The sequence below is a fragment of the Andrographis paniculata genome, unplaced genomic scaffold (genome assembly GCF_009805555.1).
Source record: "Andrographis paniculata isolate CXL003 unplaced genomic scaffold, ASM980555v1 Contig5END, whole genome shotgun sequence".
Lineage (NCBI taxonomy): Eukaryota > Viridiplantae > Streptophyta > Magnoliopsida > Lamiales > Acanthaceae > Andrographis > Andrographis paniculata.
Genome location: NW_026137595.1, coordinates 1,870,434 through 1,940,283, shown reverse-complemented (window position 1 = coordinate 1,940,283; position 69,850 = coordinate 1,870,434). Strand labels below are relative to the sequence as shown.

At 32.2% G+C, this 69,850-nt stretch overlaps 11 protein-coding genes and 1 non-coding gene across 18 annotated transcripts; 4 read left to right on the top strand and 8 right to left on the bottom strand.

Moving 5' to 3' along the window:
* The first annotated feature begins 750 nt into the window (after positions 1-750).
* Positions 751-1,134, top strand: LOC127259097 (zinc finger CCCH domain-containing protein 52-like). The gene has a single exon (XM_051286245.1). The coding sequence runs from the start codon at positions 751-753 to the stop codon at positions 1,132-1,134; it is 384 nt and encodes a 127-aa protein (XP_051142202.1).
* A 1,132-nt stretch (positions 1,135-2,266) lies between these two features.
* LOC127259051 (zinc finger CCCH domain-containing protein 14-like) lies at positions 2,267-3,428 on the bottom strand. Its single transcript, XM_051286193.1, has 4 exons — positions 3,384-3,428; positions 3,181-3,286; positions 2,974-3,043; positions 2,267-2,817 (listed from the first exon to the last, which is right to left on the bottom strand). Exons 2-4 carry the CDS (start codon positions 3,278-3,280, stop codon positions 2,337-2,339), a joined length of 651 nt encoding a protein of 216 aa, XP_051142150.1. The 5' UTR covers positions 3,281-3,286; positions 3,384-3,428; the 3' UTR covers positions 2,267-2,336.
* Positions 3,429-12,352: 8,924 nt separating this feature from the next.
* On the top strand, positions 12,353-15,409 carry LOC127258874 (delta(12)-acyl-lipid-desaturase-like). The gene is made up of 2 exons (XM_051285924.1): positions 12,353-12,496; positions 14,054-15,409. The coding sequence occupies exon 2, from the start codon at positions 14,073-14,075 to the stop codon at positions 15,219-15,221; it is 1,149 nt and encodes a 382-aa protein (XP_051141881.1). The 5' UTR covers positions 12,353-12,496; positions 14,054-14,072; the 3' UTR covers positions 15,222-15,409.
* Positions 15,410-32,567: 17,158 nt separating this feature from the next.
* On the top strand, positions 32,568-34,148 carry LOC127258679 (delta(12)-fatty-acid desaturase FAD2-like). The gene has a single exon (XM_051285619.1). The coding sequence runs from the start codon at positions 32,860-32,862 to the stop codon at positions 33,997-33,999; it is 1,140 nt and encodes a 379-aa protein (XP_051141576.1). The 5' UTR covers positions 32,568-32,859; the 3' UTR covers positions 34,000-34,148.
* Positions 34,149-39,824: 5,676 nt separating this feature from the next.
* Positions 39,825-43,689, bottom strand: LOC127259096 (putative E3 ubiquitin-protein ligase LIN-1). Its single transcript, XM_051286244.1, has 5 exons — positions 42,355-43,689; positions 41,614-42,272; positions 41,403-41,547; positions 40,408-40,957; positions 39,825-39,949 (listed from the first exon to the last, which is right to left on the bottom strand). The coding sequence occupies exons 1-5, from the start codon at positions 43,687-43,689 to the stop codon at positions 39,831-39,833; spliced, it is 2,808 nt and encodes a 935-aa protein (XP_051142201.1). The 3' UTR covers positions 39,825-39,830.
* Positions 43,690-46,558: 2,869 nt separating this feature from the next.
* Positions 46,559-49,419, top strand: LOC127258870 (uncharacterized). 3 transcript variants are annotated; one of them, XM_051285919.1, is made up of 4 exons: positions 46,559-47,052; positions 47,137-48,213; positions 48,599-48,647; positions 49,073-49,419. In XM_051285919.1, exons 1-4 carry the CDS (start codon positions 46,966-46,968, stop codon positions 49,186-49,188), a joined length of 1,329 nt encoding a protein of 442 aa, XP_051141876.1. In that variant the 5' UTR covers positions 46,559-46,965; the 3' UTR covers positions 49,189-49,419. The 3 variants fall into 3 exon arrangements, 1 of the variants encoding a protein (XP_051141876.1); XR_007840371.1 differs by having other exon boundaries at positions 46,561-47,052; positions 47,137-48,892; XR_007840370.1 differs by having other exon boundaries at positions 46,561-47,052; positions 47,137-48,892; positions 48,987-49,419.
* Positions 49,420-49,766: 347 nt separating this feature from the next.
* Positions 49,767-53,085, bottom strand: LOC127258869 (DEAD-box ATP-dependent RNA helicase 41). Of its 4 annotated transcripts, none has more exons than XM_051285915.1 (4): positions 51,244-53,085; positions 50,990-51,145; positions 50,560-50,897; positions 49,767-50,056 (listed from the first exon to the last, which is right to left on the bottom strand). In XM_051285915.1, exon 1 carries the CDS (start codon positions 52,785-52,787, stop codon positions 51,246-51,248), a length of 1,542 nt encoding a protein of 513 aa, XP_051141872.1. In that variant the 5' UTR covers positions 52,788-53,085; the 3' UTR covers positions 49,767-50,056; positions 50,560-50,897; positions 50,990-51,145; positions 51,244-51,245. The 4 variants fall into 4 exon arrangements, with proteins under 4 accessions (XP_051141872.1, XP_051141875.1, XP_051141874.1 ...); XM_051285918.1 differs by having other exon boundaries at positions 49,767-50,053; XM_051285917.1 differs by having other exon boundaries at positions 50,560-50,840.
* Positions 53,086-54,142: 1,057 nt separating this feature from the next.
* LOC127258872 (probable plastid-lipid-associated protein 12, chloroplastic) lies at positions 54,143-57,331 on the bottom strand. Of its 2 annotated transcripts, none has more exons than XM_051285921.1 (11): positions 56,936-57,331; positions 56,753-56,806; positions 56,581-56,655; positions 56,383-56,502; positions 56,065-56,256; positions 55,868-55,948; positions 55,694-55,786; positions 55,536-55,589; positions 54,651-54,730; positions 54,450-54,557; positions 54,143-54,358 (listed from the first exon to the last, which is right to left on the bottom strand). In XM_051285921.1, the coding sequence occupies exons 1-11, from the start codon at positions 57,200-57,202 to the stop codon at positions 54,355-54,357; spliced, it is 1,128 nt and encodes a 375-aa protein (XP_051141878.1). In that variant the 5' UTR covers positions 57,203-57,331; the 3' UTR covers positions 54,143-54,354. The 2 variants fall into 2 exon arrangements, with proteins under 2 accessions (XP_051141878.1, XP_051141877.1); XM_051285920.1 differs by having other exon boundaries at positions 54,143-54,330.
* Positions 57,332-57,415: 84 nt separating this feature from the next.
* LOC127258868 (formate--tetrahydrofolate ligase) lies at positions 57,416-60,419 on the bottom strand. The gene is made up of 5 exons (XM_051285914.1): positions 60,069-60,419; positions 59,775-59,924; positions 58,167-59,342; positions 57,938-58,084; positions 57,416-57,857 (listed from the first exon to the last, which is right to left on the bottom strand). The coding sequence occupies exons 1-5, from the start codon at positions 60,222-60,224 to the stop codon at positions 57,582-57,584; spliced, it is 1,905 nt and encodes a 634-aa protein (XP_051141871.1). The 5' UTR covers positions 60,225-60,419; the 3' UTR covers positions 57,416-57,581.
* A 220-nt stretch (positions 60,420-60,639) lies between these two features.
* TRNAA-AGC (transfer RNA alanine (anticodon AGC)) lies at positions 60,640-60,712 on the bottom strand. The gene has a single exon. It is a non-coding gene; the product is annotated as a tRNA-Ala (tRNA).
* A 57-nt stretch (positions 60,713-60,769) lies between these two features.
* On the bottom strand, positions 60,770-63,511 carry LOC127258873 (cyclin-dependent kinase inhibitor 4-like). Its single transcript, XM_051285922.1, has 3 exons — positions 62,754-63,511; positions 61,167-61,322; positions 60,770-61,080 (listed from the first exon to the last, which is right to left on the bottom strand). Exons 1-3 carry the CDS (start codon positions 63,140-63,142, stop codon positions 61,008-61,010), a joined length of 618 nt encoding a protein of 205 aa, XP_051141879.1. The 5' UTR covers positions 63,143-63,511; the 3' UTR covers positions 60,770-61,007.
* An 808-nt stretch (positions 63,512-64,319) lies between these two features.
* Positions 64,320-67,003, bottom strand: LOC127258700 (cyclin-dependent kinase inhibitor 5-like). The gene is made up of 3 exons (XM_051285646.1): positions 66,299-67,003; positions 64,919-65,113; positions 64,320-64,832 (listed from the first exon to the last, which is right to left on the bottom strand). The coding sequence occupies exons 1-3, from the start codon at positions 66,712-66,714 to the stop codon at positions 64,754-64,756; spliced, it is 690 nt and encodes a 229-aa protein (XP_051141603.1). The 5' UTR covers positions 66,715-67,003; the 3' UTR covers positions 64,320-64,753.
* Positions 67,004-69,850: the final 2,847 nt, after the last annotated feature.

Sequence of the window (69,850 nt, the reverse complement as noted above, 5' to 3'; positions counted from 1 at the left end):
AATTTCCGCGATCCCGGGCTCCATGGCCCAGCCCGATGAAGGCCGTGCTCATAAAGAGTCGACTCAATATTGGAGTGTCGAAGTTGTACATGCGAGTTGAGATTTGATCGTGCATCTTTTGTGTCAATTGATACCTTAATTTGTTGGGCATTGTCTTCTTCTTCCTCACGTCGACATGAAATTGTTGTAGCAAAAATGGTCACAATTTTGATAGTGATATGTTTTTCCTTGGCTAGAGTATTTTCGATTTAATTTATTATTATACTGTGTCGCATTTATATATACCTTAATTTTTCCTTCAAACGACCTCTTTCTTTGTGGACCAAGGAGATGACATCAATTCTAATATTTGAAGATTTCACATTCCGGCATGTCTGCTTTCAGACATCTATAGATTGGTGTCCTCATAAATCAATGGATAAAGGTTGCTCCAATGGCGACGGAATTTCATGCAACGGCGGGGTTGGAATAGACTAAATTGCCCCTCTGATTTGGGTTTCTTGACGCCCAATTGGCATTTCGACACGTCCTTAATAATAATCGACATGAAACGATACAAAATGCAATCAAAACGATTATTTATAACTCGGAGCTATCGCGCTGGCATTGCATTGATTGCAGCCCCGCCGGGTGTCCTTCCTGAGAGCAATTCTGCTTTCGGCATTATGTTCGTGGCGGCATCGTAGCTGCCGCTAAAATACTTGGCTACAGCCCTGCCGCTCGCGTTCACATTACGGCGACACTCGAGCAATGCCAATGCCGCGAGAGGCAGCCATGTTGCAAGTCTCTTCCACTTCCACTGCTAAGATCCCCATGTATGCTTCCCTGCTCGATAGAGTCATTGGGAAAGACGGCGTCTACTCCCAACAAATTTACTATAAGACCGGGGTCAAGCTCGCTGTAATAGATCACGAAACGGATCCAAAACTACAATACGTTGAGCTCACGGGTACGTATGATGGGATTAGTGTGGCTGCCGATATGATCCATTATGATATGGCGAATCGCTGCGTCCCCATGGCCAGCAGGATCAAAACAAAGCTTTGCAAGAAATTTTTGAGAGGCCATTGCCTCTTAGGAGACAAGTGCTGGTTTGCGCACGGAGAAAAAGACTTGCGCAAGAACCATGTATAGAGGAGTCGGTGCTCAAGAGTCTACTCAATATTGACAAATTAGAACAATGTAACGAGATTATCGGTCTAAAATTGGGTAAATATTACCCGGTCTGTACGAAATACATCTATACATTTTGTGTGTGGGATTGGGTAAATCAGGTAAGATTTTAGACTGAGCATCGCATTCCGTACAATGCATAATTTAGTTTTGCCTAGAATTCTACGAGTCTTCCTTTTCCGGCATAACTCATCCGAAATGTTCCATTCCGTTCATGGTGTTACAATATGATAGAAATGTTCCAATCCGTTCATTGGGCCCTCTCTGTCTCTCTCCTAGATTTTACTTTTTCTACCTATGAGCATATTTTTTGTATCACTGCATTGTCATTCCTCGAATATCTTTTTTTTGTTGTTCGGTCGCCAATAGAAGATACTAGAACAGTTTCAAGAACAAACCCTTGATAATTTAGAGAAGTAAAAATAGTGTTATGTCATATAGAATTCGTCTAGTGACTTGTTTTCTCATACACGTTCCGTGCCATTCTATTGAGCTTCCGGATTTTGACTCATTTTGCTGGCCACGAGCTCTCTTCCGGAACATTTGATAGTTTCTTATTTACCCTTCTTGTATAGTTTCTCATTTTCTTGTTCTTAATTTTTTTTTTCAATAATATTCCTCCAGTTGTTTCTACATTAAAGAGAATAGTGTTTGAAAGCAAGAAAAAGTGTGACAAAGACGATGATGATGATAGTAGCCTCACTAATAGTGGTAGTTCTAAGAAATCAAAACAAAGTGCCTATCAATTTTAAACTTTGATACTATTTCCTTTTTTATTTATTTGGTCATTATTTTTTTGCTTGATAATTTTACATGCTTTTTATTTTGAATGTGATTGACAATTGCAGTTTGAAACTATAATGTTTTACATTTTATTAAATTTGAAAATCGAGAATAGTTACTCTTCTTGTGTGTTTTGGATAATCTTTTTCTAACTCTCGCACTATTTGATCATCTTTTATAGGACATTTAATATCTTACCTTTGTATTTCTAATAGTATTTTTATTTTTTTTATTATTTAATATTTTACTATTTGAACTCTTTGTAATGACTTGAGGCCGGGGTGCGGAGCCTAAGCTCAGAAATTTTGCCTTTTTACACAAGAAGATAAGGATATTTCAAGAAACACAAAAAATGTCTATACATTGTAGTGTCGCAAGTCTTATTCTCCGAGTGCAAAACGGCACTTGTCCCCAAAGGCGCAAGAACCGTTCAAAAAATTCTCGCAAAGCTTTGTTTTTAACTTTATTGTGAGACTAACTATATTTTTGCAAATCATATGTCTAGTCTCATCCGCGTTATAACCCCTGAGCTGAACATATCGTTGTTTGGGATCGGTTTCATGATTTATTATCGAGACCTTGACCCCGGTCCTGTTGTAAATTTCCTTGGCGTGGGACCCGCCTTCTCCGATGACACGGCTGGCTAAGGTAGCGTCGATAGGGATCTTAACAGTAGTAGGGGCTCCGGACATTGGCAGTCCCGGGACTTGAGTGTTGTATTGTAATTGTAAGTCATGTAGACCGTGAGCAAACTTGCATCTGTCCCCGTACTTGCACCCGCCGAGTGCGCTGAATTTGTTGCATAACTGAGTCTTGAAATACTGATTGGCGGAGCTATCTCCGTAGCTAAAACCGGGAGGGCTGCGATCAATGCAAGCGTGCCGCGGGTTATAAATGATCGTTTCGATTGCATTTTGTATCATTTTATATATATATATATATATACTTTCTTACTATGCAATTATCATGATATATTCTACTATTAAACAATACATTTAGAGAGGAAAAAATTAGAACCGGAAGAAGTTTGTGTATGGCTGCAATGGAATATTGCTTCCTATAGCAGAAGGAGAGGACGGATCCATTTCTGAAATATTAATGTTGCAGAAAGTTAATTAATTAATTAAATTAATAGTGTTCTTCAAGAAAGAACAAATTATACGACCAAATAAACATGCACAGAAATAGTTTGGAAGGTGAAAATGGGAAGAGACCAAACCAGACCTTGCTTTGATTTCTTGGAACTGCGATTATCAGCGGGTCTGCTATCATCATCGTCGTCGTCGTCGTCTCTGCCACTCTTTCTTTGCATTCCAGATGCCATAATCCCCTTTTTAAGTAAAAAACTACAACTTAGAAATATTATTCAGAAAATGAGAAACTAAGCCAAGAAAGGAAACTCAGTAACTAACAAGGAAGAAGCTCACAATGAGAAATGTAAAAATCTAGAGAGAGAGAGTGACGGATTCCGATTCGTACGGAATCATAATCAACTGTATAAGTTATATTTATAGGTGGGTGTGTTACGGAGGATTGGATTTTAAATCTACTGTTCATTCTATTTTTTTCCTTATAAATATCAAATTAAACACTTATTTTTTATTTTTTATATTATCCTAAAAATCAATTTTACATTCAAAACATCATATCAACACTTATTTATATCACATCATGCAACTATTCAAATTCAAAATTTTTACTATTCAAATCTCAACTCAAAATCCAAGCCCCAAAACAAACACACCCTAGTGTTAATCAAGTTATTTTTTTAAAAAAGAACAAAAAAAAAAAAAAAAAATCTAATCATATATGCAAGTAAAATTAGTTTTACCTTTGGATTTTGTTCTTCTTGTACATCTTCATTTCCCACGGACAAATGGTACTCAGCAAAATTCTATGACAATAATCAGGACTAAATTTATATGCATTGCAAATTTACGGAAAAAAAAAAAGTAATGGATATACAAAAGAACAGCATTAAATATATAAACTCATTGTTTAAAATCACCTTCAGCTTTGTGCTGCTCATCATCTTTAAATTTCAAGTTATAGTCCTGCTTTAAATTGCAAAGAATTTTCGGACACTTGGAAATCTCGCTCATGTACCATTTTATCATCCTTCTATGTATCAATTAAGGAGTGAAAATTATTTTTTGTCCCATTCAATATCAAAATTATTAATTTTGGTCTCATTCAAGAAAAATTATCAATTTTAATCTCACTCAAATGAAAATTTATCAATTTTAGTCCGAAATGGTTGACTGGGACTGAACACGGCCATGTTGGATGACTCAGAAGATGACTGGGCGTCCCAGGCAGCCAACACAGCCGTGTTGGTCGTAACACGGCCGTGTTGATTACCCTGCACTTCTGAACACAGCTGTGTTCCTGTCCGTGTTTTGAACACAGCCATGTTCATGCCCATGTTCTCAACACAACCATATTCTAGACCATGTTCATGTCCATGTTCTCAACACAGCCATGTTCTAGACCATGTTACTGCCCATGTTCTCAACACAGCCATGTTCTAGACCATGTTACTGCCCATGTTCTCAACACAGCCATGTTCTAGGCCATGTTCACGACTATGTTTTCAATATAGTCATGTTGTAGGTCATATTTATTATTATTTTCACTTTTTGGTTAAAATTATTTGATATATATATTTATAATTTAACAAAAATATTTTTTACAATTATTTTATAATATAAAAAATAATCAATTTTTAATATTTTTAAAATATATAAAAATAATAATATATTAATGTATATTTTTTAATAATACTCCCTCCGTCCCACTTACCATATCCACATTGTCGTTTATATCCATCTTACATCCCATGTCACTTTTCTTTTTTGAAAAATAATTACACACTATTTTTTAATTTAATTTTAATTTTAATTAAATTAATGAGTTATTTTAATCTTAATTTATAATTATTTATATTATATGATAATTATTTTTACTAATACATTCTTAATTATCTATTAATTATACTTATCCTAAATTCTCGTGTCTACAGTAACCCAAATATCCAACTTGAGACGGAGGGAGCATTATTTTAAAATATTATTATTTTTATATATTTTTAAAATTAAAAATTAATTATTTTTTATATTATAAAACAATTGTAAAAAATATTTTTGTTAAATTATAAATATATATATCAAATAATTTTAACCAAAAAGTGAAAAAAAATAATAATTATGACCTACAGTATGATTATATTGAAAACATGGTCGTGAATATGGCCTAAAATATGGCTATGTTGAAAACATAGGCAGAAACATAGCCTAGAACATGGCTGTGTTGAGAACATGGGCAGGAACATAGCCTAGAACATGGTTGTGTTGAGATCATGGGCAGGAACATGGTGTTCAAAGGTGCAGGGTAATAAACACGGCCGTGTTGAGACCAACACGGCCGTGTTGGCTGTCTGGAACGCCCAGTCACTTTCTGAGTCATCCAATACGGCTGTGTTCAGTCCCAGTCAACCATTTTGGGACTAAAATTGATAAATTTTCATTGGAGTTGGACTAAAATTGAGAATTTTTTTTTAATGAAATCAAAATTGATAATTTTGATATTAAATAGGACCAAAAATAATTTTTACTCATCAATTAAGGTATCAATTCAGCATTTCAAAAATATTACTTTAGCATGTCAATAAATATTTCTTATCGTATCAGAATACAAATTATAACATGTGTATATCATTCTCATATCTATTAGTCAATATATCAATTCAGCATTCCAAAATAATTATAAATTGATATTGACATAAATAATAGTTTAATTATATTATATAAATAATATAATTATTAAATTAAAAAATAATATCTAATTTTTTTAAAAAAAAATATGAAATTAATATTTCTTATGGAACATGAGAAGTATAATTTTTACACAAACAGTTCATACCATTCATATATAATAATTTTAAAGGCATTCAAATAAACTCAAATATAAAATTTTGAATTATTAAGTAGTAGTCAAAATGAATACTATCACATTTACTTTATTTTAGACCCAACTATGCCTATTTTATTTTTATTAAAATATTTAAGAAATAGGAAAAAAATATGTTTATGTGGGACCCATTTAAACTCTTATATACCCTTCTGATGTCAAATGAATTAATTTTTTTTAATAAATTAAAAACTAATAATTCATCTGTCTAATTAGAAAATATACATATTATTATTTTGAAACTTTTAATTATAAAGTAAACATTTCATTAAATACCTTATTTTTTTTCACAAATACTCTTACTTTACATCATATCATTACTTTTACACTAAAAATTAAGGGCAAAAATATTATTATACTATTTTTAACTACTCACCGCGTCAAAAGTAAATGTTTACTTTCTACATAGACGGAGGAGGAAGTAATATTTTATTAATTAATTAAAATGTTTAATTTAATATATATATTATATAGTAGAAATTGGCACCTGCTATAAAGTCAATTATGTATGGCAGATGAACTTGAAGGACTTGGGTTTAACTCTGTGACCTCAATAGCAAATTTACTTTCCATGTCACCACACCATTCCTCATAGGACAAGATAATTTAATATTTTTGCTCTTACCGGATATAAACAAAGGAATGATATTTTAGAATTTATGTAAAAATAAAAATATTTTGATATTTATATATAAAGTATCTAAATTATATCATTAAATAGATATTTTTGAATAGAACGAACATGGTTAGTTTTTCTAATATTTTAAATTTATTTATTTATTAGAAATAATATTATAATAATTATAACTATTATAAAATTTAATAAATATATTTAATAATTATACCAATTATAATTATATAATGTTAATAGTAATTTATCAATTACAGCATTTAATACAACTATTTTATTAAAAAAAATAAGAAAAAATATGTATTTGTATGGGAGCCATTATACTCTTATATATAATACTATAAATTACGAATATCATTCCTATAATTGGTAATATTCAATTTTTGGTTCGGTATTTTGTTCATTTTATATTTTTTTTTCTCTTTTACGTTTTCTTACCAAATTAATACAATGCATATACTCATTATTTATATATTATTTATACTTATATACGATTTTTTATACTTTACATAATTTTTTTTTCAACATTCTAACAAAACAAACACATTCAATTTTACATGTTATTTGATTATGATTAGAAATTTATTTAAAAACATGTTAATGTGATTTTTTATTTAAAACTTATTTTAATTAATATATTATATAATAAAATACTCCCTCCGTCCAGAAAATTTAATCCCACTTCTTTGTAAAAATACAAAAGAAATTGGCTAAATTTTTCGGATGGAGAGAATAATATATTTTTATTGAAAATTATTTTATATAAATAATGAATTATACGCAAACAAATCTAAGTAATAATTCAATAAAATTTTGAATAAATAAAAATAAATTAAATTATTATTATTATTATTACTATTGAAGGAGACAAACATATATACAACAGAACCAAATAACATTTAAGATTTATATATATACTAGAACCCGGCGCACGCGATGCCGCGGCGGTGTGTACAATAAAAATAATTTCGTATAAAAAATATACATACACATGTAAAACAAGTAAACAAGTTCGATATGATTGCAACAAAATCAAAGTAAAACAACCTTAACATTTAACTCAAAATGTGATGCAAATTTTAGGTCACTTACTGTACTTTGAGAGATCAGGAATGCTAGTGGCTGGAAGTGAGATTGAAAGTAAAAAAGCTAAGCCTAAATCATAGACGCCTATTTTCATAAAATGATTTCAGCTTAAGAGGATAGTTTTTAGCTTATTAACAGCTTTTAGCTGTTTGATCAGTCAAAAAACTAAATTAGTTTTTTGAAAGAGTTTTTTGGATCCAAAAAGCTAATTTTTTTAAAAGCTCATTTACCCAGCGTTTTGAAAGAGTTTTTCATTTTAATTTTGATTATTCCTTATTTACCTTTAAAACTTAGTTATTTTTTTATACATATAAATATATTTGTATAGTTGTATTTATTAATTATTTTTAATATATTTAATATTAAATTATATTTTTATTTTTGTAAATTTAAAATAATTACTATTATTAATTATTACACATAAATTATTTTATTTGTAAAATATATAAATTTTTAAAACTAAATCAAATAAAAAAAATAAAGGTTAATAATTTATTTTTATATATTAAAACAATAATTTAACATAATAAAGATATATATACAAAAGATTTATTATTTTATATTTTACATAATTTCAATAAAAAATTATTATTTTTTAGTAAAAATAATTTTCTCAAATCTAGATAATAAAAATAAAAATAAATATTTTATAATATTTTTATAATTTTTAATAATTAATAACAAAAATTCTCATAAATTTCAAACCAAAATAAACAAAATTAAATATTTTAAAAAATAGCATATCAATGTCCTTAATAATCATTTTATATATAAACAGCTAATGTCAAACAATTATTTTACCAAACACTTTAATACAAACCGCTAATTGAATCAGATAGTCAAACCAACTAATTGAATCAGCTAACTACTAACAGCTAATTGAATAAGCTAACAGGTAAAAACTATCTACTAATTGCCAAACGCACCCTAAGTAAAATAAGAAGACAGACATCTTCTATTCCAAAAAATTTAAAATATGCAGATGACAACGAAAGGATCTTTTTAGTAAATTCCACAAAAAGAAGATATGTTATATGATTATTACCAATCTTCTTTAAGGTGCATTTGTTTGGGGATTGGATTTTAAATCCACTGTTCATCCTATTCCCCCAAAAAAATATCAAATTAAACACCTATTTTTTATTTTTTATATTATACTAAAAATCAATTTTATATTTAAAATATCAAATCAACACCTATTTATATCACATCATTCAACTATTAAAATTTAAAATTTTTACTATTCAAATTCCAACTCAAAATTCAAACCCCAAACAAACACAAATGTAAGTAATGAAACATCTACAACATCAATAAAGTCATAATATATTCCATGTAAACCAACTACATATAATAAAAAAATATTATGGTTTAAATTAATTAGTTACTGACCATGTAAGTAAAAAAAAGGCAAAAATACATAAGACCAATTTCACCTAAAAAAAAAAAAAAAAAAAGCCAAAAATGCATAGACCAATTTCACCTAAGGGTGAAGAGAAGGACAAAGATGTAAATAAGAGAAAGGGTAAAATAATAATTTAAAGTGGCAGAAGTACAATTCTTGTATTTATAAGATATAATATATATCTTTGTCTACCGATTCGTCTCTCATTGGTCGGTTGGGCTATTTGAGTTCTAGAATTGGTTTAGGGTTTAGGGTTTAGAAGGTCCTCGATCGGTTTGTCGGGTCGGTTGGTCTCTGGTCGGATAATAAGGTCGGTGGGTTAGCAATTAGCTAGGCAGGTCGGAAGGTCCTCGATCAATTGGTCTAGTCGATAGGTCATCGGTCGGATGGTTAGCAGTCGGACAGACAGGTCTGATGGTCTGCGGTAGGATAAAGTAGGTTGGCTGGTCTGCGGTCAGATAGGCAAGTCAGTTGGTCCGCAGGTAGACAGAGAGGTCAGTTGGTGGGTGCGGCCAAGGAGTCTTTTGGTCTAGCGGTTGCTGATGACGGTTTCAAAATGTTTTTTCAAGCCGGTACAAAAGTAGGTTAAGGGGTAAATTGTCATTTTCGAAATGAAGGGCAAAATAGACTTTTCAAGTGACAAATCCGTACAATCTCGTATTTATAGGATATAATAATATATATGTATACATTTATAAACATCAAATATAACATTAAAGAAAAATAATTTATTGCAAATATCAAAAAAATATTAAAATATAGGTAGTACACATAGCTTTAAATATTATCAAATTACAACAGAGACAAATACAAATCATTAAATGCCCACAGGCCAACCAATTTATTTATTACTTCGGTGATACTCTCACTTCGAGAGAACCAAATTTGCCAACCACCACTCAATAATATTAATGCTTTTGTAGAAAAGAAAATTTTACAATTTAATTTTATTTCGAGAAATTTTGCATTCAATACATCAACCAACTTAGGGTGTGTTACTTTTCTCGTTAAGTTTGAGAAATCAACTGTAGTATAACCGTAGGCTTGTGAATATACACAAATTACATCCTAGGCAATAAAACTGTAGGCTAGTGTGTAGAGTTTGACAATAGGGAGTTTTTCCATACCTCTTGTCTTTTCATGTATACGACAAGCAGTCTATTTATACCATACGTGCATGGTTGTGCACATTTACCTATATTCTGCTAGTTCTATGGTTATGGGTCGCAGTCAATTGTCAACACACGGGCATGGCCGTGCATACTTATCTGCTTATTTCTGTTTCGGTTTTACGTAATTTTCGGACGATTTGTAATGTACTGCACGCCACCGGACAGCCTACGCACATGACATATTTTTGTCATTGACGCTTGTTAACTTTTGGTATTCGACATACTCTTTCACGTCGGTTACATCTTTTTTATTATATATCAAAAGTAATTTACATTGAAGAAATATTTCTTCCACTTGTTCTTCCGCACGTAAATGTAGGCTACTGGCATGATTAATTTTTTTTTTTTTTTTTTTTCCTTTTTTTTGTTAACGAAGAAAAGAAAATTAATAAAAGAAAAACATCTCACTTCATATTTATTACATTTTTTATATTTAATATAAATTTTTTTAATAATATAAGTAATCTCATCAGTCCAATTATTACCTATCAAATCTCTATCTAAAAAATTTAAATTCAAACCAATCTCAAACTCAATCTTCCCAAACCTAACATAAAGAAACACACCCTTAATTTCTATGATTCTAAAAATTAAGGTTTGTTTCGTCCCGATTTGAAATAGAATATTAATTTGATTTTTTTGTTAAATAATATTTTTTATTAATATTTTATAAAGAATTAATATAATTTTATTAAAAAATATGTAAAATATATACTGTTCATTTCTTTTTTTTTTTTCCTTTTTTTTTAAAAAAAAAACTTTAAACAATTGATTCCCCTGTTTAAAATACGGCTTGGCAAAAAAATCGAACCCAATGTCGAACCGTTGAGTCGAACTGAATTTTCGGTTAACCGAGCAAATTCAGTTCGAATACAAATACTACATATTTGATATTAGTTCGGTTCGGTTCGATTTTGACTTTTCATACTCCCTTCGTCTCATAACTATGTATCTGTTTGCTTTTTGCACGAAGTTTTAAAAATATTAGTATTATATTATGATATAGTAGGAATAAAGTATAAATGACTAAAATAACCTTACTAGTATTGTGTGATATAAATGTAATGATATTTATGTAATATATTGTAAGTTGTAAGGGTATTTGTAATATTAGGTAGATAGTACAATTACTAAAAAAAGAAATTAATACTTTGTTATAGAACCGAAAGACGAGTATCTTTTTTCGATTCGGTTCGATTTCGATTTTTTCATTTTTCTTTTTGGTTCGATTAACCAAACCAAATACATTTATATATTTATATTATTATATTTTAAAATTTATATTAACAATTATATTCGGTTCGAATATTTACAAATATTTTTTTATTTAATTAGAATTTTAATTATTTTTTTTAAATTTTGATTCGATTCGAATTATTTACAAATATTACATATATTTCGATTAATCAAAAATTCGATTATGATTTACAATTTCAAGTACTTAGTTCGATTTGATTCGATTATCAAATACTGCATATTTACAAATAAACGAACCGTGTCCACTGACCCTATTCAAAAATATCTTGGACCGTTTAAAAAATACCGATTAAATATATTGGGGGCGACAAAACCTAGAAAGAAATAAATTTTTATTCACGAAAAACTAGGTCACCGTAAAGGGTACTGTGTCACGTGTGGTGTCTGATTCGCCACGTGCCTCATTCACGCACAAGTAGTCCGTCATCTCGTTCCACATGCAGACCCATTTTAGTAATTTCACATGCTCCATATTCGGCCCATCACAGCCGTTGAGTGTATACTAAGGCCGTGTTTGGTTGCAAAAAATACCAAATCAGGCAAATTCAAAACCCCCACGATTTACACTCTAAAGCAACAATGGGCTCTTAAATTCTTAATTCAATCAATCAAAGAAATTAAAAACGTATATGTATAAATCTAAATTAATTGGTCGGGAAAATTTTATGGCAAATATTCAATTAATAATTGGGCATTATTCAATTAACAATCGACATTCGACAAACCCTAATTCTTACAAAAACCCAAATCCCATAATTTTCGTCACCCCAAACACGGCCTTGTAAGGAAATAGAGATATGGCGCGCCACCTGGCCCAATCATAGAGCGACACGTGCGAGGCCCCTTTAGCAAGTTGATGGGCCGTCCGCTATTTATAGCGCTGTAAGCCACAAAACCAGACCATAAAAAAAGTTGAAAGAAAAAAACAACGAAACCGCAGAGAGCTTTCGGAAAGAAGAGGTAGAAAGAAGAAGAGGAAAGCTAGAAGGGCTTTCGTTAAGCTCCTCGCAGCCTTCTAAGGTATTCTTACATCTTTTCTTCTTCTTTGTGCTTTCTGTAATAAGGATTAATGCATTCCTTCTTACAATGCAGCCTCTCTGTTTCCATCTCTATCTCAATTTTATTTTATTTTTATTTAATTTGTAATTTTATTTAGATCGATTCTTTCACTGTATTTCTGTCCAAATCTACGGATCTGTAGAGTGCATTGGTGTTTTCGCCGGTAGTAATGTCCTTTTGTGCTTTCGGCGCAGTTCTTTTGGATCTTCCGCAATCTGAGTGTCTGAAACGCATATAAAATGTATATCTGTTTGTCCTCGTATACTTGTCGGCATGTGCAATGTCGAAACCTTATTTATATTCTACACAAATGTCTGTCTCCTTCCGATTTCAGTTTTTAATTTTATTGCTAATTTCTTCGTTACTTGGCTGCGATTTCTTAATGTTTAAATGACGGCAAGTGGTTCAGATCTTCCTTGAGATTATTATTTCACAGCCAAATCTGGTGATTTTTTAATGTTGTAAGAACAGATCTTGTCTCAGTATTGAGTTTTGGTCTCTCTTCTGCATTTTCACGCATCCTTTTCTGACTTTAATGGTAACAACTAATCAGATTTTTACATTAGAAAAATCTTGGATTGCTATAAAATATCTGAATTTCGTCAGTTCCAAATATCATTTAAAAGCATCGGATTCCGATAGTCAAAATCGAAATCAACTTCCGAAGGTGGAATTATTTAGGTTATTTAACGCGTCATTTATGTCGCCAAGCTGTGCTCGGCTGGCGTAGCTTATTTATTTTCTTTTCGCAACCTGAGACGGAAGGCCTGGGAAGTCCTGGACCGGAGATCCAGATGCAAACTACACCGTTGATTCTGTGTGGACCCCACACAATCAAGTGTAGTTGACATCCCACTCATAGGACCTCCCTAGTCCCTAGTCCCTAGACCCAAGTATTCACGCCCGCCTTTCATAAACGGGAAGGAAATCAAGCGTGTTCTTACACGAATATTCTTGTCGTTTCCCAGATTCCGTTATATATATATATATACATACATATGTACTTTTGCGCAAAAAAATATATTGTTTAGGCTTAAATTTTTTAATATTAGTATTATATTGAGTTTTGTTAATATTATATTGGGTTTTAGTTAAAAAAATAAAAATATTTTTATTAGTATTTTTTTAATATTATTATTATATTGGGTTTTAATTGAAAAGACGAAAATACTTTTATTAATATTGTATAATATATAAAGATAATGACATTTATATAATATAGTATAGTTAACTTTTACTAAATTAGAATGGTATTTTTGTTTTGGTACATGACGAAAATGAAAAATGAAACCCTAAGATGGGATGACAGAGCTAGTATAATTTTTTTTAATATCAAATTCAAATTAAATTTTTTAATGAAACATACCCAAACCCTTCAAAAGAAATATACTCGTATATATTGTGCCTACAATGTATATACTATTCGAATATGCTTCAATTCGTATTAGTTTAACTTTTAAAAGTTAATATCAGCATCGGATCATTCATTCATAGCCTGCATTTTTTGTTTGTGATCAGGTCTTAACAGAGAGACACAATGGGAGCCGGTGGACGTATGTCGGCTCCGGCCGCCGCCGCCATCGACCACCGTGAGAAGAGCGTCAGCCGCGTCCCCTCCGCGAAGCCGCCGTTCTCCCTCGGCGACCTCAAGAAAGCCATTCCTCCCCACTGCTTCCGCCGCTCCCTCGCCCGCTCCTTCTCCTACGTCGTTTTCGACCTCGCCGTCGTCTCGCTTCTCTACTACATCGCCGCCGCGTACTTCCCCCTCCTCCCGCCGCCGCTCCGCTGCGCCGCCTGGCCCCTCTACTGGACCCTCCAAGGCTGCGTTGCCACCGGCGTCTGGGTCATCGCCCACGAGTGCGGCCACCACGCCTTCAGCGATTACCAGTGGGTCGACGACACCGTCGGCCTCGTCCTCCACTCGCTCCTCCTCGTCCCGTACTTCTCGTGGAAGTACAGCCACCGCCGCCACCACTCCAACACGGGTTCCCTCGACCGCGACGAGGTGTTCGTCCCGAAGCCGAAGTCTGAAATCGCGTGGTTCTCGAAATACCTCAACAACCCGCCGGGCCGGGTCGCGACGCTCGTTGTCACGCTCACGCTTGGCTGGCCGTTGTATTTAGCCTTCAACGTCTCCGGCCGGCCTTACGACCGCTTCGCCTGCCACTACGACCCGTATGGCCCGATCTACAACGACCGCGAACGCCTCCAGATCCTCATCTCCGACGTCGGCGTCATCGCCGCTTTGTGCGCACTCTACGCTGCGGCGGCGGCGAATGGCGTGATCTGGGTTGTATGCATTTACGGCGTACCGTTGATGATCGTGAACGGGTTTCTCGTGTTAATTACGTACCTTCAGCACACCCACCCGGCGCTGCCGCACTACGACTCGTCGGAGTGGGATTGGCTGCGGGGTGCGCTGGCGACGGTCGATCGGGATTACGGAATCCTCAACAAGGTGTTCCATAACATTACCGACACTCACGTCGCGCACCATTTATTCTCGACGATGCCTCATTACAATGCGATGGAGGCGACGAGAGCGATCAAGCCGATACTAGGGGAGTACTATCAGTTCGACGGGATGCCGTTTTACAAGGCGATGTGGCGGGAGGCGAAGGAGTGTCTGTACGTGGAGGCCGACGAGCCCGGGAAGGGAGTGTACTGGTATAAGAACAAGTTTTAAGGCTGAATAACAGCAGCAGGTTGTAATAGTATTACTATGATGGATGGTGTCTGCGAGTCTTTGTCATTGTAGGAATGCGGCAGCAGCCATGGATGGATCAAGAACATCCTTAAGTTTGTAGCCGTTTTGGGGAGTGGATGATTTGTAATGAAACCTTATTCTAAGGTCCAATGTTTGTGCTTTTTGTCCCTGTCATCTTATTACATTTAGACAAACATTTTTCATGGCTAAAGGGATGAAATGAAGGTGACCAGAGTGAATTTGTGATAACGAGGTCATGAGTTCAAATTTCAAACATCTGCAGGTGTCACGTATGGTTTGATTAGTGTGACATGACTGGGGATTTTAATGTTATTAAAAAAAAAGATCGGATTTAATTTGTGAGTATTAGCTTCGATCGAGGTTTACCCACGTCAATAAAAAAATAAAAAAAAAATTTGTTTGAATTTGATATTAAAATAATGTGAAATAAGATGTTATATGAGAAAAAAATATATATATTTTTTTAAAACACTCAGTTCAAATAATAAAAATTTGAAGTTTGAAATTAATAAAACAAACCAAAATTTTGTATTTTTTATTTAAGATATAGATAATTATTTTTTCCGTCTAAAAAATCTTGCAATATTTTCTCTTTTTTTCGTTAATTATATTTAATCTCTAAATTACATTTTATCTCGTAACATTAACCAAATAAAAAATAAAAATATATTTTTCTCTACCATCAAATTCACAAAACTTTTAAATTATTTTATTTAATACATACATCTAAATTTTTGAATCGAAACCAAATTCAGCACCATATTTATAACGAAAGGAATAATATTTTAAGTTTAATATTGTTTTTTGTGAGACTATAGAAAACTAAAAAATATATATTAGAATATTTGTAATAAAATTTTAAAATTCAAACTATACAAAATATTCTCGTTCGTCTCTAAGGGTCACATTTACCTTTTGCGTCATTGTACTTAACATTAAAAATATCTTTATTTTTTATAATTATTTGTGCAAATGTCTTTCTATTAGTATTATAAGATACGAGTCGAAGTATTTTTGCAATTTTTTCTTTATTTGTACTACGTTTTATATAATAATTAATATTCAAATATCAACACGCAAAAACTAAATAGAACCTTTAGAAACGGACGAAGGTAATATTATTTTTTTATATAATTAATACTCCCTCCGTCTAATTAGAAAATATACATATTTCTATTTTGGGACGTCCAATTACGGAGTAAATTTCATTAAATACCTCACTTTTTTCCATAAATAATCTTACTTTACATTACATCATTACTTTTACACTAAAAAGAATGACAAAAATATCATTTTACTACTTTTAACTATTTAATATACTTAAAATACTATTATTTCTTAAACACCGCGCCAAAAGTAAATGTTTACTTTGTGTGTGGACGAAGTATAATTTTTCATACTTAATTCAAAAAGTATTTAAAACTAAAAAAACCGTTTAAATACACCTTAATCCCCAACCCTATCACCCATCTTTCTTCTCCTGACCTTTTCCTTTTACTTCTCATAATTTATTTACGATATTCTTTTAACCATTTTTGATAGAACAATCCTACAAACAAACACTGTCATAGGAAGACATTTTTGGCAATTTTTTGTAGAACATTTACGGGACCGTACACGTAAAAGTGTTCGTTTATACAACTTTATCAAATTTTTATTATTCATTAAAAAATTTATATTAAAAGATATCAAATCAAATATTTATTTATTTTTTAATAATATACTAAATATTAATTTACATTCAAAATATAATTATTCAAATTTAAAAAAATTTATTATTTCAATCTCAAACCAAAATTCAATCCTCCAAACAAATACATACCAAACTTCGGAATGTTTGGATTGGAACTCAACCATTATGAAGTGAACAAGCGCGATCTAAAAAATTCAGTATACTAACATACGCATTCGACAGAGATCGAACTTTTAACTGCGAATTTCAATCCTGACCTTCGAAGAGCCGGAATGAAATAAAATAAAAGGTCCTAAATAAAATATTTTTTTTCTAAAAGTGTAATATAGGATTTAAATCTATGATGTCTTGATTTCAAATTTATTTCCATGCCACTTAACAGTATCTTAACATTCTATAAATATCAAACAAATTATATATATCTTAAAAATAAATAAATATAATAGACCTTATTTATGTTGGGCTCTAAACGGGCCGTTTTAACCGGGTCCAGGCCGGCCCAAATCCTTTTTCTATCTGCCATCAATTCATGGTGGATACTTCACTAGGCCTTGCAGGTTTTGGCTTTGTCTATTTTCATATCAAATGATTTTATATAAAATACTCCCTATGTCCCATATCTATATATTCATTTGCTTTTTACACCGAATTCTAGAAATATTAATATTATATTAGGATAAAGTATAAATAAAGATAAAAAGACTAAATTAACCCTATTAGTATGGTATGATATAAAGATAATCAAATTTGTGTAATATATTGTAAATTGGAAGGGTATTTGTTATGTTAGGTAGATAGTATAATTGTTGACAAAAGAAATAAATATTTTATTATGAAACGGACCAAAATAAATAGAAAATGAAAAGATTGTTAAGGGACGGAGAGAGTATTATGATATATACTAATTTTTGTTATTATTTTAAAATTCTAAAACTTCATAAACATTACAAAGCCTTTTATCTTCCTCATTAATAGTGACAATAATAATTAGTATGTTTATAGGAAAGAACCATTTTTATTTTTTTTTTTCTAATTCCTATGATTTGATCGGAGTTTATGGGCAGAAAAATGTTGGGATAAAATTATTAAACGGGAATGGTAAGATTTTGGTAGTGGAATTTTCTTTTCTTTTGATTTTTATTTTTTAATATTGAGTAGACTAAGGCTCAATTTATATTTGTTCGGTATCAGTATATCTATTTACTTTTTGCACATAAACATTAAAATATTGCAGTAATTTGATTTGGTAATCAAAATAATAAGTAATAGAAAAGACCAATGGCTTAGGTGTTTATCTACGGCTAATTTACGGTAGAAGAGAAAGTTCCGTCAGAACAATTATTTATTTCAATTTAGGTTTCTTGTCTCTATTTTTTTAAAATAAAAAAAATAACCGGGGGTGAGGGAAGAAATAATAAGAAGATACTGAAACATTAACTGTAATTAATTTTGATAGACGGAAGAAAGTAATATTTTCATGTATGTAATATAATGAAAAAAATGTACAATTTTATACTCTTTTCATTCTTTAACAATCTATTTTTTCATTTTACATAATACAATACTAATAAAGTTAGTTTAGTATTTTTACCTTTATTTCTACGACATCTCAATATAATACTAATATTTCTAAAACTCTATGCAAACATCAAATAGATAAATAGATACGAGATGGAAGAAGTATTTAGGAATACTTTGAAATATAATTAAATTAGCGATACATCCATGGATGGATCTAAATTGGGGCACTTGCCCAGCCCCCAAAATATATATACCCCTTCGTCCTTAACAATCTATTAATTTTTCTATTTTGCTCCGTCCCTTAATAATTTATCAATTTTTTTTCCAGTAATTGTACTATTTACCTAACATTACAAATACCCTTTCAATTTATAATATATTACACAAATGACATTACATTTATATCATACAACACTAATAGAGTTAATTTAGTCTTTTTACTTTTATTTCTACATCTCAATATGATACTAATATTTCTGAAATGAAAAATAAATGAATAGATACTTAAATAAATATAGGACGGATGGAGTATTTTTTAGTATAAAAAAATAATTAAATTATGTATTTTTTATTAGTTTGTCCTATTTTATTTATTTATTTTTATAATGTAAAAAATAATAAAAATTTTGTTTATTTGTTGATTTATTTTTTAGCTTTTAAATTTATTTTTTATAGTAAAAATATATTAAATTTATATATAATTTGTAGAAAATTTTTCTAAAACATTTAATATTTTCCAATTTTTTTTCTTTTAACATGATCATACATAGAGAAATTGAAAAGCGCTCGATATTTTGCCTCTTCAAAATTTTACTGCTAGTTCTATCGCTTATTACACTGGTATAAATTGCAATTTTAATTAATTCTTTATTATTTTATTAAAGAATATAATGATAAAAATATTTATATTATTTGGATTCAATTCTTTATATATGTATTTTTGTATTTTTTTTAAATATGATATTTATTATTGAAATATATTTTTATATAAAATCATTAATTTGGATTCAACAAAACTTTTATTTAAAAAAAAAAAAACCATATCCTAAGCCAAGTTAATTTGCAAGAACTTTTTATTTCAAATAAAAATTTAATATTTTTCACCCGGTATGATTATAATAAAATATATTTTTTTATATAATAAAACATCAAATTAAAATAATATTTAAATCAAATATATATAAAAAAATTAATTTTAATCAAAACCAAATAAGTATAATATTCAATATATATTGATCTTTTTAATTATAATATTTAATTGTTTACTTTATATTCAAAATATTTAAAAATAAAATATAATATTACATACTTAGTGTATGTTATTAAAATATGCATTTATTAAATAATATTATTTTATATTAGCGTAATGTCTAATAAATTATGAAGTAATTTTTATCCATATTTAACTATAATTAAATATATATGTACTTATTAAAGGAAATTTATATTTATATAAAAATAGATATTAGAAAAGTCATTTTGTAATACTCCCTCCGTATGTCGGGTTACTGTATATGCGAAAATTTAAAATAATATAACTATTGAATAATTAAGTATATGTTAGTGAAAATAATTATTTTATAATATAAATAATTATAAATTAAAATTAAGATAATTTTAGTTTAATTTAAATTAAAAAAATTAATTTAAAGTCTATAATTAATTTTCAAAAAAGAAAATGACACGAAATATAGGACGAACAGAAAAAAAAAATGGCAATATAAACATGTGGAACGGAGAGAGAATATTATATTAATAAAAACAAATGAATTATAGTATAACCATCCATTAATAATTAATAATTAAAAAAAAAGTAGTACATTATTTAATTGCTAAATTAATTTGAAATAAATGGTTATTTAAATTTTTATTTAATAGTATTTTTGATATAGAACATTTTATAAAAAACAATGTATTTTTATTTGAACTCATTAGATGAATAATGTTGATTTTCGTTTGAAAATCACAACCAAATAGGTCCATAATAGCATGATATTTAATTTTTATTAATTTTAGAGAAAGAAAAATAATGTGTGTTTTTTTAGTAAGATTATTTGAAAAATATTTTTTAATATGAAATATAGAAAATAATACAAGTAATATAAAAATAATAAATATTTACAATATATATAATTTTTTATATATAAAAAAAAATGTGATTTTAGACAATTGTGTTCAATTGAATTGCATTTAAATGATCAAATAATATTACCAATAATACAATTTTTTAATAATTAATATTTAATTTATTTATGTAAGAAAATATAAAATATTTAATTGAATTTATTAATTTGATTGAGGTGATTTTCATGCAAATTGATATATATATTAACTATATTGTCACTGAAATATTTTTAAAATAATTATATTTGAGGTGCCTTATAATTTAAAATTAATTAACAAATTAAAATAATTTATTCTTCAATTAATGTATATTTTTTATTTCATTGCCTCATCTATTGACGATTTTTAATTGAGAAAATTTAAAGATTGTTAGCATAATTTTTATGACCAACTTGTATTGCCCGTTATATCTTATATAACTGATTATATAACTATTGAATATAAATTAATTGATACATATTCGAAAAAAAAATAAATAAAAATCAATATCTCTGTTAAATAATACACCCTCCTTTTCATGTAATTTGTCCTTATTTTTTATTTTCGTCCGTCTCATATAATTTGTCCTTTTTTTTTTTGAAAAATTGATTATACATTTTAATTATATTTTAAAATTTATAACTTATAATTTTTTAAATTTTAATTAAAATATTTAGTTATCTATAATTATTTTTACTAAATAATAATTATTTTTACTAATATACTCCTTGATTACTTACTAATTATACTTTACCTAAATTTTCGTATTTACGGTAACATGTCCATCTTATCTAGGATGGAGGGAGTATCTAACAAATATTGAATGTTTCAATTTGAGTGATATTCATATTTTTTTGAAAATAACAATTGAAGAAATTTTTATTAACCATCTAATGAGAAATATGAAATTTCTATAATTTGGAAGGTTGTTTTCTTTTATAATTAATATTAGTTTTGTACGAAAATAATATTTTATGTATATTTTAATTTAGGGTAAACTGTTTTTTTTAGTCATGTAATTAGACCCTTTATTATTTTAGTCCCGTAAGTGGAGCCTGTCGCAAACTAGTCCCATAAGTGAAAGATTTTTGCTGTTTTAGTCCTCCGGCGCCGGAGACGCCCGCATGGCTCGCCGGAGGTGACGTATCCGCCAGGTGTCCCGCCAGGTCAGCGACACTTGGCGGACATGTGAATTTATTTATTTTTTCATTTATTTTTAATTATTATAAAAAAAATAAAACAATGCAAATAAAATTATAAATAAATAAAAAATAAGTTTTAAAAAAAATTAAAAAAATTAAAAATAAAATTAAAAATCCACATGTCCGCCACGTGTCGCTGACCTGGCGGACACGTCACCTCCGGCGAGTCACGCGGGCGTCTCCGGCGCCGGATGACTAAAACAACGAAAATTTTTTACTTATGGGACTAGTTTGCGACAGACTCCACTTACGGGACTAAAAAAAACAATTTACCATTTAATTTAATATAGGAGTTTTGCGTAATTAACAAAATATTAGATGCTTTATATATTTTTATTAAAATATAAATATAAAGGATATTATATAATTTAGCATTAAAAGAAAAAAAAAATACTTCATTCTTCGCATAACAAATGATACTTTTTTTTAGTATATCTTATAACAAATAACATGTTTTTATATTTGGTAAATTATACTAATTCAAAACATATTTAATAAATATAAATTAGTTTATAAGATAGCATCATATAACATGTATAATCTACTCAAAATATTTTTATTTCTATTTTTTCTTAATAAATGAATTTTTTATTTATATTTAAGATTTTACATATTTTATAAAATTAGTTTATATAAATCATATTTATTGAATTTATATAAAATTTTGTTCTCTAAAAACTACTATTCATATTTCATATATTTTATTAAAGTATAATTTTTAAAAAATGTAAATATTTATTTTAAAAACAGTTAATCATTTATATTAATTTTTAATTTAAAATTACTAGCCATATTACTTATATAATAAAATTATAATATCATAATCTACTAATTATTAACTATATCTTAAATAATATGTTCCAAATAAAAATATCATTAAAAATAGATAGTAAAAAGTGTTACATAATGCAATAAATATTTAAAAAACTATAATATGATACAAATCATTAATATATACATATATATATATATATTAAATTATTCAATTTTGTTTATAATTATGTATGTCAAATTATATAATTTTAAAAAATGTTTTGTATCTATTATTAAATTTATTACTATCTATGTTTGGGAATTTTTTTTTGTAATTTAGTTTAAATTTTTTATCATATATTTTTTTTTGGTCTCAAAGCAATACTTTAATTTGGGTTTTGTATGTGATTTAAAAAATAATACTCTTTCCATCCCGAAATTATAATCTTGGTTGTGTTGGGCACGAGATTTAAGAAATATTGATAGTAGATAAAAATATAGATAAAAGATATTTTTGCTCTTGTGAGTGTATTAGTGTAAAATATAGTGACAATTGTGTAATAATAATGAAAGAGTAATAGTAGTTATATAGTGATATGGTTATTTATGTAAATAAGACTATTGTTTTGGGACGGACAAAAATAGTAAACAAGACTATTGTATTGGGACGGAGAGAATAATATTATATTGAAAGTCTGTATAAACTATACAGTAAAAGACTAAAATATTCTTGTGAGTATTTGTTTAAAAAAATAATGATATTTATATAATAATAATAAATAATATGAATAATTTTTATGATGACATAGTTATTTATGAAAAAAAATATTATTTTTAGAACGGACCAAAATAAAAAATAAAATTATTATCTTGGGATAAATGGAGTAACATTTTTATAAAATACTCCATGAATGTCAATTGTTACAATTTTCATCTATTTCATTTAAAAAAATATTATCTTCCTATTATAGAAAAATTAGTCTATATTAATATCAAAATATTTTTAATTTTTATGTAAATTACAAATATATATTTATATATATAATTAATTTATACATAGATAGTAAAATATATAGGACAAAATTTTCAAAATTATTTACATACTTATACTAACCAATAAAACATTGACTTCGTTCAAACAGCGTTTTTAGATTGATTGATTTTGTTTATAGATGGTATAAAAAATTGTGTAAAAAATATAAAATATTATTTTAAGTGGATTTTATGATTTTTTATTTTTTGTAATGAGTATTTGAAAAAAAAAATGACTTTGTAAAAAGTATTTTATATTTTTTATTATTAGTTTTTTTGAAATTACAATTAAAAAATAATGTTATAAAAACAGACCATTATAATTTATTAATCTCTTATAAAATTCAAAAAAAGTACATTATAGTATGAAGAAAACAATATATATTTTCCCTTACAAGATAATGTTTTTATTCACGGCTCAAAAGAAATTCCAAAAATAAAAATGAACGAAACTAAACTAAAAGACTCAATACATTTAAACTAATAATATTATATATTTCTCCAATAATAAAAAATAGGCTCGACATTCCAATTCAAAATATTTTCTTTTTACTGTCTCAATAAAAAATATTCATTTTTATTTTAGTAAAAGTAATAATATAACAATAGTAAAATACTCTTACTTTTATCTAAATTACAAATATATTATTACATGTACAATTATTTTATACAAAAAGTCAAAAGACAAAAATGTCAAAAATCTCTTGCATACTTCCACTAACAAATAAAATACTACTCAATCTGTCTCACATACCATGTTCACGTTGCCGTTTCTGTCCGTTCCACATACCATGTCACTTTCTTTTTTTGGAAAATGACTACACACTTTAATCTCATTTTAAATTTTTAAATTTTATTTTTTTAAAAAATTTTAATTAAACTAATTATTTATCTTAATCTTAATTTATAATTATTTATATTATAGGATAATTATTTTTACTAATGCATTCTTAATTATTTACTAATTATACCCCTCCTAAAATACCTTGTTTACAGTGTAGCAGACACGGTATGTGAGACGGATGGAGTATTATTTATTAATATACTACAAAATTCTAAATGACCTATTTCAAAAGGAGCACATGGAGTAAAAAATAACAATATATATTTCTTTCATCCCAACTAAAAGAATATTTTTATCATATTTGTATGTTTCACTTAAAAGTGTGGATTTCTTATTTAGTAAAAATAATTATAAATTAATATCAAAATATCAATTTTTATATAAATTAGAAATTTTTTTGGTTAACGTGCTTGTTAGATCAAATCAACATAGTGACTGATTTGACTCAATCAACACATGTTTATAAAGAAAAAAATACACATATTAATATAATATAGGGTAAACTATTTTTTTAGTTCCTTAACTGGACCCCCTTATCATTTTAGTCCCGTAAGTGGAGCCTGTCGCAAACTAGTCTCATAAGTGAAAATTTTTTGTTGTTTTAGTCCTCCGGCGTCGGAGATGCCTGCGTGGCTCGCCGGAGGTGACATGTCCGCCAGGTATCGCTGACCTAGCGGACACATGGATTTTTTTTTTTTTTTTTTCATTTTTTAAATTTTTTTTAAAACTTATTTTTAATTTTATTTGTATTTTTAAATTTTATTTATTTGGTCTTATTAAAAAAATAAAAATAATAATAAATCCACATGTCCGCCAGGTGTCGCTGACCTGGCGAGACACTTGGCGGACACGTCACCTCCGGCGAGCCACGCGGGCGTTTCCGACGTTGGAGGACTAAAACAGCGAAATTTTTTCACTTATGGAACTAGTTTGCGACATGCTCCACTTACGGGACTAAAATGATAAAGGGGTCCAGTTACGGGACTAAAAAAACAGTTTACCCTATAATATATAGTACATATTTTGATAGCATATTACATAATTATATATAACACATTATATAATTATATGTAACACGTGTTGATTTGATTTAATCAGTACGTGTTAATAGAGAAAGTAGTACATATTAATATAATAGATAACACATATTATATAATTACATATATAAACAAATTATACAACACAACATATTATATAACTCACACAGCAAATGTTAATACAATATACTTCTTTTGCCCCTTAACAAACTATCTATTTTTTTTATTTTTGTTTGTTCCATAGCAAAATATTCATTTTTTTTTTTTAGTAATTGTACTATCTACCTAACATTACAAATACCTTACAATTTACAATGTATTACATAAATGTTATTATTTTTATATCACACAATAGGTTATTTTAATCATTTATATTTTATTTCTACTACATATTCAATATAATACTAATATATCTTAAACTCTATGCAAAAAACAAACAGATATTTACTTAAGGGACTAAAGGGTATGACATAATATATTATATAATTTCATGTAGCACAATATATGTTAAATTTCAACGCAATATATAACTCACACAACACATTTTTCTATGTAACACAGAATATATTATTTGTTTTGTGATAAAATCCTAATTGCTTCAAAGTAGTTGCTAACTTAGGCACACATTATCTGTTTTGTGATAAAATTTTAATTGTTTTGCATTAATGTGCTAATTTGATTAAATCAGCACAAAATTGATTTGACATAATCAGCACCTTAATTGTCGTCATTACAAATATATCATAACATATACTCCCTCCATTTTATCGAAATTGAACCATTTGATTAGAGACACGGTATTTAAGGTGGGAATTGTTTAATTAGTTAATAACTAATTGATATTATTATATTATTATTTTATATAATTAATAATATTTATAGTTTTAAAGTAAATTTAATATATATGATTAAAAAATTAAAATATATGTTTAAATATTTAAAAATTATATAGCAATTAAAAATATATGTAATATGAATATCATTTTGCATAGAATAAAATATTCTATAATACAAGTAAATAAAAAAATATTTTTGTTTATTTATAATTAACATAAATCAATTTTATAAAAGATGTGTAGTTTTAAATATAGATAAAAATATTTATTTTTTTTAAGAGAGAGGTAAAAATAAAAGGTTTTGAGTGGATCCCACGTCATGTTATGATGTTGTATTTATGTAGTTAATTAAATTGATTTATATTTGTTAAATATGTTTTAATTTAATAGTTTTTACCAAAAATATAAATGTATCAATTGTTACAAAGACAAATAAAAATGAAAATTGTGTCAATTAAGATGGGATAGAGGGAATATATATAAAGTATAAAGGATAAAATTATCAAAATTATTTTATTTACTCACTCATAATAAAATACTAACATCATTTTTTAATTTACTATAAAAACCTAAAATAATATGTTTGTTTTAGATAGAGATAATATTTAAATTATATTTATAATTATCATTAATTACGTTAAAATATTTTCTCCGTCCCACATAAAATATTTAATATTTTTATTTTGGTTGGTCTTATATAATTTATCATTTATTTTAAAAAATTATTATAAATTTTAATTAAATTTAAAATTTCATAATTTATAATTTTTGAATTTTAATTAAATTATATAATTATTTTTATTAATATATATTTTTTAATTATTTACTAATTATAATTTTTTAAATTCTACTCCCTCCGTCCCAGATACCGTGTCTGCTAAGTTGTAAACACGGTATTTTAAGACGAGTGTTTAATTACTAAATAATTAAAAATGTATTAGTGAAAATAATTATCCTATAATATAAATAATTATAAATTAATATTAAGATAATTAATTAATTTAATTATAATTAAAAAAATAAAATTAAAAATTTTAAAATGAGATTAAAGTGTGTAATCATTCTCAAAAAAAGTGGGACGGACAGAAACGGCAACGTGGAGATGGTATCTGGGATGGAGGGAGTAGTATTTATAATATCTGATCACTTGATCGGAAACGGACGAAATACTTTTAGTTGCAGATAGACATGTTTTATTTATTTATACTTGCATAGAGTTTTTATGTTTTATTAAAGCGTGATCATTAGTTAGTATTAGTTATTAAAATAAAAATACCGACTAAATATATTGAAGGACAAAAAATAAAAAATAAAAAAATAAAATTTTAATTCATGAAAACCTAGGACAGCGAAAGGCCATCCGCAATGACAGACGCATCATATTTAAAAGTAAAAAAATAAATAAAATAAATGGAGATTTTCTCGCCATAATTGACTTTGGTGACGTGTCCAAATTAAGGTACACACATGACATAAATATGGACGGCTGAAACAAATCTCGAACTCAAAATTCAATTTGTCAAACAAACGCATCCTTAATTATTTTTTACGGAACTTATTTAATATTTATTACTCCTTCCGTCTCAGATACCATATCCACATTGTCGTTTCTGTCCGATCCGCATACCATATTATTTTTTTTTTTTGGAAAATAATTACACACTTTAATCTCATTTTAAATTTTTAAGTTTTATTTTTTTTTAATTTTAATTAAACTAATTAGTTATCTTAATCTTAATTTATAATTATTTATATTATATGATAATTATTTTTACTAATACATTCTTAATTATCTACTAATTACATCCCTCCTAAAATACCGTATCTACAGTATAGCAGACACGGTATCTGAGGCGGAGGGAGTATTATTATTATTTTTTAAACTCTTGGTTGGTATTTTGAATTTTTAATTGGTATTTTATGTATTTTGAATTTTTAATTGGTATTTTATGTATTTTTGAACATATGCTATTTGTAAGTTAATAACAAAATATAGAATGCTCTCTTCGTTTTAAAATTATAGTCTGGTCTGGGATATGTTTGATACGAAATTTAAAAAATATTGATATTATATTAATAGTAGGTAGAAAGTACGGGTAAAAAATCTTTTTGTCATTGTGAGTATATTAGTATAAAAAATAATGACAAAATTGTATAATAATAATAAAAAAATAAGGTTAATTTTATAGTGGTATAATTATTTATGAAAATGAGATTATTGTTTTGAAACGGACAAAAATGGTAAACATCACTATTGTATTGGAACGAACAGAGTATAATATATACTATTGTGGTGGAAATGAGTATCCCACATTAAAAAAATATTGGGACTCTTTTGGTTGTGTTTTTTTTTTTTTTTACCTCATATGTTTATCATTTAAATTCTTTTTTTTCTTAAAAAAATGTCATATCAAACAATTAATTTTTTTATATTATATTATAAATTTATTTTACATTTAAAATATCACATCAATCTCTATTTATATCACATCAAATAACTATTCAAATAACCTTTTATTATTCAAAAATCTAAATTCAAAAACTAAAATTCACAAACAAACACACCCTTTTAGTTATGGGTGAATAATTACTCGACTTAATACTAATTAGTTTTAATTCGAAATTTTGATGGTTTGTTTGTTTAATATTTTGGCTTGAAGTATTTACATATATTTCTTATATGAGGTATAATGAATTATTTAAGTAATTATGAAATATAATACTACATTAGTTCCGTCTCAGTTAACATATTTTTCTTTTTTTGTATATCTAACATTTTTTTATTTGAAGTAAAATTTACTAAATCAAAATATATTTAACAAATATAAATCAAATTAATTAATTAAATAACATATAACATTATAAATTATGTATGGCACACTAAAAACATTTTTATTTCTATCGCTCCTAAATAAAACAATTATTTTTAACAACATTTAATACTCGACATCTTTTATAAAATTTAATTTATATTAATTATAAATAAGTAAACATATGTTTTTTTGTTTACATTTATTATAGAAAATTTATTTTTTAAAAATATTTAAATACATATTTTAATTTTTAAAAAATTATATATATTAAATTTATTTTAAAACTAAAATATTATTAATTATATAAAAAATATAAAAATAATATCATAATTTATTGTTATTAACTAATTGAACATTATTTTCTTAAATAATAGTATATCACTAATGAAAATGTTCAATTCCCCGGGATGAAAAAAGTATTTTATATTGAATATTAATTTTTTTATAAAATAATTAAATATAATATATTATATATATTAAAAATTGTATCGAAATAAAAATATTAGAAGAACAAATCCCGAAATCCGTATAATTTCATAGAGCACACTAAGAGCATCCACATCGAGAAACTTATGATTAGTTTCTCGTAACATGTCCGCATCATCATTTCTTTTTTTTATTTCAATAAAAAAATATATATTTATATTTATATTAAAATTATTATTTTTAAAAATAAATTTAAATAAAAATATATTACTATATATATTATTATATAGAAAATAAAATTTTATATAATACAAAAATATAATAATAAATAAATAATATATTATATTATAAGAATATACAAAATAAAAATCACATGGGACTATCGTAGTTGCTGTGCAGAGCATCTGTATCGCCAGTTTCTCTTCTTTAGAGAAACTCTCTCGCTCCTTACGTGTACATGCCATGTCATTATTTTATTTGAAAACAAAATGCAAAAAAATTTTGCAGATGCTCTGCACAGCAACTACACAACAATTACAATAGTCCCATGTGATTTTTATTTTGTATATTCTTATATAAAATATTATTTATTTATTATTATATTTTTGTATTATATAAAATTTTATTATTTACGTAATGATATATATTAATATATTTTTATTTAAATTTATTTTTAAAAATAATAATTTTATATAAATATAAATATATATATTTTATTGAAATAAAAAAAAGAAATGATGATGTGGAGATGTTAAAAGAGAAACTCATCATAAGTTTCTCGATGCGGATGCTCTAACATAACCTATTATATTGTATATATCAATATATGCATATACATTTGGTATGTTTATTTCGTACACATTGAATGTATTTTTTATGCTGGATATATACTCCTTCCTGTCGCATTTTAAAGTATCAGTCTTATCATTTTTATTCGTCTCACTTATTCAAAGTATTACATTTTTATTTTTTTAAAAAATCATATATTTATATTAAAATACATTTAATTTTTACTTAAATTATAAATATATAATTATTTTACACATAAAATCAAATGACAAAAATAATAAAACTTCCTACACACTTTTACTAATTAATAAAATAATATTATTTCCTTCAAAGTATATATATATGTGAAGAAACATCTAGGTAATAAATAAATATTATGTATTTAATTATTGATTTTATTTATAAATAAATATAATATATATTATATTGTATAAGTGTATTTATATATTAATGGTCATGTTCGTCCAAGGTATTTAGAATTGTGATTGCTAAAAAAAAATAAAAAGAAAAATTCAAATATTAATTATAAAATTCAAATATTCAATTTAAAATAAGTATATTCTATATTTTTTACGCAATTCTCAATATCACACCAAAAATCAATTCATTTAGAACGCTGAGCGAAATCATTATACTACGGTTTTTTATAATATTTATTAAATATAATATTTATTAAAAACAGTATAACAGAAAAACATTGGGTGAACACACTTTTTTTTTCTAATTTGTATTAAATATATTATATTTTATTTGTATAATTCATAAAATTTTATATTTTACAAAATAATAATTATATAGAATATGTATATTAATATAAATTTTAAAACATATAAATACAATAATTAAATACATCAACATTCAAGCAAAATTTAGGGTGTGTTTGTTTTGTGTTTTGGCTTGAAAGAATTTTTTTGATACAGAACTAATTGTGTAGATAATATAAAAATAATAAATGTATAATATATTAATTTTTGGAGAAAATGTGTGTTAGTTTGTTTTGAATAAATTTAAAATATAATTTTAACACAACACAAATAAAAAAAAATTATATTAAACAATACCACGTGGTGTAGTACAAATTTTAGTTTTTTTTAGTCACTCTATTGTTATAAAATGTTTTAGGCACAATATCTGTAGCATGACGACTAAGACTTCATTTTGGCTTAAATTTTGATTCACGCAAAGCATGTTTATAAATAAATAATTTGCTACAATTTGTAAAATATTTTTGGTATGTCTTATTCAAAACACATCAATGAATTATCTCCAATGACTAAGATTAATAAAAAAAAACACTAATATAAAATAAAGTAAATACAAAATTTTAATGATGTAGAATTCAATACAAATAACTTAAACAATATTTTAAAATAAGTCTTTGAATAATTTGGTCTTAACAAATAATTTTACTATGTCAAATTATTATTTTTTTAATTAGTATTTATAGAGTTCTATTTTTGCAATACACTAGTTTTTTTAATATATTTTTTTTCTTTCTTAGTTGTCACATACGAGTACATTATAATACAATTTTTTTACTTTGAACTTATAGCTTTTCAATGTCATTGGAGATGATTTTTTATTTTTTTATTTTTTTTATTTTTTATTTTGTGTGTGTGTGCGCTTGATTGTCTTATTTTTACATGCCTTCACAACGTAAGGAAAAATTTGTACTACACCAAGTGGTGTTGTTAGATTTGTAAAAATTAAAAAAAATGAACTAAAAAATATAAACCAAAGACTTGATTTTCATTTATTATATTACAAATAAATTTAATTTTCTATTAAAAATCATATTAATAAATATTTATATCACATCAAATAATTATTTTTAATACAATTCAAAACCAAAATGCCACGAAAAAAACACTCTTACTAATTTTTGAAACAGCTTTATTTACGGTGGCAGAGCTAGTAGGGGACTGAAGAGTGTTCGCCGCCCACCTAATTATTTGAATTTCGTATTTTTATTATATAATATTTGTATAATTTTTAAAATTTAAATAATTGACCACTTCTATAAATTTAATAAAAGTATTATTATTATTATTATTTATCTACCTCAAATACTTAAAAAAATTAGTTTAAATACTACATATATTTAAAAAAATTCTAAAAAATCCAAATAAAAAGCAAGTTGTTTGTAAGTTTTTAAAATTTTTTATTATATTATATAATTTTAAATTTACTATATATTATTTATATAAAAAATATTTCGCACAGTCTAAAAAGATTTTTTTTTGGCTCCGCCACTGTTCATTTATGATCAGCTCAATCTTCCATGTGCAAGAGAGAACTTCGAAGTACAGTCAGAAAAGGAATCGAATCCTTTTTTTTTTTTTTTCTCAATCGTTGATGTCGGGATTCTTCCATTCTACTATGGGTAAGAAACTCTCGTAGATGCTCATGCAAAGGACTGTCTGTCCGCTATTTATAGCACTGTAAGCCAAAAACACCAGACCATCAAAAAGCTGTAAAGAAATAACAACAAACCGAAACAGCAATCGAACGGCATTATTTTTTGTCGTCAGCTCCGACAGAGCCATAATGGCAGCCGGTGGAAAAATGTCGTCTCCGGCCACCGCCGCCGATCGCCGAAGCGTCACTCGCGGGCCATCCGCGAAGCCGCCGTTCACTTTCGGCGACCTCAAAAGAGCCATTCCTCCCCACTGCTTCCGCCGCTCCCTCGCCCGCTCCGTCTCCTACGTCGTTTCCGACCTCGCGGTCATCTCGCTTCTCTACTACATCGCCGCCGCGTACTTCCACCTCCTACCGCCGCCGCTCCGCCGCGTCGCCTGGCCCGTCTACTGGGTCCTCCAAGGCTGCATCGCCACCGGCCTATGGGTGATCGCCCACGACTGCGGCCACCACGCCTTCAGCGATTACCAGTGGGTCGACGACGCCGTCGGCCTCGTCCTCCACTCGCTCCTCCTCGTCCCGTACTTCTCCTGGAAGTACAGCCACCGCCGCCACCACGCCAACACCGGGTCCCTCGACCGCGACGAAGTCTTCGTCCCGAAAAAAAAGTCGCAAGTTGCGAGGCTTTCCAAGTACTTGAACAACCCGCCGGGCCGGGCCGTGACGCTCCTCGTCACGCTAACGCTCGGCTGGCCGTTGTATTTAGCCTTCAACGTCTCCGGCCGGCCTTACGACCGCTTCGCCTGCCACTACGACCCTTACGGCCCAATTTACAAAGATCGCCAACGTTTCCAAATCTTCGTCTCCGACGCTGCCGTCACGGCTACATTGTACGTCCTCTACCGCACGGCGGCGGCGAGAGGCGTGGTTTGGGTCGCTTGCATCTACGGTGCGCCGTTGATGATCGTTAACGGGTTCCTCGTGCTGATAACGTATCTTCAGCACACGCACCCGGCGCTGCCCCACTACGACTCGTCGGAGTGGGACTGGCTCCGGGGCGTGCTGGTGACGGTGGACCGGGACTACGGGATCCTGAACAAGGTGTTCCATAACATCACGGACACTCACGTGCTGCACCATATTTTCTGGTCGGTGCCTCATTACCATGCGATGGAGGCAACGAGAGCGATCAAACCGATACTAGGTGAGTATTATCAGTTCGACGGGATGCCGTTTTACAAGGCGATATGGCGGGAGGCAAAGGAGTGTCTGTACGTTGAGGCCGACGAGCCCGGCAAGGGAGTCTACTGGTACAAGAACAAGTTTTAGGGCTGTTCGGATTTCTATTATATCATAATTATTTTTAATATATTTTTTATTTTACTGTAACCTCTTGACAATAAGAGATGGTGGTGTCGGGATGAACTCGTGATTGTGAAGTCTGAATTTAAACTGATGCCTCAAGATCTTGCTTGCTACTGTTGGAATTTTTATTTGCAGATATATAATTAATGACTGCATCTTTTTAATAGTTTAAATTTTTAGGTGATACGCATCCGATATGATATCAAAGCTTAATTAGGTATCATGATATAAAAAACAAATTACTATTTGATTTGATATTTTATTATTTATCTTTCGATAATAATGCTGCTTGAAAAGGACATAAGCTATTTTTATTTATTTATCAATGCACCACTGGCTGTATATAGTTTGTTTTTTTTTTTTTTTTTGTAGGAAGAGGCATTCTTTCAACTCGGCTTATTTTCCTCTTCTTTACTTAAAACTTTTTGTTTTACTATTGAAGAAATTGAAATAAAAATAAAGCAAATCACATGATTCGATTTATTGCTTGAAGTTATTCTCAGACAATGTAAGGACTAAATACATAAATAATGCAATCTCATTTCAAATACCGATGATCAATATTTAGATTAATAACATATAATTGTTGCAATTATCTTATTGCAATAATTATGTACGGATGATAAGTAATATCAAATAATAGACTACTCTTTGGACTAATTCATTGTTTATATAAGTTAAAGGCATCTAATGATCTCGTTCATATTATCGCAGAGGTACATTTTATTATGTCAATTATCCACTGAAAAATAACCACATGAATTTATATACACATATAAAATACTTACATCATCAAGAAAAAATCTCATACTCCTCGTAGTCCCTCCGTCCACATACATAGTAAATATTTATTTTGGCACCCTATTTAAAAAATAATAGTATTTTAATTATAATAGGTAGTTAAAAATAGTGTAATACATGTTTGCCCTTACTTTTTTTTTTATGTAAAAGTAACGATGTGATGTAAAGTGAAGATATTTGTGAAAAAAAATAAAGTATTTAATAAAATGTTTAATTTGTAATTGGACGTTATGTATACTTTCTAGCAGGATAAGATAGATTATTTTGACAACTTCAAACACTTAGATTTTTATAGTAAAAACACGTCAAACATTATTGTTGAATTTTCAATATTTTTAAACCAAATTAGAATCAAAAGCATATTTAATGCATACAAGTCTGATTCCAAAAAATAAAAAATTCTTATAACCACCGAAAAACACTATATGCGAATTTAAATAAACTATAAATCTCATTACAAGCTATTGAACAATATCAATAATTGTCTTTAAATAAATTTAATTGGACCATAAAACGAACTATAACAAATAGATATACAATTCTGATCATTCATAAAATCAGCAATAAAAAATAAAGTCATGAATATAGTCCACATGATTGTAATTATTCACATCACTGACAACTTCAATCTTGTATCAATTACTAATACCGAATCCTCTCTATCAAACTGTCAATTAAATAGGCATGACTCGATCTAGATCAATTTTGAACGCAACGCACTGTCGAGAGATTTTCGATATTTAGTTTTAGATTTGTTATATTTAGAATTAGATTTGGTCATATCTATTAGATTACGCTATTTAGATTTGAGTCTATCGAGTCTGTTTTAAATTACCTATATAGGTCCCTTATTTTGATTATCAATAAAATGCAAGCTTTAAAATTTCGGCAAGATATTTTAACACACACAAACAACATCGGATATGAGAAATCATAAACTAAATCATATTCGACCACTTGATTGTAAATTAGTGCAGTCCTAATAAACAATCATATATTTCAAATTATATATATACTCATGATTCAATAAATAAAATTCTAAATAAACTGCATGCGACTAATTGAAAGATTAATTGGGCAGTTTCAATTAAACAATGGGTAAACTGTTCTTTCAGCCCCGTAATTGGACTCTCTTATCATTTTAGTCTCGTAAGTAGAGCATGTCGTAAACTAATCCCATAAGTGAAAAAATTTCGTTGTTTTAGTCCTCCGGCGCTGAAGACGCCCACGTGGCTTGACAGAGGCCACGTGTCCGCTAGGTGACCTGTCGCGCGGTCAATCAAATATTTCACCTACTCTGTGATCACAATTTAATATAATATAGGGGAATGGATCGTCTCCATAGGGATTGTGTGATTCACTCTTTTGTGTTCTAATGCAGTAAATAAAGGGAGAATTTTCTTTTATTATCTAATGAAAATAAAATAACAAAGCAATTAAATTAAGGAGAACCGACAACCAAGGGGATGTCTGGCTCAAGGAATGATGCAGTTATGACACTTGTGTTTTATCATTAATTCAATAAAATTAATTCTTATTAAAGTATCAATAAATTAGTTATAGTTATCAACAAGCTATGACAACCAATTTTTCCTTACAGTGTAGGTAATTAAGGTACGACCGTTAACTACCCCTAATTAAGCAAATAAACCTAGGTGCGCCCATAAGAATATTGCCTAACCGCATTGTAATCTAGAAAAACCTAATTCAAAACAATTACTATCTAGGATGAACAATTAGATTTGATTTTCTAACAAGAATGTCCAAAACAAAAGAACCAAAACATTATCACCCCTCAAACCAGAAAAGTATCTACTCCGTAATCAAACAACAAAGAATAAAAGAGAAAGATGAAGTCATAGTGGGAGGGGGAAATCTTCTCTGTCAATTTGCTCCTGCGTGATCTATGAATATGTCAGTCTCCTGATCATGTGCGTTTCTGCCCTAGTCGTTCTGTCCTTTTTTGAAACCTGTGATCCCTTCTTTTATTTAATGTTTGCCCTAATTATTTTGTAGATGAGTTTTTGGGCCTTTAATTAATTTCTCATATCAAGAGGGTGTAGTTAGTCATGGTCATGACTAACTGGGTTGTGCAAATCTGAATTTTTCTTCCCTTTTTCTGCCAATTATGCCAAATTTGATATTTGCTCTCAGCACACAGCAAATAAACAATTCGCATATAAATTAGGTAGAATCCAATCAAAATCACTCAAATATCGTATATGATATGAATATAAAATGCACGCGATTTCCAACTATCACTAGGTCAGCGACACTTGGCGGACACGTGGATTTTATTTTATTTTTGTAATTTTTTAAAATTTTTTTAAAAGTTTATTTTTAATTTTATTTTTCTTTTTTTAATTTTTTTATTTGGACCAACTGAAAAAAAATTAAAAAAAAAAAATCTACGTGCCCGCCAGATATCGCTGACCTGGCTGGACACCTGGCGGACACATGGCTTCCGGTGAGCCACGCGGGCCTCTCCGACGCCGGAGAACTAAAACAACGAAAATTTTTCATTTATGAAACTAGTTTGCGATACACTCTATTTACGGGAGGAACTAAAGAAAACAGTTTATTTTGAATAATTAATCAATATAATTATTTGGGATATCAGAAAATGATTCTAAGTATCCAGGCACATGTTATGTCTGATCCTACATCACACATATATAAATAAATAAATAAACAAATAAACATAATGTACATGTTTTCGAATAATTCATATAAATAAATAAATAAACAAATAAACATAATGTACATGTTTTCGAATAATTCATATATATATATGAATATATGATTGCATGCGTTAACGTGGCGAGATATCATGCAAGATTGATTTTCATATCTTATGATATCAAATCGATCAGGATTGTGCAGGTGTACACATCCATGGCAAACATAATAAAATATCTCAATAATTCATATATGGAGAGGCTTACACTATTTATTGGAATTTTCATAGGAATCAAATCTTAAGTTCACATCTGTTGCCTTGAAATAATTAAAATAAGGGTAAACTGATTTTTTTAAAGTCCCGTAACTGGATCCCCATATCATTTTAGTCCGTAAGTGGAGCTTGTCGCAAATTAGTCCCATAAGTGAAGAATTTTCGTTGTTTTAATCCTCCGGCGCCGGAGACGCCCACGTGGCTCGCCGGAGGTGACGTGTCTGCCAGGTCAGCAACACCTGGCGGACACGTGGATTTTTTTTTTTTTTTTCTAATTTTTTTTAAAAAAACTTATTTTTAAGTTATTTTTAATTTTATTTGTATTTTTTATTTTTTTATTTGGTCTAATTAAAAAAATTTTAAAAAAATGAAAAAAGATAAAATAAATTCACGTGTCCGCCGGGTGTCGCTGACCTGGCAGAATACTTGGTGGACACGTCACTTCCGGCGAGCCACGCAGGCGTCTTCGGCGCCGGAGGACTAAAACAGCAAAAATTCTTCACTTATGGGACTAGTTTATGACAGACTCCAGTTACGGGACTAAAATGATAAAGGGGTCCAGTTACGGGATTAAAAAAACAGTTTACCCTTAAAATAAAAATAAAATACTCTATTAGTGTAGTTGAATTCAAATATGCAAATTGATTGAAAATTTATATTTTCCAAACATAGGATGCAGCTTTTCTGAAAAAAATTAATGAATATTGAGTATCATATACTCCCTCCGTTCCTTAACGATCTATCCATTTTTCTATTTTGGTTCGTATCATAAAAAAGTATCTATTTTTTTTTTTTTTTTAGTAATTGTACTATCTACCTAACATTACAAATACCATTCAAATTTACAATATATTACATAAATGTCATTATACTAATTAAGTTAATTTACTCCGTGTAAAAAACAAATAAATATATAGATATGAGACAGAGAGAATATATTATATCTTATTATTAATTAGTCATATCACTTATTTCTACATATAAAATGCCTACATTTATTAAATACTCCGTTCGTCCCATTCCAAATGTTATTTTTATTGGTTAGGAAAGATATGTAAGAAGTTTTGACATTTTTGTCTTGACATTGTGTATAAAGTAATTGTATGTTGATAATTTAAGTAAAAGTTAATGGTATTTTAGTATTAGCGTAAAATTACTTTTATAAAATAAGAAATGAATAATTTGAAGTGAAAACATACGAGAATAGTAAAATTGGTACTTTGAATTGGGACATAGTAAGTATCTTTTAAACCCAATGAAATTTAACACTCCATCCGTCAATATCTATGGGATACATTTAGCTTCTCTGTCATTGTACTTAACATTAAAAACATTCTTATCTTTATCTAATTTTTATGTATAAATGTACTTCTATTAATATTATAAGACACTAATGGAAATATTTTTGCAATTTTTTCTTAATTTATATTACGTTTTGATATACTCACTTCGTCCAAATACAATAATCTTATTTACTATTTTTGTCCGTCCCAAAACAATAATCTTATTTTCATAAATAATCGTATCACTATATAAATACTCGTATTTTTTCATTATTATTACACAATTGCCACTATCTTTTACACAAAAATGTCTTTTACCTATACTTTTTATCCACTGTCAATATAATATCAATATTCCTTAAATTTTGTGCCCAACACAACAAAGACTATAGTTCTGGGACGGAGAGAGTAATAATTAATATTCAAATATCAACTAGCAAAAAGTAAATAGAATCCTACTCTACAGGACGGAGAATATTCAAATATCAACGAGAAAAAATAAATGGAATCTGACTTAATCCTGCTCTACAAAGAATTTACATTAATCAACGGTTGGATTTTTAATCTGCTGTCTTTGTAGGAATGCAGCAGCCATGGATGGATCAAGAATATCCTCAAGTTTGCAGCCCTTTTGGCCAGTGGATGATTTGTAATGAAACCTTAATCTAAGGTCCAATGTTTATGCTTCTTGTCCCTCTCTTACATTCATACAAACTTCCATGGCTACAAACAAATTAAATTAAATTTACATCTTTAAGTTACACCCAAATCTCAGAAACGATCAAATTCAACTCCTTAGCTGTCCAGGTGACCTCTGCCAAGTCTTCAAGAAATGGCCTAATCTCCTCTCCCAATTTCACCATTTCTGTTCTACATTCTGCACCCATAGATACAAATTACACATAATGTAATTAAATAGGGAAAGGGTACGGTGCTGAATTTGAAAAATTAGCTCCAAATCAGCACACGGTAAAATATAGAAATAGCATATTTTTTTATTACAAATTAAACAGCACATGTTTTATGTAATAAAGGCATGTGTTGTTTGTTCATAATTATAGTGTGTACTATACAAGAGGATATCATGTGCTAAAATTAAGTATTGTATGTGCTGCGTGAGACTGTATCATGTGATGTTAAGTCATGTGTTGTATTTGTATTATATTAATGTATATTGTATGTTGTGTATGGTAGTAAACACCGTGTATTGTCTAATTGCTTACGGTGTGCTATTCAGCACAATGCTGAATGTCAGCACTGTAACCGCGGTCAATTAAATAATTTGTTCGAAAACATTCATGCTTAAATCTGTCTGAAATTAAATTATAGACAGACCTGGAATTTTACTGAAGTTGAAGAGACACAGGGAAGCAAGGATCTTGTGTTCAACCAGTTCTCCATACTGCAAGCTTTCCTTCAATGGCGAAATCAGAGTGGAGAAGGCACGAATCTTAGCTTCCTTACCATGTAATACAGCAACCGATGAGCTAAGCCACGCCGCCGTCGTCAGACACACCCTCGCCATGTCCGAATTTCCGAAGCTCAGACACTCCGATACGCCGTCTATAAACAATCTCCTCCCATTGTCGCCGAGCAACGCTCTGGTTATACTCACTAGCCAGTTGTTCCTTTCGGTTTCTTCTTCCTCAGACATGGCGTCGTCGTTGTTGCCAGTATTGTCCGAATCCGGACAGTCGAGGAACCCCGCGACTTTTAGTATCCAATCCTCTGTCATAACCCTCCCCGATGAATGGAACCAGCCTCCGAGGATTAGTAGAGCTCGGGAGCACTTGCGCGATAGCTTTTCATCGGCTAAGCTTCTTCTCATCGCCATTGTTAGCGCCTCGACAGCTTCGTGCTCGTAAATGTCGTACGTGTCTCCCGACTACAAGTCGAAAAAAATTCAAATCCGCAACCTTTATTCATCGTTAAACAAATTGTTAAGATGTATTTAGAATATATATATACTCACTCCATCCGCCGCCTCTTAACATCACATTTACCTTTTGCGTAACATTAAAAATATTTTTATATTTGTATAATTTTCTGTACAAATATTCTTCCATTAGTATTATAAGATACTAATTGAAGTATTTTTGCAATTTTTTCTTAATTTGTACTACGTTTTGATATAATAATTAATATTCAAATATCAATATGCAAAAAGTAGATAGATACCGTAGAGCCGGAGGAAAGTAATATTATATTTATGATAGTTGTCATATTTAAGAGATTCATAGTACTATGAATACGAATACGTTGGTATTCTTATGATTGAAAATAGAGAATTTCAAGTTTTTTATTCTAACCCAAATTAAAACGACTCTCACCATAATCGAAAGATTCAGAAGCAGAGCCGCGACGAGAGGAATTAATTCCGGCGAGCACGTTTGAAGATGTATAACCAAATCATCCATCGCGCTTACGAACTCCTCGTCGCGGAGTCCTTCCAAGAAACGCTTCGCTCGGACCCTCCTGAAGTTTCGAAATCAAAATTTTGTATAATTGAGCATTTAAGCCGAGGGGTGTCAAGAAATGTACCTATTCGAGCAAATGAGTTCGATCATCAATAGAATTGCATTAGTCCGCAACGTCGAGTCCTCTCCGTGAAGTAATTCGAACAAATTCGTCGCGCTTATGCTGCGAGCGATGTCGATCCTACAGCCTTCATTAGCTTCGATACATGAAGACAACAATGGTAGGATGCATCTCTTCTCCTTAATGCTTCCATGGTTAAATCTTCTCGAGAGAAATTCGACGCCGCCGAAGGAGATAATCTGTCGTGCATTCGATATCTTCCGATCTTCGCTGAAAACGGCGAGAAATTGCTCGAGGATCGCGACGATCATCGTATCTTCGCCAATTTTCTCGTTACGATCGTTTGTTATCCGAGCTAGTATAGCCAAGAGATGCTCGAAATGATCGTCCTGCCATTTTTCGATAACGTGCTTCAAAATTAGATTCGTCGGCGGCGCAACCCGGCACTGCAATGGCTTTCGGGTCACCGGACAGGTTAAGAACCCTTTGTCGAACCAGTTGACTATCGCCGCGCGCTCGAACGTCTGCCCTGTCTCGAGAGTCACCGGATTATCAAAAAGAAGTTCGGTTAAAGGACACAGAAAATCCTTCGGGATGCCGGCGAGGGAGGCCTGGCTGTCGAATTCTTTGACGTTTCGATTAAGATTCACGGCTACATTATCCTGCAACGTAAAATTTTCGAGAGCTTAGTACTCGATAATTCGACAATGTACGAACATCTTTCGATTATACTCGAACACTCACAGTCGAAGATTCGTCGGCGATTAATATCAGCTGTTTGTCGATCGGTGCCGGACTATCCAAGCTTCTAACACTCGACGCAGATGTCTCTTCTCCGCGCGGAGCCTCCGATTTATGCGAATGTTTGAAAACCTCGGCGTAAAGCTTTTTGCTGACTATCGGCTTCGGCGAGACACGACTCGCCGGACTAGCTCGATACCCATGCTCGCGCACGCCTTCGATTGGCGTCGATTGGATCGAAAAAGATGGGATTTTTACAAGGGGCGCCGAAGGCGCCGCCTCGACTCCGTTTGTAATCCAATCTTTATAGTACGTCGCGAACTTGTGAGTTCCCGAGTCGAGGCTCTCATTATACACTTTCTGAAGAAGTTCTACGTCTGCGAAGATCGGTGACTTGGTTATCGAACGAGTTTCTTCGTCGTGCCACCGCTGCACGTGCGAAAGATTGGGGAGAAACAGTCGATCCCACAGCTCCGGAAGCAGCGATGTTCGCGCGTGGAACGGTGAATCGCAGAAAACTTGGAGAAGATTTTTCGCCGCGGCCGAGTCTTTTTTTTGCAACGCGTAGATTACGCTTAAGTAGAGTCGAGCGCAGGCCGCAAGCTTCTTGTAGTTTCGAATCCTCGACGGAGATTCGCGATTCGCGTCGTCGTTGGAGCTTAAGCCCGTGATGAGGCTGAGCTGCAACGACGCTTTTTTCAATTCTTTTTTCGACGACGATGTATTATTCTCTGTTGCTGCGGCTGCGCTTTCTACTTCTTCAATCGCTTCTTGGAGAGTCTCGACCACTTTGTTTTCGGGCTTGATTAGTCCGACGAACGTTAGCGACGCGAAGCTGTTGTGTCGTAGGGACGCCCTGAATTCCTCGTCATCGATAAAGCGTTTGATTTGTTCGATCAAAATCGACGTAAGAGCTTTCGCAGCGACGTCGTATAGCGCCGGGGGTTCGATTATTTGCGCGGCTTGTTTTACGACTCCCGGCATTTTACTGAAACTATTGGCTTGTTTCATGGTTTTATCGACTTTTCGACTATATACTTTGTTGAAGTATGCATTTTTATGCGGCTTCGGATACGATCCAATTTCAACAATTTCTTTACTAGATGATCCGGCGGTAAACTTGCCGTGATCATCGCCGATTTTTCGATCGTCGATCGAAAATTCGGCGTTGGAATCGTGGTGAGGTATGTGAGATCTCGACCTCCCCGGCGGCGGCGCGGCGGCGTGCCTGGCGGCGCCGCCTCCTTCCAATGCGACGGAGATACGTGGCCTGATTTTGGATATTGATCTCCTCCTGAAGCCTTCTTCGGACAGAAGATCCTCCAATGACATTGCCATTGCCATTTTAATCCAAATTCAAGAAGATGAAGCACCAAGAAATTTAAGAACAGTTTCTTGTTCAGCAAGTTAGAGAAATGGAGAGAATTTCAGTGTCTGTTTTTTTTAAAGGAAGAAGACAAGGTTGAATGGAGCAAAGGAGGAATTTAAATCCCTAATATTTTATCGATCATATATCCAATCCTATCCTGCGATGTCTGAATTGGACAGGACAAGTGACAAATGTAAGAGGCTGAGAGAGTAATCTTTTTTCTTCATAATAAAATTCCATCTGTGTTGCTGGCTGGCCGTGCAGTGTCGCCATTATTAACTTATTCAAAGCTGCCGCCCGCCGTCGCTTTCTCCGCAACAGATTCTTTTTTTACTTTTTATTAAGTCTCACAAAAGATGATTATGTGACTTTATTAATTTTAAATATATTTAATAAATATAAATCAATTTAATTAAATTTTTAACATCGTATTCGTAGGACTCACTCAAAAAAATTTTATTTTTATTTCTCCTTAATTAAATAATTTTTTATCTATATTTAAAACTCTCATTTTTTATAAAATTAATTTATGATAAAGATAAATAAAAAAATATTTGTATTATATAATCTTAAAAAAATTTAAAATATCAATAATCTTTATTCATATAACAAATAATAAACTAATATCATAACTTATTATTAATAATTTATTCCTAAAAAACCGTGTCGTGATAAAAAGGTCAAAGGAGTATATTCTTACAAAGGTCAAAATTGCAGTAAGGTTTTCTTAATGGGCCAAAAAATTTAAACTGGATTGGTCTTCAATTATTGTTCTTAATGGGCCCATAAGTGAGAAAATGAATAATTATTGTTGTTGTTAATGGGCCATGCTATAATAGGTGAAATAAATTACTCCCTCCGTCCCTGATTCTGGTACAATGTAGACACGATATTTGAGAAGTGTAATTAGTAGATAATTAATAATGTATTAGTGAAAATAATTATCCTATAATATAAATAATCATAAATTAAGACTAAGATAACTAATGAGTTTAATTAAAATTTTAAAAAAATAAAATTTAAAAATTTAAAATGAAATTAAAATGTGTAATTATTTTTCAAAAAAAAGAAAGTGACATGGTATATGGGACGGACAGAAACAGTAACGTGGGCATGGTATCTGGGACGGAAGGAATATTATTATTATTATTATATTTATTTATTGAAAAGTTCATTTAAGTTGGGTGGTTGGGCGATACGAAAGAGGGTTGGCAAAATTATGGGGATTACTTCATAAAGAAAAGCATACAAACAAAAATGAGTTGTTCACTGACACTTAACTAAAATTGGTGATGCTAATTAAATGGGCGTCCAATTTGGAAATACAAATTATATTCAAGAGTTCTAATTAGTAGGTGGGCAAATATGGATTGAAATCGTGATTGTACTCATATCATACTTTATTAGAAAATATTAATATATTTTTATTTTAAAAAATAAAAATTAAATGTTGAAAAAAGTGGGGGAAAAGTAAATCCACCCTAATTTTCTTTATTTTTTTTTAAACTTTTTTTTTTTTTTTTTTTTTTTTTTAAGTTTATGTATGTGTAGATTATATAATTTAGAAATTTGAATTCATAAGCTCGTAGTTCATTCTTCGCTATTCTTGATCAATGTACAAAGTGTAATTTAGATTATTTTGAAAATATTTAGAAATTTTAGAAAATTTTTAAAATAAAAAAATAAGTAAATTTAAGATATTTAAATGGATGTGTTTACTTGTAAAGTTTTGATTTTGATTCGATGTATAAATAAATTTTAATATAAATTTGAAATAAAATAACTAATACTGTTATATAATAATAATATATAATATAATATTAGTAAGTATATATATATATCAAATATTATAAAGCAATGTGTGTATATATATATAATATAATAATATATGCAAATGTTGTAAAGCAAAGGTGATAGAATTGAATGCGAAATTGTGTATTTATTAAATATTACATCGTCGTATTTATAGGCAGAAAACTTTCGATATGAAAGAAAAGCAGACATATGCTACATAGTTACACGAAGTAACTACGTATGTATTTCGTAACAAATACTTCATTAATTTATTATTAAACTTTTTATTTGTTATTTTAGTATATTTAAATCAATTTTTTTTTTTATTTTTTAAAAAATAACTCTCAATTAAATACCCCTCTTTCCCAAAAGTACAGTTTTATTGGGTTGGGCAAGAGATTTAATGAATATTGATATTATATAGGTAGCTGGTAAAGAAAAGGTAGGAATAATTTTATTGAGATATGATTATTTATGAAAATGAGATTATTATTTTGGGACTTGACAAAAAAAAGGTAAACAAGATTATATTGGGACAGAGGGAGTATTAAAATACTTCAATTTTTTTTATTTTACATTACTTTTCAATGATAAATTAGATATTATATTATTTTATTACACTATATATTTATAAAATACTAATTTATTTTATTAAAAAAATTTTAAAAAAAAAATTACTGATGGACAAATAAGTATTTTTTTTTTTAAATAATGTCGAAACAAATTTGAAGACACATGGCATACAAAGTGCAAGGTTCCTAACTAGTTTTTGAGGTAGAAAACAGTTAGGAATATGGACCGAATACGACGTCGTATCAATTGGGTAAGGAGAATCCCACTATTGGCTATCATACGACGTCGTGTCGTCGGGTGGCAGCCGACGTAATTATTTACGAATCTGAGGGTATTTTTTTAACCCGGAAACCCATATCCCCATCCCCACGCCACTTGCTTAACACGCGTTCTCAATCTCAGCGGTCCACATGTTTATCAACAGAGCTGGACCGTTGATCTTTGTTCCTCCCATCTATATATGTATGTGGGAAACGCATTCAACAGGCGGATTCAGTGAAGGATAAAGATCAGAAACGATAGGAAGGTTCGAGATTTGTGAAAGGGAATCTGTTTGAGTAACGAGATCGGGAAAGTTTAATAAATATTTCTTGTGTTTTCCGTTTGTTGTTGCCCTGGAATTTGCAATTTACGGCGCTGGAATCTCACGAAAACCTTTGTTTTCTGTTTCGTGCCTTGTTCGAGGTTTTTTGCGTTTAATTTTTATATTTTGGGGGTTCGGAATTTGAATTCCCAACGCTCGTGCAGGTTTGAACCTAGCGGAAGTTAAACCCTCGAATTTCTTTACTTTTTCGAGGTTTTCATAGCTTGCGCGGTTTTTTGTCTTTTAATTTTTAGTCTTACTATTGCTATTTGATCAATTGAACGAGCGATCAGTGATGTTGAGTCAACAACAGAAGCAGCTGATGGTGAACTTGAATCACAATATGGTTATGAATCAGATGGCTTTGCAGTCACAGCAGCAGGTAATCAGTTTTAACCGTATTGAATCTCATAATTTTTTTCCTTTTGTTGCCGAATCGAATTATCTGATCAACTACCGGCGGCAGATGATGGTGCCGGCGAATCGAGGATACAGTCCGTGGGCGGCGGCGGCGGCGCCGCCGCCTCAATTTCAGAAGGCTAACTCAAACCCTGGTGCGATGAAACCGCCGTTACCTGCTTTTAAAAAGTCGTTAGGACCGAGGAGTGACTGGAAGGGGAAGAACGTGAAGAAGGCGAACGATAAGAGGAGAAATGAGGTCCAGAAATCCTTAATTTCTGGAGATCTTAACTTAGTCCGCGGTGGCTGCAGTGGGGGTTTAGGTAATTTTAATAGTTATCAGCCTCCAAATCTGACTGACTTGCATCATCAGAATCGAGTGAAGTCTAGAAAGTTCTTTCCAAAGAAGAAATTTAATAAGAACAACAATATGAATATGATGAACGTTGAAGCCAACCAGAACAGTTATAATAATAGCATGTCTGCTCCATTAGCTCCTAGGAACACAACGTCGTTTATAATTAGGGCAAAAAGGAGTGGTGGTATCGCATCATTGGTTTCTCCTTCTCCTATGACGCCTGCTGTTTTACCCACACCTATTCTTTCTCCATCCAGGGAAGTCTTGGTGGACATGGCAAAAGAAGAGTGGGGTGTTGATGGATATGGTTCTATGAAAGGGTTGATTAGATTGAGGTCTCCAGGGCATGAGGATGATGCCGAAGATGACGGGGGTTCGAGTGAGAGTGATGTGGAAGAGCACGTCGAGGTGGAGAGGAGGTTGGACCATGATTTGAGCAGGTTTGAGATGATTTATAATCCTAACGAGGGTGTGGTAGATTATCATAATGTGCTCGAGAATCGGGTGGATGATCAGGATTCTCATATTGCTCAATTAGAGGATGAGAATCTGTTGTTAAAGGGAAGATTGTTCTTGATGGAGAGGGATTTGGATGAATTGAGGAGGAGGATCCAGTTTCTAGAAAGGAGAAGAAACGAAGAGGATATGAACGAGGAAGTCGTAGATAACGACTACGAAAATGGAAGTGAAAATCGTGGTGAGGAAACTCATTCAGTCGAGGACAATAACGAAGACTTCTGTGAAGATAGCATTACTCGTGACGACGGATCTTGCAAACAGAAAAGGGTTAGTGATAAGGAATTTGGGTATGGTTCTGGAACGAATGAAATTGTTAGAGACACTGAAGGGATTAGTGATAACGAGAACAAATTCTTGGATGGGGTAGCGATAAAGTTGACGTGAGAAACTGAAGTTACAAATCCTAACATGTTTTTGAAAAGTAATGGGCTACCAAGAACTTGAGAGAGTATAGGAAGGAAAGACTTGATAATTGTCCCTTGTGAATGAAGCATGTGCCTGAATGCTTGTTTGTTTCTTTACTGTAGCTAGTGTTCGATCTTGATCGTGTAGATATCTGACTTGCTTAATAATCTCGAAAGAATAGGTTCTGTTGCACAAACTTTTACGGTTATCGTCATGTCTTCACATGTTTCTTTTTTCTTATGGTCAGGATTGTACAGGTGCAGGTTGCATCATATCGACTACTACTTCAGGGTTCGGTCAGTTGTTAATGAGATTTTCTATATGTAGTGTTCTTTATTGTTTGTAATGGAACCATGACTTACTTAATGAGACTTGTCTTGATAGCCATGCTTAATCGTCTTTGTGTGCTTTTATATTCTTCTTTTTTTGTTTGCTTAATTTTTTATTTAGTGTAGCGAAGAAATCTGGAGGGTCTTTCTTGCCAGATCAAGATTTGGTTTGAAATGAAGTTGATCTGCAGTTAGTTCATTAAAACCATTCTGTATGAACTCTTATGGCATAACTTTTAACCATTTTTGTAGTGGGAAGCTGAAAATCACAGCCATTTTATTGTTCTGTATTACATTTCTGATTAGATCCAAGTCTCCTACTCCTGCATTCATGAGATGGGAAAGCCCAACATTAGTCGTTTACTTGATTCGATATGTGCTTCTTTCTACAGCCGGTTTGTTGCAGAAGCTGCGTCGTCCGATATACTCTGATGATGTGAATATGAGGTACGAATTGATGATACATCTATGGGCAGGGGCAGGGGCAGGGGCAGTCGATCATCTTTGAATTTATGGGGAAGTTTGTTCAGTTCAAGAATTGGGTTATTTGCAGCAGCTTCTAGAGTGAATGGTTTTTGGTCTTTTTTATTTTCTTACATACCATAATTATAATGTGGGGATGACGATGCTGATTGATATTAAAAAATCAGTACCAACACAACAACAAATTCTGTGAATTGACAACTTGTCATCAATTTAGAGAGATTGTATTAATACAATGGAAGATATTTCTTTCGTAGGTCGTTTGCTTTCACCATTTTGGGAAATTCAAACATTGTTCAAACAGCACAAGATGATCAAATTTATCAAAACTTACAGTCCCTTGCAAGATATATAACCTCTTTTTCTTCACCAATAAAGTTTAAAGTTTGTCTTATCTTAACATCAAACAATTAAATATAAGTAAGTAATCTAAGTAAAATTTAGAAAAGAGGAAGGGATGGATGGAGTAATAATTAAGTGTATTTAAAAATCAATGTCTAATTATATACAATTTCTACAATAAATCTCCTACTTAATTAAGGAATAAAATTAAAAACGACTTTTGAATTGATTATTACATCTTACTTTTTTATTCAAAACGTAGCATAAACACAATACCATTTACTCCAATTAACCATCACTCTTAACACATAATCATTACAAGCCCAGCCAAACCAACAAAAACATCATCTCTAACATTTTCAATTTCAATCCAAAATTTCAACTCAACCCAACCACAATTGCCAAGGATAATAAACCCTCGCAACAACCTCTGGAGATTTTGGATCGCATCCAGAGGCAGTCATGCATACCTGTTTGATACATCACTTACAATTACCGTGCAACGGTGAATATTATACATTGCTTCTCTTCCACTGATTGCAATCCTTCTGCTGTCCAATTGTCAAGGAAATGATCAGAGTCCCATATAGTTTCAAAACACATTCAAATCCCTTCTGCCACTATTTATTCTATAACCCTTCAAAAATACCAAATCTAAAACCTATTTAGTATCCATTTAATATCTCAGGTCTTTAATTTCAATAATAAAGTTCTAATAAAACATTCCCGAAGCATTACCACACACAAAGACTTACTTCCACTTGGTGTTCTATTCCTAGTCAAATTTGAATATTATAGAAAATACCAATAGAAAAGAAAAGAATTATCTAGCCTTATGCAATCGATTGGATTAGATAAATATCCTTTCAACACAACAACATAGGTCATCGAAAGGATCTCGGAGACCCAACAAATTACAAAAGCCAGGATCTTTCGGAAAATAGATTCTTATTCAAAGAGTGCATAATAACACTGTAAGCACTAAACAAACACATACATGCTCCAAAAATGCACAAATAAAAGAGAACCAGAATTCAGATAAAGATGTACGTACTTGTGCAAGGTGCATTGACAGCGGCAGCAAGAGAGAGAAGAACACAGACATAGAAGATTGATTTCCAACAAAGGTCTGGTGCAAGCTGAGCAGAATTGTTTCCTCCGATCATATAAACTTTACGGTGTGACCATTCGGGACAAGATACCATAATCAAAATGTATAGGAAGAAGCTTCTTCCCAAAGAAATGGTTGAGATCGTCCGCATCACATTGATCTGAGAGATAAAATTAACTCGCGAAAACCAAATCAAGTAAGAGAGCCTTCTTGACATGAACGAACTGGGAATGCAACATAACATGGACATGGTTGGTGTGTATGTTCAATCAGCAAATCCACTATAAAGTAAAAAGGAAGCACGAAGACATAAAAAGAATGATTCTATACACTGGATATTTCTAAACATGAAGATTTAAGAATAGTTGTATACCCTGAATTTGTAGAACCAAAGATGCTCAGGAGATTGGCACCACTAACCATGAAGATTTAGGCAATTTAGTGTTGGATAAGGCCATCAAGTCAATGTAATTGGCTAAGTTCCATATCAGCACACAACACAAAAGAGTGTTGAGTTCGTTAGGCCTGCCTGCACTCACACGCATAAAAATAATGAAGCAATACAGATTAGAATACTAAATGGCTGATTTTGATAGCAACTGAGGGATGGAAAAATGGTTAGGAAACCTTCAGTAGCCGAGCTTTCTTTTCTTCTGGGCCTTTCCAACAGCGAAAGAACTCTGCGCATATCGTGAATGCGCAAGTTCACGAGGAATTGCAGCACCGGATGACTGCAACATTGCAATCAATTCAGGAAAGAGTTTCTTATTCTCCTCATTCACAAACACGAATGCTGTGCCATTTTCTCCCATTCTAGAGGCCCTCCCGATTTGGTGCACATACTCCTTCATGGAATTTGGGAGATCGAACACAATGACCTGCCTTACAGAGAGGAGATCAATGCCTCTACCCAACACGCCGGTGGCTACAATCACACTAACGTCTCCAACCAAAAATGACCTCAACACTTCTCTTCTCTCCTTCATTGATTTCTCTCCATGAATTGAGAGAGCTTTTATCCCAGTTGCCACTGTTATTGCTTCCGAAAGAAGATCAGTGCCGATTCTTGAACCCACAAACACCACAACTGGAGGCTTAAAATGCTGCTTGCTAGTCAATATGTCGAAAAGCTTTTGCTTCTTTTTGTTCGATTCCACCCATATTGGCAACTGTTTAACAGCCTCACTTGGCTTATTCGGCTTCCCAACTGATATAACAGAAACATTTTTGACCATCAATCCTGCAACCTTCTCCACTTCTTTTGAAACTGTTGCAGAGTACATCAAAACTTGTGGCTGGGATAATGCCTTAAATATCTGCATCACCTGCTCATGAAATCCTCTTTGAATCATGCAATCCACCTCATCGATGACCAGAATCGATACACTATCCAACTCAAAATCGTGCTTGGTTAGAAGATCAATCAGTCTTCCAGGCGTTCCAACAAGCATAGACACTCCCTGCTCTATTCGGTACACCTGTGTTGCCATGGCATCACCACCAACAACTAAAGCAGTCTTAAACGGCAATCCTTTACCAAGCAACTTAGCTTCTTCCTCAATCTGTATACTAAGCTCTCTAGTTGGTGTGAGGACAATTGCCTGTGGCCTCTGTGGGGTGTTCTTAGTAGTCGCACAATGAGAAATTACAGGCACCAAGAAGGAACATGATTTTCCAGATCCTGTCTCCGCCGAAACAAGCAAGTTCTGCCCAATCATTGCAGACGGAATTGCTTGCATTTGAACAGGAGTCGGAATCTCATATCCTCCAGCTTCTAGGTTTTGAATGAGCTTCTCAGGGAGATCGCAAGAGTTAAACGACAAAATTGGATCTGGGACATTATCTCCTCGCACAGATATGTCGAGTTTTTTTCTGAGCAAGTTAGTCTTGCTGTTGGTTAGGGTTTGAGGCTTCGATTCGTTACTGCCGTCGCGAACGTAATAGCAGACATCCGTCGCCGGTACTCTTACAGAGGAGGTTTGAGGAACCGAAAGGCGCGTCTCCAGTCGCCGGCTAAGAAGAATACGCTTACACTCGAGGCTGCAAATATCGTCGTCCGTCTCGTCGCATATATATTCACCATAGCGACCGCATACAGTGCACCGAGGCTCTCCAGGTAATGCTTCTCGTTGATTCCAGCTTCTTTCTTTCACAGAATCCTCCAACGCCATGGCTCTACTGATCAGAGCGAGAAATCCTCTCTGGGACGCCGGAATGAAGATTACTGTAGAGGTGTATTTGAACCGAAGCTTCGAATAACCGAATAAATTAGGATTACTTGCAAATCACTCGAATCAAACCGAAACTCTGCAAATACCTTCAACAAATAACACCGTAGATGAATTAAACGAAACAGTAGAAGGAGGCCTTCACGACGACATTGACGATGAAGGCGCCCAGTCCTGTCGAGAAGGATGACGATACCGACCGGCGAAGAAAAGGACTGCGGAAAAGAAGAGACAACGGTGGCCGGTGAATCATTTATACCTGCCAGGGCCAAAATAGAGCTGTCCGGGCCGGGCCGTAGATGAGAATTGGGACTTTGTGTTGGCATAATGGGCCGGGCCGTACAAAAGTCGACTGGGCCGTATCGATATTAACAGCACATGGTGAATGGGCCAGACAGGGCAACAGTTGATTGGGCCTAACAGGCTTATGGGCTTTCGTTTGGGCTGACCTGCTAAGTTTCTTAGCCCAATATCTAACCTGCCCAACCAACATAATTGTCAAAGCAGCCAGATCATACCACTCCCAGAAAGCCCAATGAATTGGACCAGGCCAGCCCAAAAAATCCATGGCCCAATTTAATGAGCCTAGCCCATTCATTAACTCCTGGAGGCCCTGTATTACACAGCCCAACTGGACAGAACAGTCCATATATTGCGGCCCAGCCCAATTTTCAAGCCTAGTGAATACCCATAGCAGCCCGGTCGAGCACAGCCCAGCTCAACTCGGCCGGCTCGCTAAAAAACCCAAGAGGCTCTAACAAGACCTCGAACCAGCACCTCTGTGAGAAAAAGCGATCTGCCCTTCGATCTATCAATAGGTAGTGCAGGGGGCGGTCTCATTTCGGTCGAGCCCCTAAACTCCCTCTCGCGCATTTTCATTTAAAAAAATAGTCCATTCCGGACTATTCAATCTTTAGTAAGTAAGGCATGTGGGCTTCCCACTTATAGCAGGTATGCAACCAACCCTGCCTCCGCCTCTTGTCCGTTTTTGCCCTATATGTTATATATGAGATTGAAAAAGTACTTCCCGGATGATTGATGGAAGAAAGACCAAACATATCCCAAACAAGTGTTACCACTGAGCCTGTCTATTCTGGAACCGGTCCAGCCCAATAAAGACCAAGCCATTTCAATAGACCCTGACCACTCTTCCAATATCGGCCGGCCCCAATTCAGACCGGCCCAGCCCACGCCAGAACAAGCTCCTCCCAATGCAGCCGGTCCGGCCAATAGCCAGTCCACTCTGCTATCTAAGATTTATTTAGGTTAATTTATTCTCATTATATACTACTATTAAATTTATCAATTTTTAATAAATGCAGAATGACAATTTTCGGCGCTGTACATATAATACTGTAAATTAAGAGCTTGAAATATTTGATTATATCTAAACTAAACAAAACAAAACATAATTCAGTCGACACGGACATGGACGAAGAGAATGTTGTCGTAGGAACGGCTGATTCTGATCTTTTCATCAGCGTATCTGCAGCAGTAGCACCATATGCATCTATCTATATCATACATCTCTAAAAATTAAAAAAAATTAAAAAAAAAAAAAACAAACAATAATTCCATATTTAAAACAAAAACCAAAATTCTTACAGCAATTCAATGGTGAACTTGGTTGTCATTTCTGATGGAACCCCGTACGGACCAGCCACTATAGCTGCATCATCCATCACTACATCATACGTGTTCATCCCACTTTTCCTTCAAATTTCACACATATGCACTATTCAATGAATGTCCCCAACAATTACAAGAAAAACCACAAAGAATCAGCATTTAAACAACATTCCTTACTCGTATTTCCCCGTCATGGAAAATTTCAGGCCAAAGAATAAATCCACCAGAAATTTCATGCCCCCATTTGGCCGGACAATCTACATCAACGATGATACAGAGGTTGACAATAAATGGTTAGTTAAATGACCAACTCATCTAAAATCTTAAATTTAAAGGATAAACATTATTAATTATTAGGAAATATTATCCATAACTTTCGTTTAGTTTCGCCGCGTAAATCCCTTATATCTTAAAAATTAAGATGACACTCTTATATTTTAAAAAATATTGCATGAAGCTCTTTTTATATTTTTTTGAAAAGATGGTTTATCATCTATAATTTTTGTATAGTAGGGAGCTTCTTGCACTATTTTTAAAGTACAAACCGGATTTAAATTAAATTTCAATATCACAAGTGAGTTATAGTCAATTTCACGTAATTATTATATAGTCAATCAATACGTCCCCTCACGTGTAAAGTGATTTACACAATATATGAATCATGCACGTAGACGATGACAAACGAAAGGAAGTGGAATTCAAATACAGAGCGTTCTCTAATACTTACAAACTATTCATATTTTTATTTAGGTCCGCGTCTCGTAACAAAGTATCTATTTTTTTTTTTTTAAGTAATTGTACTATCTACCGAACATGACAAATACTCTTATAATTTATAATATATTACACAAATATCAATGTCAAGCTTATTTTGGTCATTTTTATTTTATTCCTACTATATTCCAATATAATACTAATATTTCTAAAACTCCGTACAAAAAGTAAACGGTACAATGGGACGGACGGAGTATATGATATTAAATGACTGTTTCATCTAAAAATTTAAATTTAAAACTGAAAGCACTTTCGAGCGATGTGAAACAAATGGAGAATAACATGCACCTGCTTTCCCATCAAACCTTTTGCAGCGTTCTCCATCCAGCTCTCGGTGACTTCCTGCAACGAAGATCCGCAGCAAATTTAAAACACCGAGAGTGTGATTTGGGCGACAAGATAATGAAAATGGAAATCATAATGTTCTTATGCTGCTAGAAGATCACATTTGAGCTCCATAGCATTAACCACTCCCCTTCAAGCAATGGTAATTCTCCTTCGCTACTAATTCGATTCAAGGAAATGAACTCATCCACAGCCTGTCAGAATGTGTTCTAAGTTAATCGCCATCAAACCACAACAAAGATTAAATCGAGTGGGGACATAAAAATAGGCCAGACCTCTCTAACTCCACTGCTAGAGATAGTCGAAAGCAGTCTTTGTCTTGGATCAGTCACCTTTTGCAGCACAAATGTCGTTCCCTGTACTACAGCATTGTAACCGAAGGTCCTCAATTTTTAGCAGACGAATAATTGGGAAATTTTCCGAAGCTAAAATATAATGCCATGAATTGTATAGATGGTGTGGTTAGGTTCACCTTGTTGCCGCGCGAAATACGAATGTTTCCTGACTCGGATAGATATGTAGTGTCTAACCAGCCCTTAGCTTCATCCCCAAGAAGTCTGAAAGGCACAGGATAAGGGACTTTGAATGGAAGAAAGTTTAAGGAAAAGGCTGCCCTGTCGAACTGGAAGAGGATCCTTTTCCCGCCTTTGATCGATGCTGCAGCCTTCATAGCGAAAGAAATTATAATGCAAATCTATTGGAACAGCAAGTAATTGGCAAAGCAGAAAGTATCTTGTTCAATGGATCTGTTGCAGGAGTTTCTGGAAGGATGGAACATGAATCATCATACCTCGACTTTCAACTCACCTATGGCGTCAGAGAATTTCACAATATTGGAGACGCGGGGATCTTCGCTTCGAAGACTTACTTCCTGGAATACACTGAAGGAATCCACGCCAACGAATGTTCTCTGCATCAGAACACAAGGATTTTCGCCATTAGAGGATTCAATTTTGTGTGGAATGGTTAATGAGCTGTGAAATCGAACCTGAATTGGGGAAGCTGTTCCTGGCCTTGTTGTGAACATCAACTGCCAGCGGCCTTCAATCAAGCTCGATCCTGTCTGTTGATTTCAGCCATTAAACCATTTCTCGAAACGTTTACAAGCATTTTTCATGGCAATATCACAGTTTCGAGCAGAAGGATGTAAAATTACTTACAGGATCAGGTACGCCCTTCGTATCTTCCAGTTTCTGCACCGCCTGTTCAGCTTCCTGCAGAATGTGAAGAATCTCTCAAGCAATACAGTAAGGAAACACGAATAAACCCTAACACCGGAGCTATTAACTCGATCGAGCTATTGTAGGGAAGAACGAACAAAAATTATTGATATATTAGTATACTCGGAGTTGCGCCGGAGAGGCGGAGCGGCCGCGGCCTTGAACGCCGATCAGAGCATTGATCAGCGTATTTTCCTCCTCCGTAAACGGCGGCGGTCTAGAAACTTCTTCCTCTACTCGTTCGCCGAGAAGCGAACACTTCACCGTCTTCACGGTTAGCCGACGGTTTGCACGAACGAAGGTTCTCGAAACTCCAGCCGTCCGTCGGATTTTCGCCGGACACGGCGACCGGAATTGAAAACCTGGACTAACGGCTTCCAGAGTCGCCATTTTCGCAGGCAGCGGCAGAGAAAACACACCGAGGGGATATTGATCTCTCCGATTCTATATGAACGGTTGTGGAACGAACAAGTGGCAAATGATTCTGAAGATTTTCGGCTGTTCACATTTGTGCTTATAAATTATAATATCTCATGCATTTCATTGCACACCACAAGAAAAAAGGAAAGGAAAAAGTTCATCCCCACAATTCAGGAAAATCAGTGAAAAGAGAAAGTTGCCATGTATAAATTACTTACAGTCTGTAAGAATAATTCATCATCACGCCATGAAAGTAAAGCCATGAACTTACGTAGAGTACAGTTTCTTTATTTTCAAGCTACAGCAATGGTGATTGAAGCTTAGCCATGGCAAGAACACCATTCTATTATCAAGAAAGGCCAATGACTTTTCCGGTGGAAGTATCGACGTCAATGTCGTAGAAGCACGGCCGAGTAGGCAATCCCGGCATCGTGCTCATCGTCCCGACTAGAGGGTAGATGAAGCCGGCCCCGATGCTCGCACGAACGTCTCTGATCGGTAGAGTGAAGCCACTGGGAGCTCCTTTTTCAGACGCATTGTGGGAGAAAGAGTATTGTGTTTTGGCCATGCAGATCGGCAGACCCGAAAATCCTTGTTTCGTATACATCTCAATCTGTTTCTCGGCCTGATCGATTGAATAAACAGACAGGTGTATCGATCAAAACATGAAGACGGCAAAGATTGATCAAGAGAACCACCCTATACCTGATCTGAATACTCGACGCCAGCGGCGCCGTACGACTTGGCTATGGCGAAGATCTTCTCCTTGATGGTTATATCGAGAGGATACAAGAATTTCAGAGGTTGGGTAACACTCTCAGAGGCCTTTTGAACTGCAACCCCAAGGTCGACCTGAAAATTCAAAAGAAATCGTATGAATCCCTCAAATCCAGTGGCAGTGAAAAAGAAAGGAAATTCGATGAAAGAAACTAACGGCTCCTTTCCCTCCATGGGCATGGTGACTACAAATGACTGCATCGAAAGCCCCTGCAGATAAAGCTGCACTTTTGACTGCATTCAGTTCAGCTTCAGTATCAGTCGCAAACTTGTTGATAGCCACGACAACATTTACGCCGTAAGCCTTTGTGTTCGACACGTGTCGAGCTAGATTGATGCAGCCAGCCTCAACAAGAGAGACATTCTCAGTCACATAAGCGCGATCGAGGGGCTTCCCGGCCACAACCTCAGGCCCTCCACCGTGCATTTTTAGGGCCCTAATCGTCGCCACTATGACAGCACAATGAGGGTTTAGACCACTATATCTGCACTTAATATTCATAAACTTTTCGGTCCCAATATCAGCGCCAAATCCTGCTTCTGTGACGACGAACCCACCCGGTCCCACGAGCTTCAGGGCGATTTTATCTGCAACAATAGATGAGTTTCCATGGGCAATGTTTGCAAAAGGACCGGCATGAACAAGAACAGGGGTGCCCTCAAGTGTCTGCATCAGAGTCGGGTTTATGGCATCTTTCATCAACACAGTCAAAGCGCCACCGACTCCGAGATCATCAGCAGTTATAGGATCGCCGGCTTTGCTGTTTCCAATCACCATTTTTCCGAGTCTCTCCCTCATATCGGAAAGCGAAGTGGTGAGAGCCAATACTGCCATAATTTCACTGGCGACGGATATATCAAATCCTGTTTCTCTTATCATGCCTTTCTCATCGGGACCCTGCCCGACTGTAATTTTCCTCAAGAATCGGTCATTTACATCCATCACTCGCCTCCATGTGATGGACTCAGGATCGATATCAAGCCTTGCAAACTTCTTTACTTCTTCTGGCGTAAGCTCTTCCGGCGTGGACTTTGAGATGCCAAGTTTCTTCAAGCGCCTGAACATTATGTTGCTGAAGCTCCTTTTACCTTCTTTGTTTGGAGGGCACAACCGATTGAAAAGTGCCTTGTCAGATTGGGTCGATTCATGGAAGATCCTGGTATCGATTGCAGCAGCCAGAAGGTTGTTTGCAGCTGTAATAGCATGGATATCCCCTGTTAAGTGTAGATTGAACTCATCCATTGGAATCACTTGGCTGTATCCTCCACCTGCAGCACCCCCCTTGATCCCAAATGTCGGTCCTTGTGATGGTTGACGAAGGCATGTCACCACCTAAGAGATTTCAATACAATGAATATGAAAGGTAATGCTTTTTTCATGTTGACCAAATAAAAAGCTTAATAATGAGTGCTTATCATAACATCTTCAAGACCTTTTGATTAATCAAGAGCAACTTAACAACCACCAATCCAATTACCTTTACTACCATAAAATCTAAGATTACTCTTTCAATCAGAAGAATGGAACTGACTAAGCATTTTCTTGGAACAAATACATAAATTCTTACCAATTCTTCCTTCTAGGATAAGACTCCTCTCATAGTTTCAGTGTCAAACAATGGCATCATTCAAATCTTTTCTATGTACAAATTTTTTGTTTCACATTTCTTCAGGAACCAAACAAGAGATGATCTAAGCATACAAAGTCATAATACAAACAATAGATCAGAACACAATGAGACAAATCCAATCAAGCAATTGATACCTTTTTATCAAGAAAAGCTCCCAACGCCTGGCACAGACCAACAGTAGTTGTTGACTTACCTTCCCCAAGAGGCGTTGGAGTAATACCTCCAACAACCACATAGTAGCCATCGTCACTTCCTTGAAGCTCATCAAGCACAGATAACAAAACCTGCAATCCACAACCAAACTCGCATATTCTTCCATTTCTTTCCTAACAAATAAAATAAACACTTCCATCGAAAAACTACAAATTACAATTAACAGATTGCCCTAAATCTACAAACAACCGACTAAATCTAAAATCTCAGATTACCTTAGCCTTGTACTTCCCGTAAAGATCATAATGTCGTGGATTGAGATTGACTTCCTCGGCAATTTGAGAGATGTGAAGTGGCTCCACCGAATTGGCTATGTCAATGTCCGCCGGCACCGGCGACGCCACCTCCAACTTTCTCGTTGTCTTCCCCATCCGAATCCAAAATCAGAAACGATTTATGATCCTGAACTGCTTCGAGATCGTGACCGTGGAGGCGGAAACTTGGTTGCGATTTGTGAAGCGCAGTGCAATTCGGAAAGCGATGAAGCTCGGGCTTATCTTGTTGGTGGAACGTCAATGATTTCCGTTCCTGGAGACTGGCGCCTATGTGTATCTCCCCATGCGGAACTGTTAATATATTCCACAGCAAATCACAATCTGCCACGTCAAATAATATAAAAAAATATAATTGGTAACAATTTCGGATGAACCACGAAAAATTAAAAAACTAAAATTAATACAAGTACATCATGATTACAGTGCGTGTGGCAGTGCGGTTAGATTAGGTGTCGCGCAGTGTCCGCGAATAAGAATCTGCCACGTCACCTAAAAATATTTTGAACTGAAATGGAGATGCGGGGTATCGATCCCCGTACCTCTCGCATGCTAAGCGAGCGCTCTACCATCTGAGCTACATCCCCTACACATCTAAAACTCTCAATAGTATAAATATATTATAAACAATGTTTTTAAATAAGATAATCTATTAAATTTTAATATTTTAAATAATAAATAGCTAATGAATTGCTGCCAACAAATTACATACACACACATACATACAAAACCTAGTAGTAGTATTCATGCAACACTGCTCGTATAAGGTTAGTCTCTAAACGAAACTACAATCCATCCCCACCGTCCATCAAATTTTCTACACAAAACCATCTTCAATCCAATCCATTCCAATCGGGCAAATTCGGTTCAGCTCAATTCGATTCAGGGCCTTACCATAGTCACCCACTCGTACCGGCCGGGGAGGGGCGAGTCGCTGACGATGTCGAAATTGTATCTAAATCAAGAAAAGAACACAAAATCAATCAGCCATTCAAATTTGTGCATAATTTCAATCACCAAATAATGTTGTAGCGTATCTACTTCTCTATAAAATGGTGTTGCTGAATTCGCTCCTCGCGCTCGAACATTTCCTCCAGCTCGGGCGGGGTTGGGACAACACCCGCATTGGATCCGGCCCTCGCCGTACCCCTGATTACGCTGCACGGCACATTTTCACGACGACGGCGGCCCCGGCCCCTGCCAAAAATGCACAAACAGAACATAACAAAATGTTGGTTTCTGAATGTTCTAATAATGGAATGGTCCCATGTGATAGAAATGAAATGTTAGCAATCAAAGATCCAATGTCTAAAGAGCCATTAATTTGCAAAATTCCAAACATGCTAAAAACATAGGAATTTTTGTACACCATATTGTTTCTACTTTACACCAACTTCAGGCCCTATCTACAAATACACTTCTAGTGGTTTTGGCACATTTCATCAATTGTAATTTTCTTTAAAAAATATTTCATTAGGGTTTGGCTTTTTGTACCCAAAATCCAAATTTATACTATTTGGATTTTGCTATTTTAAAAAAACATCCGAATCATATACTCTTTCTTTCGTTCTTAACTATCTATCCATTTTATCCATTTTTCTGACATTAAAAATACTCTTATCACTTACTATATATTACACAAATGTGATGACCAATATAGAGTATTATTTTAATATAAAACTCAACCAATACTTTTTCAAAACCCCTAAAAGGAAGGTTTTGGATTACACGCTGATTCGTTAAATTAATTTAGCATGTGCTGAATTAATACTAACTATTGATTAGAGAATGATAATTTAGTCAATTCAAACATTATTGTTAATCAATGGTGCTAAGTCAATTCAAACATTTATTGTTAATCAATTGTGCTAAGATAATTCAGTCATGTTGAATTATTTGAATGATTGTGTTCAGCATAGAATTCAATCTGAAAAAAGAAACATACTACAGCAAAAATAATCCTCAAAGAACAGAAGAGAACAAAATTTTAAGAAAATGCACAAATTGATTTTCTCCAATTCTCCATAAAACTGCTTTCCTACAAAGCCCACATAATTTAATTTTCATATGAACAGAAACTGTACAAGGAAATAGGCTGAGGGATAAACCAATAAACCATCGAACCTAAACAATTGTGGGGTTACCCTTTGCGTGTAGTTGTGCCATAAGTTATACAGAGGAAGAGAGAGAGTTAGAGAGAGATAGAGAGAGAGCACAATCTAGCTTTGAAAAAGAAAAAAGAATGGGTGGCTGTTTGAAACAGAAGCTACAGATTTCAGCAAGCCCGAAAAGCCAAAGCAGCTTTCTTTATCCTAAAAAGGGAAAATGAAAGAGACTGTTTTGAGACCTAATTTGAGAAAGAAAACAGGAAAATTTTTTTACAGATAGTTAACTGCAAAAGTGGTACAAGGAAGAAGATGAGGTCACATGATGAAGAATTCTCTATCCATTTTTTACTTTTTTTTTTTTTTTTTGGTATACATTTATATATTTTGTATTTATTAATTAATAAAAATTTTGAAGTTTTCAACAGAAGCTAGGGAAGAAGAGTACAGACCTCCTCCCGCCCTGCTTTCTTCTCTCTGTTCAAGTTATTCAGAAAAACAATATATATATATATACACATACCTCTCGCGAGCTTCGCATTCCATGGCGGTTTCCTCGAAACAAGCCTCAACGTCATCAGCTGCGGCAGGAATCGAAGCAATTTTGGCAGACTCACCATACTTGCTGGTTTCTGTATTTCGATTTTGTTTTCCCCTGCAGACGCAGGTCTGTCGAGCTTTTCGCGAATTCTGCGTCTGCGTCGGCGGAGGCGGCGGCGGGGACTTGACGAGGCGGCGAGAACGGAGCTCCAGGTAACAGGAGTCCGGCGGCGTTGAGGACGGAGGCGCGTGCAATCGCTGGAGCGCTAGGGTTTTGGCGCGTGTACGGACGCCGATGGCGGACGGTGGCGGTGACGGTGACATGAGCGCCACGTCGCCTGTGACTTTATCTTTCCTCATACATTTCCCCATCGCTGCTGCTGCTGCTGCTGCAAATGGTTCCCTCTGAGGACTGCGTTGAAATGTGTGAGGGGAACAGTGGCGTCACTGATGCTTTTTTTATCGCTATTGCACAGCAACTTCCATGTAGAGAGAGAAAGAGAGTAGAGAGAGAAAAACTCGCTCACTCACAAACACAGAGCTGAAAAGACGAGAGAGAAAGAGGAGAGAGAGAGTGTGTGTGCTGAAATTGAAAATGGTGCAGAAGTAGTGATCGCGCTTCTATCTTCGAAGATCCAGGAGCACAGCTCCAATTAGATCTGAACCGTTCGCCGAACACCATCAACGGTGTAGAAACCATCTGGCGCTCAGCTCCTGAAATTGAAAATGGTGTAGAAATAGTGATTGCGCTTATTTCTTCGAAGATGCAGGAGCATAGCTCCAATTTGATATGAACCGTTCGCCGAACACCATCAATGGTGTAGAAACCATCTGGCGCTCAGCTCCTGAAAAAGCCCGTGTTTTTTTGAGAATGGGGTGGGTGGGCTGTGGGCATCAACCAACCATCAATTACTTTAAGAAGGGGTTCACTTTTACAATTATTTTTATTTTTCGAAAAAGAAAAAGGCATAATTGCATATTCCCGGGAATTTGAATCCACGATACTTTTAATAATTAAAATTTCCTCCCCAGAAGTTTCTCAAATGACTTTCAGACACCCTGCATCAATCAAAACTTTTGTCCCATCTTCTGAAACTGAGGAGGAAATAAATTTACAAACAAGTAGATGCTAATTACATTTAGTGGTGAAAAGACAGCACTAGAGCTGATACTAACTTTTTTCCCAAACCCCAATAACAATAACATAATTAATATTATTATCATCATCATCAAGATCAATGGCATGCAAAGTCTTGAAAAAAAAGTGGGGTGGGGTTGGGTGGGGATAGTGCATAAGTGCACAATTGCAAATTCAACAACCTAGTCATTACAAAGAGCACACACAAATACCCAATATCCAGACATGGGCAAATGAAGCAGACTTGAAAAATAGACATGTGTACAACATTCATAAATCAAAATCCATCATCTCATGTCATCAAGAAGTGATCTTTTTTCTCATTCAGATGACAAAATAGGAATTGAATTGCATTTTATGTCCCTAGTTAATCCCAAGAACAGCACAGGCTAGAAGATGATTTTTTTACCATATCTGGAATAATGAAAAGGGTCGTGTGTGCAGTGTCTCAAAAGGGGTTTTGAGAACTTTCCAATGTGCATAAAAACTACTTAATAATAAATGACCACTGAAATTTTGCACAGCAGCTTTTACTATCTTATCCATCATATGTTTTGGCAGAGATTCTGGGCAGGGTTCAGAGCCTGGAAAGGGCCACGTGAAAACAGTAAAACAAAAAGATCGAATAACTGCAAATTACAGGGTGGAGTTTATTGATGAAGGTTGCAATAATATTACATTGGGCGTGGAGGTTCTACTTCTAAAAATGGTTAGTCTTAAATTTCTTGGCCATAAAAGTCTACAAATCACTAACATACTTGGTTCATCGACATGGCCAAATTGACAGCAACAGAGTAAGAAAGGATGATAGTAAGTAGTTCGACCTTAAAACGGGTAAATTGGCTTCATTCTATGCAAGGCGTCGCTTTTATCCACTCGTATCGTCCCGGGAGGGGCATGTCGTTCAAGATGTCAAAATTATACCTGCATTGAGTAAAAAACGTGTGAGAATTCGAGGATTGTAGCTGAGAAGTGACCGTATGTGTGAAAAAAAGAAAAGAATTGCGCACTTCTCGATAAAGTTGCGTTGCTGTGGCTGCTCGGCGAGGGCGAAAAATGCTTCTATTTCGTCAGCTATGGAGATGTTCCTAAGTGTATCCCTAAATCTTTGGTTTGCTAATGCAGGAGTTTTGCGCTTGGTTGAAGATCCCGGCATGGTGGCAACAGTTCCGATCGAGCTACAAGGGGTGCTCTCTCTGGTGGTCCTGTTGAGAATACAGAAGCAATCGATATATATTAACATTTTTTTACGTGCAAATATGTAGAGGACAAAATGGTAAAGAAATGGATTACAATTCACTGTTTTTATGTGGTCCACCGAATAAATATAAAAGTGTTGCAATCAACACAACTTCATTCTTAAAACAAAATTGAAGCAAATGCAAACAGACAAATTCCCCTTCAATGTCACATTAAATAGTCGGAACAAACATGAAGACAGATGGTAAAAGAGTTATGCAGTTCATGCTCTGAGGTTAGATGCATTCACATAATGAATTTTAGAAACTATTCGACAGGAAAATAAAATCATCAGATGATATTCATTTTTGGGCGTGAATATATTGTTGCCTTGTTCAGAGTAAAAGCAAGAATAATCGATAAATTAACAAAAACAATCAAATTTAAACCGAACACAACATATAAAATTCTACTGCTATTCACCACAATTTAGCTAATTCCATGAATTAGCAAAAAGATAAAGGCTAGAAAGTAGATTCCTTGCAAAAACTCCTGAACCTCAACTTCATGAATAAACAATTTCAAACACTGTAAAATCACATTCGGTAAATAAATTGCAACAATAAATAAAATACAGCCCGAACAAGGAGATTAGATGGGGTGAACCAGTAAATTCATTGCAAAATTGAAACCTATTACCATGATAGCAAGACAACAATGGCTGTAAAGAAGAGCTTTGATTCCCAGAACTAACAATTAAACCCTCAAATACTTTATCAAAAACTTACCCCATTTGCTTTAAAAAAGGGTGAAAGGTCGAATTTTATTCTTCAAATATTTTAGAATTATAACAACAAACCAAATATCTAAAAGGGAAATTTAGTGCAAACTACAAAGGCAGCCTAAAGAGATTTTTTTTTTTTTCAAATCTTTCACAATCAATCTTTAAGAAAATGCAAAAGAATTTTGCCAGGACATCACCATCTCTTTTCCTCATTTGCATTCACAGAGTCGCTATATCCAGCAAACGTAGAAATTATCATATACAGAACAGCCAGAAATTGCAAGCACGTGGGAGCAAGACAGGCGATTCTGACGAGAATTTACATGAGAAAATCTACTGGAAAATCAAGAAAAACATGCAAAAGAACAAGAATATATATATATACATATACTGATATACATACATACAATGAAATGAAACTGTATACCTTTCTCTGACATCCATCTCCAAATTATTTTCCCCAAATGAAACCTCAACTTCCGAATCCCCATCTTCAAAAACTCCGTTCCGCCCTTCGAAGACAGACCCAGTATAAGGCTTCTCTGGCAAATTTTCAATTTTAGGGTTTTCTTCATTTCCACGAGCAGCACTCTGTTCTGAAGCAGATGCATTTCGCGAGTTCCTGAAGTACTTCCCGAGCACCGGGAGTTTCTCAAGACGCCTTGACCGAAGCTCGAGGTAATCAGGCTTCGGTGACTGTGGAGAGGCGTCGGCAGAGGAGGCGGCCTGGTGCTGTTGAAGGGCTAAAATTCTGGCGCGGGTACGGACGCCGAGGGAGGACGGTGAGACATCCATGGAGGAGACGTCGCCGGAGGCTCTGAGCTTCCGAGTGCACTTACCCATGTTGGAGAGGGAAAATTCAAGCGAGGAATTTTTGGGGAAAAAAGAGCAGGGGTTGTGCAGATTAGGGTTTGTTCAATTGGGAATTTGGGAGGGAAGCCGTTTTAGCGCTCCTATTTATTGTACTCAATTATTCCTTTTTTTTGCATTTTCTTTTCCTTCTTTAATCATAAGATATGTACGGTTATATTTATATTTGTATATACAAGTTTTTTGGTTGAGTTTGTTTACAAATTTTTACTAGTTTTTTTATTCTCTTAGGCAATTTTGAAAATAAATATTTACTTTTTGGAACAATAGTTAAGGAAATAATTGTAATGAATAATTAAAAATAATATAAATATAATTTAAATATTTTTTTAGTGTAAAAATAATAATTTGATGTTAAAGTAAAAATATTTGTAAAAATACTCACTCCGTCCCTCAACAATTTATCTATTTTTTTTATTTTGGTTCTCATAATAAAGTATTCATTTCATTATTTTTTTTTTAGTAATTGTATTGTCTACCTAACATTACAAATATCCTTCCAATTTACGATATATTACACAAATGTCATCACATTTATATCATATAATACTAATAGGGTTAATTTAGTCTTTTTACCTTTATTTCTACTTTATCCCAATATAATATTAATATTTCTAAAACTCCGTAAAAAAAACAAATTGATATATAGATATGAGACCGAGGGAGTATAATTTTTCCGTCTCAGTATTTTATTGTTTTCACCTTAAAGTATCTATTTTTCTATTTTAAAAAAATAATTATACTCAAATATCAAAATACCTTTTTAATTTTTAATTAAATTACAAACGTATCATCACACATACAATTATTTTTTTTATAAAGTCAAAAAACAAAAATATAAAAAATTCTTACATATTTCCGCAAGCTAATAAAATATTATTATTTTTTTATTTAATCTACTACAAAATTTCAAAACGCTCTTTTCGATTATATTTTAAATTTTATAATTTATAATCTTCTTAATTTTAATTAAATTATTTAGTTATTTTAATTTGAATGTATAATCAATTTTCTTATGGGATTCTTCGGAGTTTTGTAACAGTGAAATGGACAAAAATAATAAAAAATTATTTTGGGTTTAGATCGATTGGAATATATTTTATCTAAATTACAATTTATTCCGGAATGAGGAAGTAATTTTTTTTTTTAAATATAAAAATTAAAAATATTTATTTTTATTTTTTTATTATAATAAAAATAATAATTGTATATTTAAAATATCATATCACCTATTTATATTACAAACTAATAATTTAAACTTCAAATTTTATTATTCAAAATTCAAAATTAGACAATCGCAATTATAAATTTAATAATCTCACTAAAATATTGTATTTATTTTATACTCCAAATAGTTATTAATTTTAATTTTCATATCCAATTAAAGTTACATAATTTTCTCAGAATAAAAATATATTGCATTTCTTTATAATATTTATTAAAATTTGTATACCTAGACAAATTTCTGATGAACACACTTATATATATATATAAAGTTGCGTACCAAAACCCATAGATCGGTAGCTTAACTGCAAAGATAATTCATAAATTCTATTAAAAAAAATAATAAAATCACCGTTAACTAATGACGAAAGAAGAGTTAAATGCATAATTTTTTAAACTATAAGAGAGTTTAATGCAATTTTTAAACAATGAAAAATTTCGTACAATTTTCATAAATCACATAGAAATTTTATGTCAATTTGCCAAAAATTATATGTGTTTGCTTCTTTTATGGGTAAATAATGGGTAAACTTATTTACTACCTTTTACTAATTTCATTCCACCTTAGTTTTCTGCCATATAGAGCATGATATAATTAGTAAATTATTAAAAAATATATTAATAAAAATAATTATTATATAATACAAATAATTTAAAATAATAAATTAATCTTTAAGATTGAAAAAATAATACACTACAAACTTTAAAATGTCATTAAAATATATAATTATTAAAAAACAAATGACAAACTATTTAAGATGAATATAAATAAAAACTATAAACAAATTATGTCAGACATAGTTGAGTGTATTTTATTGTTTGTTATTTCCCACTGAAAAATTGCATGAATGTGGTTTGTACAAAATTTTATTAAAATAATACTATTTTTATAATAAAATATTACATTCAAATATTATTCAAAATATTCAAATTAAATTTCAATTTGAATATACATGTTTGTTTTGGATTGTTCAATTAAAAATTAATTATTTCAAAATTACCCCATTTTTTTTAAAAAATATCTTATTTTATCATTATAACATTACTTAAAAAAATAAAATTATGATCTTTATACTACTTTTTAACTACTCACAAGGCCAAAAATATACACTTACTCCGTCCAAAAAATTTAGCCAATTTCCTTTGTAGCTTTACAAAAGTAAAATTAAATTTTTAGGACAGAAAGAATATTTACTTTCAAACTGAACAAAGTTAGTATTATATAATTGTTTGTTGATATATATGTCCATGAGTTTAATTTAAAAATATTTGATTTAAATTTTATATTTAAATAATAATTAATAAAATATTTATAAGAGAAAAATATATGGTTTCTTTTAAAAATGCAAAATCCACTTTCAAATTGAACCGAACTAATAATACACTCTCTTTATCCCATGTAATATGGGTTTGTTAACGTAGATACGAAAATTTAGGTAAAATATAATTAATAAATAATTAAAAGTATCTTAGTAAAAATGACTATATTGTATAGTAAAACTAATTATTTAATTAAGATTAAAAAAAGTATACAATTTAAATTTTAAAATGTGATTAAAATGTATATAAGACAAATTATGTAGAACGAACAAAAATAAAAAATATGAACAAATTATATGGGATGGATGAAGTATTTATTTTGTTAAACAATTTAAATGAATATTTTTTTATTGTGGAGTATAAAAAATTGTGTAAAAATATAAAAACAATAAATCTATATGATATATTACTAATATTTTAAAAAACATATTGTATATTTTTTGTTAAAATAACACATTATAATTTTCTCATGTTTAATCACAAGGACATTAGCTTCGAAGGAAGACTCCTTCGGCCCTTTTCTCCAAACAAAGTACTACTAAAAAAAATCTATTAGGGGAAAATA

Coding starts and splice junctions, on each gene's coding strand:
- LOC127258679 (XM_051285619.1), top strand. CDS start 32,860: ATGGCAGCCGGTGGAAAAATGTCGTCTCCGGCCACCGCCGCCGATCGC.
- LOC127258874 (XM_051285924.1), top strand. CDS start 14,073: ATGGGAGCCGGTGGACGTATGTCGGCTCCGGCCGCCGCCGCCATCGAC.
- LOC127259051 (XM_051286193.1), bottom strand. CDS start 3,280: ATGGCATCTGGAATGCAAAGAAAGAGTGGCAGAGACGACGACGACGAC. Junction 3,044..3,180: donor TTCCAAGAAATCAAAGCAAG/GTCTGGTTTGGT, acceptor TTAATATTTCAG/AAATGGATCCGTCCTCTCCT. Junction 2,818..2,973: donor CCATACACAAACTTCTTCCG/GTTCTAATTTTT, acceptor CATTGATCGCAG/CCCTCCCGGTTTTAGCTACG.
- LOC127258868 (XM_051285914.1), bottom strand. CDS start 60,224: ATGGGGAAGACAACGAGAAAGTTGGAGGTGGCGTCGCCGGTGCCGGCG. Junction 59,925..60,068: donor ACGGGAAGTACAAGGCTAAG/GTAATCTGAGAT, acceptor TGTGGATTGCAG/GTTTTGTTATCTGTGCTTGA. Junction 57,858..57,937: donor GCGTCGAGTATTCAGATCAG/GTATAGGGTGGT, acceptor TCAATCGATCAG/GCCGAGAAACAGATTGAGAT.
- LOC127258869 (XM_051285915.1), bottom strand. CDS start 52,787: ATGGCGTTGGAGGATTCTGTGAAAGAAAGAAGCTGGAATCAACGAGAA.
- LOC127258872 (XM_051285920.1), bottom strand. CDS start 57,202: ATGGCGACTCTGGAAGCCGTTAGTCCAGGTTTTCAATTCCGGTCGCCG. Junction 56,503..56,580: donor GAACAGCTTCCCCAATTCAG/GTTCGATTTCAC, acceptor GTTCTGATGCAG/AGAACATTCGTTGGCGTGGA. Junction 55,949..56,064: donor GTATTTCGCGCGGCAACAAG/GTGAACCTAACC, acceptor GCTGTAGTACAG/GGAACGACATTTGTGCTGCA.
- LOC127258700 (XM_051285646.1), bottom strand. CDS start 66,714: ATGGGTAAGTGCACTCGGAAGCTCAGAGCCTCCGGCGACGTCTCCTCC. Junction 65,114..66,298: donor GAGATGGATGTCAGAGAAAG/GTATACAGTTTC, acceptor TATTCTCAACAG/GACCACCAGAGAGAGCACCC. Junction 64,833..64,918: donor CAACGCAACTTTATCGAGAA/GTGCGCAATTCT, acceptor TACTCAATGCAG/GTATAATTTTGACATCTTGA.
- LOC127259097 (XM_051286245.1), top strand. CDS start 751: ATGCCAATGCCGCGAGAGGCAGCCATGTTGCAAGTCTCTTCCACTTCC.
- LOC127259096 (XM_051286244.1), bottom strand. CDS start 43,689: ATGGCAATGTCATTGGAGGATCTTCTGTCCGAAGAAGGCTTCAGGAGG. Junction 42,273..42,354: donor TCGCCGACGAATCTTCGACT/GTGAGTGTTCGA, acceptor TTTACGTTGCAG/GATAATGTAGCCGTGAATCT. Junction 40,958..41,402: donor TTCTGAATCTTTCGATTATG/GTGAGAGTCGTT, acceptor TTCGACTTGTAG/TCGGGAGACACGTACGACAT.
- LOC127258873 (XM_051285922.1), bottom strand. CDS start 63,142: ATGGGGAAATGTATGAGGAAAGATAAAGTCACAGGCGACGTGGCGCTC. Junction 61,323..62,753: donor GAATGCGAAGCTCGCGAGAG/GTATGTGTATAT, acceptor CATTTTTGGCAG/GGGCCGGGGCCGCCGTCGTC. Junction 61,081..61,166: donor CAACACCATTTTATAGAGAA/GTAGATACGCTA, acceptor TTCTTGATTTAG/ATACAATTTCGACATCGTCA.
- LOC127258870 (XM_051285919.1), top strand. CDS start 46,966: ATGTTGAGTCAACAACAGAAGCAGCTGATGGTGAACTTGAATCACAAT. Junction 47,053..47,136: donor CTTTGCAGTCACAGCAGCAG/GTAATCAGTTTT, acceptor TACCGGCGGCAG/ATGATGGTGCCGGCGAATCG. Junction 48,214..48,598: donor GATCTTGCAAACAGAAAAGG/GTTAGTGATAAG, acceptor TCTTATGGTCAG/GATTGTACAGGTGCAGGTTG.